The sequence below is a fragment of the Cupressus sempervirens genome, chromosome 4 (assembly GCF_028749045.1).
Source record: "Cupressus sempervirens isolate cs-2001-9-10 chromosome 4, ASM2874904v1, whole genome shotgun sequence".
NCBI lineage: Eukaryota > Viridiplantae > Streptophyta > Pinopsida > Cupressales > Cupressaceae > Cupressus > Cupressus sempervirens.
This window is the reverse complement of record NC_143121.1, coordinates 444,734,851-444,806,939: the sequence shown is the minus strand read 5'-3', so window position 1 is coordinate 444,806,939 and position 72,089 is coordinate 444,734,851.

Below are 72,089 nucleotides of genomic sequence, written 5' to 3'. Positions count from 1 at the left end.
GATCCCATCTGAACTTGATGTTTTGAAATATTCCTTTCTCTTCCATGTATTCTTTATCTCATCTCTAACATTCTCAACATCTTCCTTTCCTTTTCATTTGTAAAACTCATTGCTTGGTGCCTTTGACCTTATTGGACAATTCCTTCTTATGTGACTAGTCTTAAAATAGCTAAAATATGTAGTTTGACTCAACCATATTTTGTAGTCACTTCTAAAATGTGTTCTTATGCAATTATTAGCAACATATCCATAATCTTGATAATAGTGACAACTATACCTAGTATTATAATCCCAATTATAAGATTTGTCATTGTACTTTACCTTTGTCTATTTATTTGATGACCATTTAGGCTTGGATCTACACTCATATGCTCTATGGCCATACTTCTAACCATTATAGCAATATCCTTCAAATATTTTTGTGCTTATGTTCTTGCTTTTGATTCATGTGCCTATTGATCTTGTTTGTTGCATTTGTGGCAATAACTCATGAACTTCTACATAGGATTATGATTTGTATTTTTTCTCCTACAAACATTAGTAGTATGACCTATCTTACCACAATTATGAGAAGTAGGTTTGGAGTTCTTACCTTTGCTACTTATTTCTTCACCACTTTTGGATGATTCTCCTTCTTTGACACTAGTGTAATCCAATCCAAAAGTGTTACTATTGGATCTAGGAGATTTCATAAATTGCTGAAAGTACATAATGGCTTCACTAGGTTTTTTGAAACTTTTAGCAAACTCTTTTTCTCTTTTTAGGTCATTTCTCAATTGCTCATTCTACAACTTTAGTATGGTGATCTCAATATCCTTTGCATTTAATTCATGATTTGCAATTATCATTTGACTCAAAGTCTCCAATTGCATGTTAGCTATCCTACTTAGCTTTGATGTTTTCTCTTCCAGACTATTAGTCAAAATCCCTTTATCATCTTCAATCATGACTTTGTCTTCTTCAACTTTCCTTTTTGGCTTAACAAATTCACATAGCAATACCAATTGGACTTATTTTTCTCTGTTGAAAATGTTTATCTTTTCAGTTAGGGTTCCATTCTTTTCCATCAAATCTACAACTATTGCATCAAATTCATTAGTGTTTATATCTACAAACAATTTAGTAGTGTCAATTTCTTGTCTTGTGTGTCATTCTCTTAAATAGATATGTCTTTCCTTATTTTCAATGATTTCTTTAACACATTACTTGCATCATTCAACTGATGTAGGGAAAGTTTTATTTCAATCATCTAGTTCTCAATAGTCTTTCCCAACTTGTAGACTTCCATCTCCAAGATCTTTCCTTGAAGTTGCAAAGCTTTACTTTCTAGAGAACTCATCTCTAATTCCAATTGTTGGAAATACAATAGGGAAGTAAAATTTGAGAGGGGTTGGGGGGTGAATCAACAATTAAAAATTTCAACCTTAAATACATTCACCATACATCCATCTCGCAATCTATGCATACAAACTAAAATACCAAATTAAGCATATACATCCATAGCATGAAAGTAAAATACTCAAAAAGTGTATGAAACAAGATATTTGGTTATCTAGAAACCCTCCAAGGAGAAGGTAAAACTAAGTTGGGGATGTCACCCACAAATCTTCACTACTATTGTAATAAAGTGTATCTAATAAAGGTTACAATCTTTTGATCATGAAACATGATCTACCTTGTAAAAAGTTTTCCCTATTAAAGTCTTGGAAGATTTTTAGATCTTACCTTGTTAAAGGATTTCAACACCCTATTAGAAGTGTGTGTAGTAAGAGGACTTTAACTTACAATGAAGTAAGTACACTATTAAAGGATTTACAATAGCATATTAGGACTATTCGGTTAAGAGATTTAACTAATTCACCTATTAGAATGTCTCAGAAATGATCCTTTGGTTATCAATCTATTGCTTGATGTCAGATCACCTCCATATTAATGTGTACTTGATCTTTTATAATAAGATGTAACTCTATTATCATCTGATTCCTTTCCTTTGTTTTCCTTTAACTAATTCTACAATATAACTCAAATCATAACACCTTGATCACCATGAATGCTCTATTTTCATATGCAAACTCTCTTCAATTCACCTTAAAAATTCTTAGAAAGTTTAGGATTTTTTCGTCCTTAAGAAGACCTAGGTGACTTAGGGTTAAGTATGAATCAACGATTGTGGTTCACCCATCTAGCTACTTAATTCTTCCCTTTTTTTGATTGGATGCATGTAATGCATAGGGATTCAGAATTAATATTTTTCCTTATAACCAAAAGATCATAAAACAATTCTTAAGTTGGCCCAAAAATGGTTTACATAGAAGTTTGTGTCATTACAAAAAACTATATCAAAACTATGTAACCTGGCACTAGAAGTCCCTAATGCTTGGCATCAACTGTAACTCCAATGTTGTAACTCAGCCTATGAATGAATCAACATTCACTGATCACTTAGTATTTGAATAGCTTGACACATACTATCTTCTTGGCACTTGAGTGACTTCACACTTACTAGTTACTTGATTCAAAATAAATATTTGTCGCATAGCATATACTATGTAACAACTTATGCTCGGCATGTATTACTTGTTCAGAATGAACTAAGTAAATGAATTAAGTATATTTTCACTAATATGTCAAAACCAATCTAAGATTAACATATGATCCCTCAAAAAATTCATAACTACATCTAATTTATCGATGTTGTTCATCCCCTTTACATTCTAGGTAATGATTTTCATTCTCAAGAATAGTCACTTGCTTCCCATCAATAATATTCTACAAAATTTCTATTTCTCTCTTATTTTTGGATCTCTTTCTATCAGATTCCTCTAGGGTTTCAACATCCAATTTGAAATTTTGAGATATTTCTAATTTACTTCTTCAAGTAGCTACTCCTATTGGTTTAATAAAAGGTGTAGTATTCTTTTTAGCCTTTTTTAATTGTACCAATTTCTTTTTAAATTGTTCCTTACCTACTTTATGTTCCATTTGGTTAGAAGTAGGTTCAAGCTCAATCAAGGAAATCTCTTCAAAAAGAGGTTTTGATATAGGGATATTTCCTCCATCCAAAGAATCCTCCACAAAGTGATTCAAAAACCTATCCAACTATCCAATCCCTTCCTCTAAGATTTATCCTTCCTCAAACTCCCCTAACCCATCCACATCATCCAGATCCTCAACATTATTTTGATAAATGAACATTTGGTTCTATATTCTTCTTGATTCTTCCTTATTTGGTATAGAGGACATAGGTGTTCCCTCATCATTCAAATTTTTCTTGCCTTCATCCACCAGCATATCCTTCCTATCATCAAACTAATACCTAATGTCCTTATCATTCAAATATTTATTACCTTCATCCTCCAACATCTCCTTCCTATCATTACACTAAAACCTAAGGATATCTTCACTTTTCTAATCTTTTGGAACAACATCTCTAGTTAAAAGTTTAGGTTTCCAAACCCTTTTTTGAACCTTCTTTTCCATAGTCACAAATTTTTTTTAAAAAAAAGTTTTAGAGGATAATTTTTTGCCCAATGACCCATTTTTTTCATACAAAACACAAATTGGGGAGATCTTCAAAAATAACCTCTTCAGTCCATTTTCCTAATTTTGAGTTGAATTCCACCTTCTAAGGAAGGTCCTTCAGGTGTGCTACTTTGACATAGATCCTAGCAAACAAGAGTTTAGATCTAGAGGCAATCATATTATCAAAGGTAGTGAGCTCTCCAAAGGATTGAACTATCCCATTAAAAATATCTTCATGCCAAAACTCAAGTAGGAGACTTGGAAGTTTTACCCACACAGGAGTAGTGAGAAAGAACACATCTAAGAGGTGTATATTTGGTTCTCATTTTTTGATCGTTAAGGAACTATTTCCAAATAAACATGGTCAAACATGTAAAACCATGTTCAGATCCTCCTTACAAGTATATATAAAGGATAGAAAACCTTTAGATATTAAAGCAATGTCAATCTAACCTTGGAGGACCCATTTCCTTTTAATCATATTTCTTAAGGTGTCAGTATTAGAACAAGGCCCCATAAATCTCCCAACCAAAGTTAATTCCATAGCAAAAATAGAAAAATCAACTATCATGTCCAAGAAAAAAATTTGAAATTCACCTTTTTCCCTACATGATTTTGAGGTAATGGGATGGAAGGTTGACTTGCCTCCTATCTTCTCCCAAATAAACAAGACCACATTTTTAACTAGATTCATCCTTCTCCTTCTTCTACTACCCATCATGTGATACTTTAGTATCCTTAAAAACTATAGAGGAAGAGCCTCCTTTCAAAATATTCTCAAGATTGTCCAAAAAATTTGCTAATTTTTGTTCTTGTATATCGGAAGGGAGATTTCCTGTGCACCTCATGAATCTTTTTTATGGATTCTATCAATTTTTTTGCTAATGTTGAGGTTCTTATACACCTCAAGAGAAATATTGAATAGATTGCATGAATAGAACAACAATTACTTCAAGGTAAATCCTAATTCAAGTTATACTGATATGTTTCTCTAGTTGTCATTGTTCTAGTGGAGCTGTTGGATAGTAGGATGAAAGATCCTATGGATGCATTATTTTGTCTCCAATGCAAATAATCATGTCATCATTTCCTTCTCAATACTTGACAAGAATCCCTTTACACCACCAAAATCCCTTTCTTCGAAAATTGGAATGCTCAAATAGTGATGGAGTCAGTGGGAAAATATGAGTAGTGTGGCATGCTTCAATGGAGATGGTGTTCATGGAAAAATCCAAGTTAAAGATTAGAATTAAAGATGAAAAGAAGCTTCCAAACAACATAGGAAGCTTTTAGAACAATGTTGTTTAGATTTTTTTGGTTATTTTTTGAATTAGAAAAATCATATAACCCCTAGATAAATTAGTAGTGGCCAATATGAAAAAAGGAACAATAGTTATAAAAATATTTTCGAAATAATTTTTTTAAACCTTTAGAACTAAGTTATTTCTATTGAAAAAAAACTAATTGATTTGAGTCCATCAAGAACATTAGTTCCCTACCTACCTACCTACTACCTATATATATATATATATATATAGATAGATAGGCAATGACTAGCAAGAGACCCCCTCGATACTTCTATTACAACCTCTATAAATTATTTCTCAATCAAATTTAGGTCTTTAATCCAAACTGATATGTGTAAATCATATGTTCGAGATAGAAGACAATCCTTTTCTAGGTGAGTGTTGGATATCTTTTAAATCATTACTAATTCTAATTAATCTCACTACTATTACATCCAGTAATACTTGTAAAGAATGGTATAATCCTGATATTAAATTGTTATCATTTGAATATTTACCATCAAGACATATAGAAATGTATTTCTAATCATATCAAAATCAATATATGCATTATTTATTTATTTTTAGTGTAAGTGTGACTTACATGTGCCTGATACCCAACTCCTTTCCATTACATCACCACTATTGAGATTTTCTTTTCACACCATCATTATATAATCGTATTTTTAAAGCATGAGTTTTTTCCTACATATTAGTTCTCTATATTATTATGAGTCCAAAATTAGGTATCTGCCCAACTACCCCAAAACCGATTGGGTGTTATTGGTTTTCACATAAAGATTGATGTTATTGATTTGAAAACCAATGTATGTTAATCATTTTAGTAACTAATTTATGTTATCAAATTGGAAACTTCATAACTATTCCTAATTACATCATTTAACTATTCCCCTTGAATATTTCACTTCTTCCAAGCTTTCCAATTCTTTGCATCATAATGTGCACATCTATAAAAATATTTTTAAAGAAACATTCCATCATCATTAAAATAGGCATTTTTTGAATCCTTAATTTAAATATAAAGCATGTAATATATATCCCATTTCTCTTCCAAAGTGACAATTAGAGAAACCATTTGTTTATAGGCAACAACATTGCATTCTCCTTGTTTATCAACTAGCTCCAAATCTTGAGTATCAAGAGATTCATCTCATCTAAAAATAGTGTTGGCCAATTTTTTCCTCTACAATAACCTCACTCTAACATTTTTCATACACTTTCTTATCACATATTTAATCAATAATTTACTCTTCATTTGACTCTTCAATGAGAAATTTTGTCACGCCCTATATTTAACAAGGTAAAACACAACCAAATTTTTTTTTTTTGTTTGAAAGGTAAATCAAGGGATACTATGCATGTATCTATGTATAATAGATATACTCTATCAAAATACATAGAGATTTAAAATATACAATTCATTTATCTTAAGGACATTAGGGTATCATTGATTCGATCATGGGTTGGAGGTAATACTTAGCAAATTTTTGGTACATTGATACTCTAACTAGACCTTAGGTGTCATGGTTAGGATGCTAGTATTCCAAGTTAAATTTCAGGGATATATTTTTTTTAGATGTCAACATGTCTAATTTTATTTTATTTTGATTTGTTTTCTTTTGGAATATAAACTAGGGTGTTGAGTAAGAGCTAGCACAAAAGGCGTACACATGATATTATTAGGTTGCAAAAGAGTGTTAATAAGTTAATTGTTATTATTACATTATATGTATAAGGTGAGGATATGCATAGGGTTCCTTCAATTGGGTATCAAATGGCTACTACTTGTTATCCTCTATGGGAGCTCGACAACTTGGATCGTCCTCATGTCAAGATGACATGTAAACAAGTTACATACATTAGACCTATCCCTAACTCATGAATATAATAGTGAATTCAAATTTTTCATTTCTATATATTTATAAAGTTAATAATTTTCATGATTATTATATTTTCTCCTTCCACTTAATATCTTTGTTAGTGCTAAATTACGATGCATTCATAAAATTTATATTCCCACCATAATGTGTTCGACATATTGTACAACCTCTCCTATTTAAGATTCATGTATGTAATTTTGATATTATGTAGATTATTTATTAGGATATTCATTCCAAATGTATTTGTTATATATACCACTCTTTATTTATTTTATTTTTATTATTTATTATTATTATTTTTAAATGATTTTATTTACTAATTATTTGATAAACCTATCATATAATACTAAACCTTCTACACCTAATAATCATCTTAACTTGCTCTACTAACACATGCATTTATTATTATGGAACTAACACTAGCTTTCATTTCATTCACATTCAAATATATTAACTAACTTACAAGTTTATTTCAATTCGAATAAACTTTCCACTAATTTGCTAATAAAAGGATAGCTTGAATTTTATATTAAGACTATATTTATATACTCTCAATGTATTCAATTGCAAATAGAATCAAAAGAATATATATAGTATTTAATATATTTACATATATTAAGAACATATAATAATGTCATTACTAAACATATATATTAACTAACACTTAACATACATAGTGGAGGTCAAAATATAAATATATTTATAACTAACTACTAAATTAAACTTTAGTTTAAATTTCTATATAGCCACTATTTAACAACTACTCATACATTTAATATTAAAAAACTTACAATTTACTAATCATTGAAATTATTAATAACTCATCAATAAGCTAATTTATAATTTACTAACTTCTAACTAAAATTTCTTTACATCTAAAATCTTTTGAACTGAAACTCTACTACACCCCAACATTACTAACTCCTTAAATCACCAAACTTTCCCTTACTACAAGATAGGTGTCAATTTCTATTAATCAGCCCCATCATATGGTTACACTCCTTCTTATGGCACCTAACTACTAGGCATCGAGTTCCTAACCACCAAACTGCCTTTCCTAGTTGCTAATGTTGTTTAGGGAAACATCTTGTCTCCTTTCAATGAGTGGAGGCGCTTAGGGAGGGAATCTTGAACTTTGTTAGTTTCAAACACATCTGTTCATCTTTGTCGAAACACCTTTTCAATTACACATGCACTAAAAAAGGTTTTTTTATAAGGGTGAATGTGTACACTAGAAATGTGTCCCACTCTAAACCCTTCTATCCAAACGATTTTATAAGTTTGAAATGCTTGGATGTCGGCTTAGAGCTCCCTATCCATGGAGTGCAAGAGAGTGTATTTCAAGTTCAAGGGCTCTTAGATGAGCCTTAGAGATACTCTTCTTGCTAGTAAACCATGCAATGGGAGGTTCCAAAGACAAGATGCAAGAATGCAAATGTCCCAAGGAGTTCCTCAAGAATGCAATGCAACTAAAGATTAAACTAGAATGAATATGAAAAGTGCAGCTATTCTAAGCATGGATTAGAGTGTTACAATTCAAATATTAAGCTATGTGAGATAGATTATTGCAAAATAGAAGCTAAACTAAGATGCAACATGAATCTAAGCTAAAATGCTATGGTATGAGAGAATTTAGACAAGAAATAGAAGTTCTCCACAAAGCTCCAAAGAAACTTGTTAGAAAACCTGCAACATAACAATATTCAAAATGAGGATGGATTTGAGGGAGAAAGCTCTCTCCCTTTTAAAGTTTTACGGATGGTAGAGATCAAGATGAAGATGGTGGATGATCAACGGTGGAATTTGAAAAGAGGAGTGATCCATGTGCACACACAAGTCAACCAATAGAATATAAGTTGACTTGTCACATAAGACAAAAGTCTCACAAGCCTTTTCTTTTAATTGTAAAATAGAAAAAGGACTTTATGTGTGCACTTTAAGTGGGTTAGAAGAATGGGGTCTTTTATTTAATTAAAAGGGTACATGTTCTTTTAATCAAATAATGAACTTAGGATAGCATAATCAAACTATAGGTTATAATCAAATAAATTGATTATTAGCAATTTGGTTTAGGTAAATGTTTAAATTAATTTAGCCAAAATGTTGAAAAGGGGGCTAATAGTCTAGATGACCATTTTTAGGTGATTACATTTCCCCCTCTTTGAATAATGCGTAATCGATCTAGGAACACATTATGTCAAAGAAAATTGAAGCCAAGTAGGTGATGATATAGATATCTAATTCCAAAGAATGAAATGCAGAAATAGATAGCAAATCCTAAATGTACAGCCTAATAGTGGTAGTATTGAACACTAGGAAAAGATGATGTCAGAATTCAAGAAGAATGCTAACACTTAGCAAAGCAAATAGATCGAGAGCAAGTGATAAGGTCAAAAAAATGCTCCTAAGAAATAGATAGATGTAACAATAAGCAATAGAGTATTTCTGCCCCCTCAGGATCGAAACTGAAATGAGGTAAGGGGATGTAGAAACTGGCTAGACATGAGAAAATTAGAATAGAGAAATGTCCAAGATGACAGATAGATGATTAGAACCCAAGAATGACCATAAAAATTTGATAAAATGCCCCAGTTTGACTAGAGTTGACCTTGAAGGATATAGCATAAAAATTAGGTCAAAACGAGTAGAAAGGTGATTTTAGACATGAAACAGTGAATTGAAGTAGATATGAAGTATGGAAATGATGAAGACATGAAGAAATGAAGATGCCCCAGTGATGATCTAGAGATTAGACCTCAAAAGGTCAGCTAACTATTCAGAAGAAAGTAGGATTTTAAAAGACAATTTTGACCATCAAGATGAACTCGAATTTGGATTTTGATCCTGAAAATGAATCTAGGATGTTGAAATTATTTAAGAGGTCAAAACTTTATATAATGTGATGATAAGATAGAAAAGGGATGAAGTGAAAGATTAAGAAGGTAAAGGACATGAACAAGAAGAAAGTAAAGAAATATATGAAAGGAGTTAGTTGATATGTCCACAAAAAATATGAAGAGAGAGCTCTCCCCATATGAAAGAATGCAAGACTAATCTAGAAAATGAACCTAAAATGCAAGCTAATATGCAAAGTGGTTTACTAGCAAGAAGTTTATAGCATTTAGACTCTTAATTTCATCATTGAGCATTTATTAGGGACATCATGAGATCATACAACCATCACTAGTATAACTATGGGGATATGAATATGATCGATATTAGATAGGTATGTGGAAATCCAATCTAAGCATCAGAGACATGTAAGTCAAGATAACTACGCAATTAGATTCCCTAAGTTTAATTTAGAAAGATTAACTTGTATCAAGGCATAAGCGCCAAGATAACCCTTGAGTGTGGTCTTGCAAAATAGTCAAGGATGATACATTTGTAAGTCAACATGTTGGATAGGACAAGCATAAATGCTTACAACACTATAGACAAACAAAGTATACCCACAAGCAGAAATCAAGAAAGTATGTCCCATGCCCCCAGTCTTCTAGTCAACAACATCCTCGAAAGACTATTAGGGAGGGAACACATGGCAAAGAAATCATCATAGACAACACACAAAGTAGATAAAGATCAGCATAGCTTAGTCATTTAAGTGTTAAAGTGCGTGTGTGTAAGTCACTTGGCCATTTCTTCAAGACTTGATTCTGATAGTGAGAAATATCATGACATCGGAGACCGTAGGTAAACTATCTGAAAAGTGTTGAAAAACACTTGATGTCAAGGTGGGGGAAGTGTTGAGAAACACTATTTTGTGAGTTGTCCAAGAAACCCTAATGCACAAGAATACCTCAATAGGCTAAGCAGTTGTGCCCCCAAGACGAGGACAAGAAATAATTCCAAGCTAGGAAATGTGTAGCAAAATAGGTGATTAAGACTGATAGATAGAGGTGCAAGGGTCTCAAGTAGCACTTGTTTCCATATTTTCACCACTTGATAGATTTTTTCAGGACTTTTTTCAATTTTTTTTTATTTTTGTATTTTTGATTTTTTTGGTGATACATCAAAATGCCTATTGCTAGGTTTTCACTAAGAAGATCTTTTTTTCAAGACATTTTCTAATTTTTAGGATTTTTTCAGCATCATATATGATTTTTTGGATTTTTTAGAAGGTTTTGGATATCACTAGTTCTCAAGCAAGATCACATCATTTTCTCCCAATGTCTAGCAAGGTATAGGATATGATGGAGCAATGAGCCAGTGGATAAGAAAAGATGGATGAAAAAAGAGTATGAAGCAAGTGAAAGTGATCCTCAAGGTCTGACTCCTCAAGAGTACCCAAGCTAGGGAAAGAGGTGAAATAGTCATATGAAGCATATTTTGGATAAGCAATGGAAGTAATGAGAAAGATATCATGTAGGATAATCAATGAAGCCAACAAGTGAGATAGCATGAAGTGTGTAGTCGAAAAGAGTAGCCATGTCGAGAGACCTATGAGAACCATGTTTCATTTATTATGATCAAGACCAAGGGGTCAACTAGATAGGATAGCGATGGGATAAAGTAATAAAAATAAATCTCAAGATTGAGGCTATGAGGGAATGAGAAAACACAAATAGAGAATCTCATGGATAAGATAGCCAATATGAAAAGATAGGTCAACATTGTCAAGATCAAAGAGAGATGAGGGGATAGATGGATGATGGAAAAATTACACATGATGCCTGTTTACCAGGTTTTCATCATGGTACTTATCCAAGGTGCCACAAGAAGTAGCTTTCACCATAGGATAAGTTTATTTCTCTTTACTTTTGCTACCAAGGTGCCACAAGATGTGGTTTTCACTAAGGCACATTTTCATTTTTCTCAAATTTTTTTTTTTTTCATTTTTTTTTTGAATTTATAGAAAGAGCTCAAGCTGTTTGAATGTAGATAATGCTCCTATAGAAAAGATAAGTCATGATAATCCAAGACCATAGAAAAGTATGCTCAAAGATGTTGATAGGGTGATGAAAGAGAAATGGTAGTAGGAAGAGTATATGGAGGATAATAGTTCATGTCTAGAAAGTCAGTGTAAGCTTTAGAGGATTTCACGAGGGTAGTTGAAATATTGGACAAGATCAACATTGACACACACCTTGAAGGGTATTGTAATGATGGAGGAATCATGGATGAAGTAGCTTGAGGTTTAGATGCACGAGGTGGTAGAAGAGATTTGGAAAAAGTTAGAGTGGAAGGCTTTGGAATATTTTTAGGAAGATTTTTGGAAGAAGATGGAATGGAAGCCTTTGGAAGTTTGAATGTCAACTTTGAAGTATTTTCAATCTTCAAGTCTTTTAAAAGAGACTTCGGAATCCATATAGCTTTAGATTTTCCTTGTTCTTTGGGTGCTTGAGATTGCATTTCTTCAATGATGGATTTAGGAACGAACATTTTCTTTGATTTAGCTCTCTTAATAGTGGACCTTTGTAGTCTCTTTTGTGCATTTTCCTTCTTAGCATTCACATGTCGATTAGATGGGACATAGCAATCTTCATTTTTCAATGGATTATTATGTTTATTCTCACTTCTAAAGGACTTGGGATTTGTGGATGAATAAGGATGATACAACTTGTTTAGATGTATAGATGGGTGAAAAGTCATCATGGATGAGTGTCTTTGTTGATCTTGAGGTATGATGGGAGAGCTAGGAGTGAATGTAGGAGATTGAGGAACATAAGGCCCCAAAATGGATGGAAGGTTTGAATGTTGTAGCTTAGATGGATAAGGACAAAGGATAGATTTAGAAGATGCAAAGGGATAGTGGGAAGGGATATCAACATCTTTAGAATGAGCAACATGGTCAAAGCCATCAATAGACTCATGAGTACCTTTGATAGGAACAACATTTTTAATAGTAGCACTTGAAGCTTGAGCACAATTTTGAAGTGGATATGGAGAAGTAGAACATGAGGGGATGCTTTGATCTTGACAAGTAGCCTTGGATAGCATATGAAGAGAACTTTTGTCATAATTTTCAGTAAGCTCAAGGGAGATAATGGAAGTGGTATCTTCATCATACTTATGAGGTGGACAAGTTATAGGATATGGAGGGGAAAAATCTTGGAAGATATGAAAGGGTGCTTGATCTTGATCTTTCTTGACATTTCTAGCTTTTTCTTTTTGAGATTCCTCTTGACATGGAGCCACTTCTAAGGAAAAGGGAGAATGAAGAGTGAATAGAGTAGTGCTTGGATTAGACATATTAGTGCATGAAGGTTGAGGATGTTTAGGATTAGTAGCATGGAAAAGGTTTGTAGCCAAGTGAAGGTTAGCTTGAGTTTCTTTTAGAGGTAGCCCTTGAGGATACATGTAGTCAATGTGGAAAGCATTAGGTTCTTTATTTGATGGAGGCATGTTGGAAAGCTTTGAAGTGTTGGGAGATGCACGAGTGTTGGAAGAAGTGGAGGTATCAAGGAAACCATCACTAGACATAGGTTCATTAATATGATCTTTCTCAAGAAAAGTATCCTCATCACATGAATCATTAGAGGTATCAATAATTCCATTATCAATAAGATCTTGGATTTTGTATTTTAGCTCAATGCAATTTGAAGTACTATGCTCATTATGTTGATGATAAGCACAATAGATTTCAAAGAATGGGTTTCCATATGAGCTAGACTTAGGTAACATGATGATTTTATTGCTAAGAAGTTTTTGCAATGTGTCATCATAAGAATCTTCTAAGGGAGCAAAAGTTCTATTAGAAGTTTGTCTACAGTCCTTTGGTTGTTTCTCAAGTGAATAGAATGCATCCATGTCTTCATTATTATCTTGGTCAAAGATAGGTCCATCATGAAATTTTGGCATAGGCTCAAAGGAGGTATCACTTTCTTGTTCTCTAAAGAGGTCTTTAGATCTAGAAGATGAAGAAATTTGATGTCTTGAAGTAGAGCATGTAGACCTAGAAGAAGAGGATGACCTCAAAGAAGGTGACTCACATGCATGTAAAGATCTTAAAGAATATTCATGTAATGATGCAATCTTCTCCTCTAACTTTTTCTCAAGTTTAGACTTCATTTCTATCATGCGCTTAGAGAGATGAAGGTAAGAAAGATCATTTGTCTCTTCTAGTTCTTTGTATTGTGCATATAGATCTTGAAATTCTTTAGTGACATGGAGGATATCATGATCATCTAGATTCGGTTGAATTTTGGTAGCACAAGGTTTAGATCCCATAGTTTTAGATGCAAAGCCAAGCATAAAAGAGCCTAGAAGATAACTTGATGTTGAAACTATAGGAGCTAGAGTGTTCACTTGCCAAGGTAGTAGAGAGAGATTAAAGTGACTTTTTAAACAATATGTCCAAGAAACTTATGACATGAATGACTCAAGTCAATAGCTAGGCAAGATGCCCAAATAGCCAAATAGATAGAGCAAGTAGGGTGACAAGTGAACAACTTTCCCAACCCAAGAGTGTAGTCAAGAAATCAAGGCAACCATTTTAGCAAAAGGATAACTAGCAAGCATGCATATACCATGAAGACAAAAAGACCAAGAGTACTAAGACCAAAGAGCCACTTTAAGCATGTTTAAGCACTAGAGACATAACAAATCATAGCCAAATGATGAAAACCCCCTTAGTAAGTAACACAAGAAAATGTTTGCACTTGATGTTTTGACTTGGTTGACAAAGTTTGACAATAATTGATAGCATAGCAAGTTTTATGTTCAAAAGCAATTTCTTTCCAAGAAAGATAGTGACACATAGAGTAGTTTTCAAACAATCAAGCAAGGGACAAAGAAACCTTGCATGATACAAGCATATCTGAGGTCTCAAAAGAATTCTTTAGAATTATCGTCATGTGTATGTTCAAAAGATTTTCATAGGTCTAGCACATTCAAGAACACATCAAGCAATATCTACCTAAAAGTCATGGTTCATTACTCAACAACTTGGCCCATGCTTGATGCTCCTTTGCCTCACACCAAGTGGTTTCCCACAAGAGATATTGGCTTTGTCATGAAAATGCCATAAGCATAACCAAGGGAACACATATGGTTAGTGTAAAATCTTGGGGTGATCCGGGTAGTCCACTAGGGTCGATCATTGCACCAAGAAGTTGAGTGGCTAAAAAATGTAGTTACTAACTTAGGGTTTTTAGATCAGGCTTCTGTTCATAGTGTTCCTCTTGCTCCCAATTACAGGACACCTCACCTTGCGATGAGTAACCGATCTCGTGATCACAAGAGTACCTTAAGCATTCTTTCCTAGTGATCTCCCTATGGTCAAAATCCCATAAGCAATCACACTAGGTGAAGACAAACACTACGTCTACCAAATTTTTGTGTCCTTGGTACCCTTGAGTTTATAGTGGGTTGGAAGAGCCAGGTAATTGGCTTGTCCCCACTTGGGTCGTTCCTCTTAGGTTGTCTGAGAGCAGGCCCTCTAAAGGATTCTAACTACACATAGTGGATCAACTTTTGGAAGTCAAGATTTCTGGTTCACCAAAAGGGTGAAGAGCATACTCTCCTATTCCATTTTTTTTCTTCCAAACACGCCAAGAAGATTCAGTTACCCCTTGCTTTTGAAACCAAATGGCAAGTCAAAATTTCTGATTCACCACAAGGGTGAAGAGCATACTCTCCTATTACCAAAAGACTCCAATCACAAGTTTTATGTGCCTATAGAAAATGAACAATTAGTCAATGCCACACATGAAAACAAAAAAGTAACAAATTTTGGGTTTTTATGCTTTGGGCAGCCCTGCAAACAATGTTAGTAGCCCTTGCGCATTTGAAGCTTTGACATGCGTTCTTTTTATGCAATCTTTCAATTTTTTTTCATAAGGATGGCAACTTGTAATCACAACTTGTTAGCACCAAAAGTTAGTGTGAAATAACATAAAAATCTGCAATAAAAAGGGGTGAGTTGCCTCAAAAATTCAATTTATCTTCCAACCAAGTGCATGCAAAGAAAGTGCAAGTTAATCACAAATGCTCTCATTTTTACTCTTTGATTTTGACCAAGTCAACAAGATTGGACTTTTTTGCTATGATTTCATATCCAAAAATAAAAATGAAAAGAAGAGACCCCTATTAAAAATCAGAGAGCTTTCCAAAAATGCAAGAAATTTAAAAAAATATCTTCATTTGTGCTCTAGAGATCAATTTTGTCAAAATAGGCCAAATTTATCAAATCGAGTTTTTGATCCTTAATACCACCTCAAAATTCAAAACAAAAAGAAAGAACCCCCATTAGAATTGAAAACCCTTTCTGGAAATGTAATTTTTTCTAAAAACGACACTGATGTGCGACCACAAACAACTTTTTATGAAAAAAAAGAAAATATCATAACTTTCGTAAATCATAGCAAAATGCTCTGAAAATTAGACTGAAACATTTTGGATACATACCAAATCTAGAGAAATACTTTTAGAATAAAAATCCAAGTGGTTTAAAAGATACGATCAAATCTTTAAATCAACTAGATTTTTAGCCTTCAAACCAATCTACTTATGGGTTGGCCTTAAAATCAAAGTGATAATCCTACAAAAGCACTTAATTAGATCCAATATGCTGCTGTAAAAAACTAGAGATGAAAACTAAAAGCAAATGGAGCTAGAAACTTGATTCAAGCCCCACAGTGAGCACCAAAAATGTACACTAGAAATGTGTCCGACTCTAAACCCTTCTATCCAAACGATTTCATGAGTTTGAAATGCTTGGATGCTGGCTTAGAGCTCCCTATCCATGGAGTGCAAGAGAGTGTATTTCAAGTTCAAGGGATCTCAGATGAGCCTTAGAGATACTCTTCTTTCTAGTAAACCATGCAATGGGAGGTTCCAAAGACAAGATGCAAGAATGCAAATGTCCCAAGGAGTTCCTCAAGAATGCAATGCATCTAAAGATTAAACTAGAATGAATATGAAAAGTGCAGCTATTCTAAGCATGGATGAGAGTGTTACAATTCAAATATTAAGCTATGTGAGATAGATTATTGCAAAATAGAAGCTAAACTAAGATGCAACATGAATCTAAGCTAAAATGCTATGGTATGAGAGAATGTAGACAAGAAATAGAAGTTCTCCACAAAGCTCCAAAGAAACCTGTTAGAAAACCTACAGCATAACAATATTCAAAATGAGGATGGATTTGAGGAAGAAAGCTCTCTCCCTTTTAAATTTGTACAGACGGTAGAGATCAAGATGAAGATGGTGGATGATCAACGGTGGAATTTGAAAAGAGGAGTGATCCATGTGCACACACAAGTCAACCAATAGAATATAAGTTGACTTGTCACATAAGACAAAAGTCTCACAAGCCTTTTCTTTTAATTGTAAAATAGAAAAAGGACTTTATGTGTGCACTTTAAGTGGGTTAGAAGAATGGGGTCTTTTATTTAATTAAAAGGGGACATGTTCTTTTAATCAAATAATGAACTTAGGATAGCATACTCAAACTATAGGTTATAATCAAATAAATTGATTATTAGCAATTTGGTTTAGGTAAATGTTTAAATTAATTCAGCCAAAATGTTGAAAAGGGGGCTAATAGTCTAAATGACCATTTTTAGGTGATTACAGAATGCACCTAGGTTGGTGTGGGGACCACTATCCCTTTCCACACCTTGTCTCTTGATTACTTTTCTTGCACTTAGTCGCTTAGTTATATGTGTTCCCATAGTGTTAAGTCTACTTTTTTTTTTGAATTATTTACTTCCATTTTATGTTAGTTCATCCTATTAGTTTATAGTAAATTTATTTTGTTTTGTTTTATGCTTACATATAGGAGCTTTTCCATACTCACAAACCTATACTTAGGGCATAATGTTGTATAGTGTTCTTGATGTGAGTAGCCATATTTTATTTATAATAGTTTTTTCCTAGCCATTTATATATAAATGATTCATTTGTTAGTGTCCTATAGTAAGGATCTTAAGTATATTGTTCTAAATTTTATATTGGTCTGTAATAGGCATGGATTAATTTTCACACTCTCATAAATTTTCTAGAGAATGAAAAGTGTAGCTATAGGAAGGTAAAATTTAGTTTCAAGAGATTTATTCAAGATATTTCTTTTAGAAGACCACAATGATGAAATGCCAATGATTTGACTCAACCTCCCTACCAATTTTAACTTTGAAGTGGAAATTACTATAGCATTTGGGTAAAAGCACAAACTTGTGCCACCTTTTATAAAGAAACGTGATATTAGAATGTGACAGTTCAACATTAGTGACAAAAAAAATGGTATTTGTGTTTAAAATATGAAGATGATGTAAAATGATGAAATGTGTAGAATTGGATGAATTTTATGCCTATAATTTTTATAAATTTTTAAAGTAAGAATTTATTTTATTTTATTTTATTTTGAAGTCCCTTTTTTAACTGTAAAAAATATAGGGTGTGCTTCCCATCAAACAAGTATATGCAAATCATCTTTTTTGGTTTTGATTTGAAAATATCTTATAGATGACATGTATAGCTAGTGCACAAAAAAAGAAATAATTATTTTTGATGTATATTTTATTTTTTATAAGTACTCAAGTTCGACCTTATTAGAATCCAACAATTTTTTCCTCTCGTCAAAAATTTCCTATCAAATCTATACCTTCTTGAAAAAAATTACATGTTCATGAAGAGGATTCTCTCCTCTAGAGATAAATATAATTTTTTAAATTTTTTGATATGATTTAATTTTTTTTTCCTTTTTTGAGCGAGGATCTTTTGAAATGTTGAAATATTGACTTATAATAATTTGATATTATAACATATTATAACTAATCAAAACACTCAAAAATTTATATAATGATGATATTGAATCTGAGATCTATAAAAGGGTATTTTTAGTTTTTGAAAAAAATTGAGTTTTGATAGAGAAATGAGATTTGACCAAAACAGGTTTTGGTATCACAAACCATGACACAGATCTATGCTTTTACCCATTTATCTCATCTAAGGAGCTATTAGAACTTGGAATACAAATGGATCAATGTTCATGCATATAAAATGACTATCAAAACATAATAATTTTTCTTCCATTTTATTGAATGCATAACCGATAAACTTTTAACAATGCAATCATCTATGTTTCGATTTAAATCAACTATATCAAGAGAATATATATATCAACTATGAACTATTCTACTAAATGATTTATAATTAACATAAGAGGTAGGGTCTTATTACATGACTTTTGCATAATACATCAAATCATATATTTTGAAACTTATAATGAATATTCCTTGCAAAGGCGACTTTGTTCAGTTTTTTGAAGTTCACAATTTCAACAATATGCAATAATTATGTGAAAATTTTACTTTACATCACATTAAAAAAAAATGGATAGTTGACATCCCAACACATTTTTTGATAATATGAGAAGATTAATCTCTCTACACACTTGATTTTTCAACATTTTCAACGGTAAAACCCTAATATCTTCAAGGAATCTATCTTTACAAAACTTGTACACGCCCACACAAACTAGGAACCATGGAGGTTCACCTCCCATCCTAGGCTTCCATGAAGCCACCTAATGAGCAGTGGAAAGAAGGTCCAAATAGGATACACACACTCATCACTTGCTAATGTAGGAAACTCACCACATAACACCAAACAATCCCTTCCACGGCTTGCACATTGATTCACCATTGGAATCATAAAATATTGGGTGAAGGTGGGCTCTTCAAGGAGGAGATTTTCCATCTCAATACAATTTACACACATAGAATTTTACCATGACTTTAAAAGGCTTTCATCATCCATGCTTCTCTCCTCAATTTCTACTTATCACCCTCAAATTCATATCTCCACTGATCACCCCCAAATCACAATATCAAGACAATGGCTTCAATGGAGCCCATACTCCATGAAATCTTTCCCCCTTCTCTCCAAGGTAAGAGGCTCTCTGCTACATTGTTGAGCCCAACTAACCCCTTCACCCAAGGCTTCTCTTCCCTCCCAAGGGTGAGTGAAGCCTTCACACCCATGATCACATTCAACATTCAAATCCAAAACAAGAAAATCAAGAAAGAAAGCCAAAAAATTTACATGAAACACACTACACATTCGCATTGCCACAACTCAATACCAAAATATACAATACAAAGATTCATTGCACAATGCATGATTCCATGACACATGCTCCATGCTTGTAGATTAATTATGGAATACTAAAACAAAGAAAATGAGCACGGTTTTGAATCACCAACCTTGGTCCAAGCTAAAGGAAATGATAGTTGTTGTAGAGTTCCCTTAATCTACTTCCAAAACCTAATTGTCTCAAAACTTAGAGAGTGGGCAAACACCCCACTATTTTGTTGAAGACTCTCTAATAAGGCCTTCTCACTAGCTATTTTAGCAAGGACACCGAGGCACTTCCTCTTACAAAATTGTCTCCCTCTAAATTTTCTATATTTGACTTAGTCAAAACATGGGAGAAAACACTTGTGACAACTGTAATTTCGAATTGATGGAAGAATGCATTTGTAAAGGGGCACCTTAGGCTATCCAAGCACTAAAATGATCAAAATTAGGTCCCTAACATGTTATACTATCATATGAGAAACTCATTTTCACATAAGAGACATTTTGGGACCACCTAATGACCCCTCAACACCCTAGTAAAGTCCAATTTCGAATTTCCTTTGATTGTGACCCATCCTATCCCTTGTCAAGTGAATTTACTTTCTCATTAGAAAGTTAATTAATTTTAGGGTAAGATGCCACTATAACCAAAACCCTAGATGACATTTTATTGCATCAAAATCCATAGGTGTTAAGTGACATATAAAAGCACATTCCACATCACCATGACATGTCCCTAATGAATATTTATGATTAAATGCTTCCACATACAAGAAAACTTACATTTATGAAATAAAATACATCACAATGAGGCTTTCGAATCTTCCAAAGATTTTCCTTAGTTAAACTATGTTCACATAGGTTTGGAAATTGTTTCCCCCAAGAATTTCCATGGTTCCACTTCCTACACATTAATCTTGAGCATCTGTAGTCCAAGGAGGTCATATAAAATATATATCATAAATGCATATAATTTCAAATAAATCATTCAAGATGTTAGAATATCAAATTTGCATATCATAAACCATCATAATCAAATTAACATCTATCTAAATATCATTTTAAATCATGAATCATCTTAATCAAATTAACATTTTGCATTACATAAAAAAATATAATTTCTATCTTGTCATAATGTTTCATCCATATGCATTACATCATCCCATACACAATATCAAGTTCTTAGTACATATCATAAATGCAAAAGACTACTGAAATGTCAAAATCAATAGATAAAATAAAACACCATTTGTCTAAGTCTCAAATAAGTGTGAAAATATCAATGTCTTGAATATCAAAATGCAAGTAATAATTTCTATGCTATGGTGGGTCAAGGTAAGGCCTCACATCCTCCCTGCAAGCATGAACCTCCTCCTAGAGTTCATCAATAGGGGCATGGGTACTAATATTTCATCTATGCATAAAGTCATGACCTCATCATAATAATCCCACTAGATTCTAACCTAGTTCAGCTATTTTCATGAAAGTCTGAGGATCTATCAAAACAAAAGGTGATTGAGTTTAAGTTTCCTACTACAAATACCTCATGGGCCTTGTTTAAGTTTCCTACTATGGATTCTAAAGTGGCCCCATATCAGCTACCTCCTATTAGAACTTGTGGGCACTCTCTCACTAGATGACCCATATTAACACAAGTGTAACATGGCCCTCGAGTATGAATCTAATCTTCCTATTGGTTCAAGTTGGTTGTTCATAAATATTTGGCATCCACTCTTTCAATGTAGGGCTAGTGTCTCATTGGAACCCCTGTTGTGTCTATGTAACCTTAGAGGACCCTACTAAGTAGTTACAATTTCTCTTCCAATGGGGCCTCTGAGGTCTTGTCTATTGAGGAGGATCTTGGCTATGAGACTGACCCCAAAACTCTTGTTTATTAAAAACATCTTTAGAAACCAAAGCTACCTCAACTGCCTCTCTAAAGGTGTTAGGAAAGACCAAGCATACTAAATTCTAAAGGGACAAGTTAAGAGCCTTGGTGAATTGATAGATCCATAGCCTCTCATCCTTCATGTACTTGACACAAGGAAGGAGTTATTGAAATCTTCTCTCATATTAGGCTACAGTAAGGCCCTTCTACTAGAGGTCATGGAACTCCTCAATTTGACTCTATTTGAAATGCTCTAAAAGATACCTATCTCTAAACCTAGCCACAAATGCTTCCTAAGTAAGTGTGTCTACTCTAAGTACTCTACCTATGGTCTCCTCCTATTTCCACCAATTGGAAGCATTGTCTCATAATAAGTGGATAACAAGTCAAGTATTTAGATTGCTCCCATATGGCCACAAACTAAAGCACCTCTCTAAGATTTATAACCATGCCTCTACCTATGTACCATCTATGGTTCTAGTGAAAATATGTGGTTTGAATTGGATCAAATCCATAATCTCATTTCCTATGTCTCTGGTTTCTTTGACTACTACTGGTGGCTCTATGACTAGTGGTGGATCAATCTAATGAACTAAGGCCTCTTCATGGTTACCTTGTCCTTTTTCTTGTTTTCAACTCTATGCTTACCCACTCCTTGTTGTTCAGGCTATAGAACTACAGACAGCATCCTTTCTTGCTCAATCCCAATAAGGTTCTAAATGGTTGTGAATAACTGCTTTAAGTTTTGAGGTTGTTCAAGTGGAGGTCCACCAATTCCCTGTTCTTCCCCTCTAGATGCCACTTGCTCCCCACTAGGTCTTCTAGCCCTCTGACAACCATTACGAGTAACAACAAGAATCCTATAAACAAGTTTCAGTTTTAGTGAGTTAAGCTTAATGGATTAGGCACTAGTGTTGTAACCAAATGCTCCGATACTAGAATGTCATGCCCTGAATTTAACAAGGTAAAATATAGCCAACAAATTTTTTTATTTGAAAGATAATCAAGGGATACTACACATGTATCTATGTATAATAGATATACTCTATTGAACTACATAATGATTGAAAATCTACAATTCATGTTTCTTAAGGACATTAGAGTATCACTGATTTGATCATGGGTAGGAGGTAATACTTAGCAACTTTTAGGTATATTGATACTCTAACTAGACCTTAGGTGTTAGGGCTAGGATGCTAGTATTCCAAGATAAATTTTAGGGATATATTTTTGTTAGATATCAGCATCTCTAATTTTATTCTATTTCAATTTATTTTGTTTTGGAATATAAACTAGGTTACCGAGTAAGACCTAGCATAGGAGGCGTACATGTGACATTATTAGGTTGCAATAAAGTGTTAATAAATTAATTACTATTATTTCATTATATATATATATATATATATATATATATATATATATATATATATATATATATATATATATATATAGACATGCATAGGGTTCCTTCGAGTAGATATTGACTAGCTACTCTTTGTTATCCTTTATGGGAGTTTGACTACTTGGATCATCCTCATATCGAGACAACATGTCAACAAGTTATATAGGTTAGATGTATCCCTAACTCATGAAAATAACAATGCATTCAAATTTGTCACTTCTGTATATTTATAAAGTTAATTATTTTAATGATTATTATATTGTCCCCTTCCATTTAACATCTTCATTAGTGCTCAATTACAATGCATTCATAAAATTTCTTTTCCCACTACAATGTGTCCTACATATTGCACAACCTCTCCTATTTAATATTTGTGTACGTAATTTTGATATTATGTAGATTATTTAGTAGGATATTCATTCCAAATGTATTTTTCATACATACCACTCTTTATTTATTTTATTTTAATTATTTTTAATTACTATTTTTGAATTATTTTATTTACTAATTAATTATTAGATTAAGATATCATATAATCCTAAATCCTCCACCCCTAATAATCATCTTAACTTTCTCTACTAACACATGCCTTCATTATTATGGATTCATTGCTAGCTTTCTTCTCATTCACAATTAAATATATTAACTAACTTACAAGTTTATTTCAATTCGAACAAATTTTCTACTAATTTGCTAATGGAAGGATAACTTAAATTTTATATTAAGACTATATTTATATACTCTTAATGTATTCAATTGCAAATAGAATAAAAAGAATATATATAGTATTTAATATATTTTTATATATTAAGAACATATAATAATATTATTACTAAACATATATATTAACTAACACTTACTTAAAATACATAGTGGATGTCAAAATATAAATATATTAATATATAATTACTAAATTACACATTAGTTTTAATTTCTATATAGCCACTACTTAACAACTACTCATACATATAATATTAAAGAACTTACTATTTAGTAATCATTGAAATTATTACTAACTCATCCATAAGCTAATTTATAATTTACCAAATTCTAACTAAAATGTCTATACATCTAAAACCTCTTGACCTAAAACTATACTACAGTAGAATATTATAACTCCTTAAATCACCTAATTTTCCCTCACTAGAAGGTAGGTGTCAATTCCTATTAATCTACCCCATAATATGGTTGCACTCGGTCTTATGGCACCTAACTACTAGGCATCAGGTTCCTAACCACCACACTCCCTTTCCTAGACTCCTATGCTATCTATGGAAATGTCCTGTCTCCTTTCAATGAGTGGAGGCACTTAGGGAGGGAATTTTGAAATTTGTCAATTTCAAACACATCTGTTCACCTTGGTCAAAATACCTTTTCACTTAGACATGCACTAAGAGAGGTTTTTGTGAGGGTGAATGTGCCTAGGTTGGTGTTGGGATCTCTATCCCTTTCCACATCTTGTCTTTGTATTACTTGTCTTAGGCTTAGATTCATAGTTACATGTGCTCCCATTGTTTTAAATCTACTTTCTTTTTTTTAAATTATTTACTTCCATATTATGTTATTTCATCCTATTAGTTAATAGTAAATTTGGGATGGATGGTTTATTTTATTTTTCTTTATCCTTGCATATAGGAGCTTTTCCATACTCACAGAGCCATACTTAGGGCATAATGTTATATAGTGTTCTTGATGTGAGTAGCCATATTATATTTATATTAGTTTGTTCCTAGAAATTTACATAGAAATGACTAATTAGTTAGTGTCCTATACTAAGCATTTTAGGTATATTCCTTCTAAATTTTATATTGGTCAATAATAGTCATGGATTAATTTTCACACTCTCATTCAGTTTCTAGAGAATGAAAAGTGTAGCTATAGGAAGGTGAAATTTGGTGTCAAGAGTTTTATTCTACATATTTCTTTTAGAAGACCACAATCATGAAATGCCAATGATTTGACTCAACTTCCCTACCAATCTTAATTTGCAAGTGGACATTACTATAGCATTTATCTCATCTAAGGAGCTATTAGAACTTGGAATAGAAATGGATTAATGTTCATGCATATACAATGACTATCAAAATAATAATCCCTCTTCCATTTTATTGAATACATAACCTATAAACTTACTATGCAATCATCTATGTTTTGATTTAAATGAACTATATCAAGAGAATATATATATATATATATATATATATATATATATATATATATATATATATATATATATATAATGAACTATTCTACTAAATTATTTATAATTAACATAGGAAGGAGGATCTCATTACATGACTTCTTCATAATCCATCAAATCGTTGTGAAACTCATAATGAATATTCCTTTCAAAGGCTACTTTGTTCAGTTTTCTCAACTTCAAAATTTCAACATTATTCAATAATGTGAAATATTCATTTTACATCACATTGAAACAAAATGGAGACATAACATCACAACACATTTTTTGATAATATGAGAAGATTGATCTCTCTACACACTTAATTTTTCAACATTGTCAAGGGTAAAACATTAATATCTTCAAGGAATCCATCTTCACAAAACTTGTACACACACAAACTAGGAACAATAGAGGCTCACGTCCCATCCTAGGCTTCTTTGAAGCCACCTAGGGAGCAATGAAAACAAAGTCCAAATAGGATACACACTACATAACATCAAACAATACCTTCCATGGCTTGCACATTGATTCACCATTGGAATCATAAAACATTGGGTGAAGGTGGGCTCTTCAAACAAGAGATTTTCCATGTCAATACAATTTATACACATAGAATTTCACCATGCCTTTACAAGGCTTGCATCATTCATGCTTCTCTCTGCAATTTCTACTTATCACCCCCAAATCACAATATCAAGACAATGGCTTCAATGGAGGCCATACTCCATGAAAATTTTCCCCCTTTTCTCCAAGAGAAGAGGCTCTCTACTACATTGTTGAGCCCAACTAACCCCTTCACCCAAGGCTTCTCTTCTCTCCCCCAAGGGTGAGTGAAGCCTTCACACCCATGATCACATTCAACATTTAAATCCAAAAGAAGAAAATAAAGAAAGAAAGCCAAGAAATATACATGAAATGCAATACACATTCACATTTCCACAACTCAATACCAGAATCTACAATACAAAGATTCATCATAAAATGCATGATTCCATGGCACATACTCCATGCTTGTAAATTAATTATACAATACTAAAAGAAAGAAAGTGAACATGGTATTGAATCACCAACCTTGGTCCGAGCTAAAGGAAATGCTAGTTGTTGTAGATCTCCCTTAATCTCCCTCCAAAACCTAATTGTCTCTAAACTAAGAGAGTGGGTGAACATCCAACTATTTTATCCAAGACTCTCTAATAAGGCCCTCTTAGTAACTATTTTAACAAAGACCCCAAGCCACTTCTTCTTACAAACTTGTCTCCTTCTAAATTTTCTATATTTGACTTAATGGAAATATGGGAGAAAACACATGTGACAACTAAAATTTCAAATTGATGGAAGAATGCATGGGTAAAGGGGCACCCTAGGCTATCCAGGTACTAACATGAGAAAAATTAGGTCCCTAACATGTTATAGTATTATATGGAAAAATTCATTTTCACATAACAGACATTTTAGGACTATAGAAGTTGATGAAAACCAACTTCACAGTGTGCCAAGATCACTTGCATGCAAATAACCCACTAAAGAGAAACAAAAGAAGGAAGGAAAAAGAGCTTGAAGAAACTCAACAAAGTGAGAAAATATATTGCAATAATGAGAAAATGAAATTTCTATCTAAAAATACAATGAGAGAGCATGAATATAAAGGACTCAAGAAAGCTTCTAGAACAAGCTAGAAAGTGATAGGAGGTAAGTGTGACAACTAAGCATATGTCCACAAAAGGTGAATTACCCTCCATGTAGGTGAGATGATAAGTATGATTAGGTAGGAACAAACTCTAGTGTTGTCAACAACTCCTAGATTACAACTAATATCTAAATGCATTTATGTAAGTAAACTTAAGTAAAGCGTAAATAATTAATAATTAATTATTTACTCTAATACCCCCCTTTAAGTGCAACTTAGGGGAATGTACTTAATCTTACAAAAATATAAGATGAAATGCATAATGGGTCCCAACAAAAAGGCCAAGAAAGGTATCCATGTACAAATGCATAAGAAATGCAACCTCAAAAAATAGGGAAAGAGAGAAAACCCCATGGGAAAAACCCTCCCCCAAAAGAGGTAAGAACCAACATGCTAGAAATCATGAAGGAAGGAAGGCCTCAACAAGACCCCCCAAGGATAACTTTCATAACCCCAAGCATAGACTGCAACTAAAGATAGCATGGCATTGCAAAAGGTTTGGTGAAGATGTTAGAAACTTGTGCATTAGTAGGAATGTATTCCAAAGAGATAACACCATCCTGAATCAGTTGGTGGATGAAGTACATATGAAACTCAATATATTTGGTGTGTTTACACTCCACCAAATTTCAAGAAATATGAATGACACTTTGATTAACACACCAAAAAATAGTGGGATGATTAGGAGAAAAACCAAGCTTAGTCATCAATTGTCTAATTCATAAGATCTCCTGACTAGCAAGAACTACTACCCTATACTTAGCCTCTATAGATGAAAGTGTGCAAGAATGTTGCCTCTTGCATGACCATGTGATAGGACCAATGCCAAGAAAAAACACAAATCCAAAAGTAGACTTATGATCATCAACATCACTAGCCCAATCAAGTTAGTGTAGCTAATAATATGAGGAGTCCATGATGTGTAATGAATACCATGTAGAAGTTTTCCCTAAATGTATCTCAAAATATGCCTAGAAACTTGACAATGTCTCTCATGAGGCTCTTGGGATAACCGAGGCACAAGACCTACTACAAGGGAGAGATCAGGATGAGTGTGTGTCAGGTACAACAAGCTGCCAACCAACTGCTCGTACAAAATAACATCCACTAAAGGTGAAGAGTAGGAGGTAGACAAAGTGACACCTGACTGAAAAGGTGTTGGAGCAAGCTTGCAATCAAGCATGTCAAGAGCATACTTCTACTAAGAAAGCCCAAGAAAATAGTGCAAGAAGCCAAGATTAGTCATCTCAAATTGGTCCATCAATGCATGTTAAACATCCTAAAGCGTAGATGATGAACTATCTATGATGATAAGATCATCAACATAGAGGACAAGAATCAAAGTCTCATCTCCAAGACACTGAATGTACACTATAGGATCAGGATGGTAGCGAGTGAAGCCTATAGAAAGTAGAAAAGAGTCCATCTTCTCATACCAACCTAAGGGGGCTATTTGAGACCACACAATGAGTGATGAAATATGCAAACCAAGGAGGAATCCTACACAAATCCTTGAGGCTACTCCATGTAAATTTCCTCAGTGAGATTACTATGAATGAAAGCACTCTTCACATCCATCTAAAAAATATTGCCATCCCTGTGTAGCTAGAAGGGATAAGACAAGGTGGACAGAATTCATCTTGGTGACAAGGGAAAATGTCTTGGTGTAATCAATATCCTCAACTACTAAAAAACCCTTCACAACAAGATGAGCCTTATGCTTATCAGTTGAACCATTAATAAAAAACTTAGTATGATAGATCCATTTGCATTGCACTATCTTTCTTCCCTCGAGAAGAGTACAAAGATCCCAAGTGTGATTCTTCATCAAAGAAGAATATTCCTCCTCCATGGAACTATCCCACTCTGAATGTCATATCACTACTACAAATGTTTGAGGATCATCACAAATAGCATGACTGACAAGACTAGAACCTTTTGTATGAGAACAAGTGTGATAGAAAGTGGAAGGGTCACCAACTAAAGATCTTGCAATCTCAACTATAGCCCAAGCCCATTTAGGCATCTGTGGAGGATCCTATGGTGGAGGTAAATGGGGATCACCAAGGTCATCATCATCATCATCCAAAAAATATACTAGAAGAGAGGAGGGAGTAGTAGTAAGTGAAGTAGTTGCTAGAGGTAGAGTATGAACTATAGGAAGGCTCTCATCAAATTGGACATTGTGTCAAAATAGACCCTCTCTAGAATCAGGATCAAAAAACCTATATGCCTTAACATCTTTGTAGTAGCTAACTAAAATGAGTGGTTGGCTCTTCCATTCCATTGCTTTCCTCTAAGCATCAGGTACAAATGCCCATGTTTCACTCCCAAAAACTCAGAATGATGATACATCAGGCTTGACATGAGACCAAGCCTCCTCAAGAGTCATATGTCAAACTACCTTGTTAGACATCTAATTTTGAATATAATTGGCACAATTGAATGCCTCTACCCAAAAACACAAATTCATGGACCTAGACTAAATCATATAATTATCCATCTCCCAAAGTGTTCTATTCTTTCTCTAAGCCACATCATTCTACTAAGGGGTGTAGAGCATTGAAAACTGATGCTAAAGTCCATGTTCAAAACAAAAATCCTTAAAATCTTGGTTCATGTGCTCACCCTATTATCCATGCATATCTACCAAATAGAAAGACTAGACTACTTCTCTACAAATTTCTTGAAGACTTGAAACAAATCAAAGACATTAGACTTGTACTTGAGAAAGTACACCAATGTGCATTTGGAGAAGTCATTAATGAATGTAAGCACATATTTGGTACTGAAAAAAGTAGTAGGAAATGACATGAGGTCACTATGAATCAACTTGAAAGGCACCAAAGAAGAAGTGGCTCATCCATGTGGAAAAGAATTCCTATGTTGCTTGCCAAGTGCACAACCCTAAAAAACACCATATGTATAGGAAATTTAGAGAAGCCCAAGAAAAAGTTCTTGTGTACTCATCTACTAAAGATACATGTGCAACAATACCTAAACCTATATCATCAAAAGACTCAAATCCATCAAATTTGTTAAGGAAAGATGTAGAGTCAATACTTCCAGTATCCACAACCATCTCAAAATTGTGTAAGTCCTAAATAACCACATCATGTGGTGAGAACTCAACTATCTTACTAGATCCAGAGTGGCAAATCTAATAGATGGACAAGAGGTTCATGAAAATGTTAGGGGCATTAAGAACATCGTAAAGAGAGCCCTTGGCTAGTGCAATAGAACCAAAACCCATAACTACAATTTGTGATGAGTTCCCAATAGCAATTTGTGAGGTAGCACAAGGAGCAAGTGAGGTGATCAAATACAAAGTGTTTGTCACATGGTGAGAGGTGCCAGAATCAAGAAACTAGGTGGGCCCAAAAGTTTTAGCTTGAGCAAAAAGAGCATGACCTTTCCCTATAGGGGGTATGAAGACATAGGAGTTAAAATATGATGCTCTTGCATGGCTTCCTCTAAAGCCTCCAAATGCTTCCAACACCTAGAAATAGGATGTCCAGCCTTGCCACAAAAATTTAGGTCTCACTTGATTTCTTCTTTGCCTTGGAGGTAGAATCAGGAGACTTTGAAGAATCTTTACCCTTAGGAGGGTTAGCTAGAGGTTTAGTATTAGTTCTTGGTGTATCTTTCTTCAATTTTTCTTTCTGCTTTGATTTCCCCTTAGAATTTTGAGCAACCAATGCTTGGCTAGAAGAGCTAGAGGCATCCACCTATTGGATCTTTGCCTGTTCCCATGTCAATTAATCACAAAATATCTCAAATGAAGGCATCCTATGTCTATCACCCAAGGCATCCATAGTGGAGTACAAAGTGGAAGAGAAGATTTGATACTATCCTCACAACTTTGAGAGTATCAAAAAGATACACTCATCATCTTTTTTTTTTTCCCCACATCCCTGCAAAATTGTACGTAGATATTTGAACTTCATCAAGAAGTCTTCAATAGTGGGAAATATATCTAGTATTAAAGAGGTCAACTTTGCATCAAGCCATAGTGCCCATAACTCATTTACTGTGCCAAACAATATTTAGAATTTGGTCCAAATAGCCCACAGAGTGGTCAAACCATCCAAGTGAAATTGAAGACTATCTAAGATATTCAGTGTAATTAATTCCATGGCCTCATCCATTTTGTTTCTGTGCTAAAGAACCTCATCAGTCATCATGGTGGCATGATTGATTGTGGTGCCACAGGGGTGGTGTCAAGGTGGTGTTGGAATGTTTTAATGGGAAGAGTGCTTTTGAGAGGGGGGGGGGGGGGGGTGTGAATTAGAAGAACTGGCCTTTTCTCTTGTTTTAAATCCTTAATAACATATAAATGAAATTAACATGCATGCATATAAACATTATACAATCATGAGAAGCAAACATGCATCACCACATAACACTTGAGATTTTGGTGACCCAGAAACCCTCCAAGAATAAGAAGGTAAAACTAGGGTGGGGATGATACCTACAAAATTAATGCAATAATTGATTTGAACCACTTCTAATGGTTTTCCCTATTAAAGGCTTTACACACTTTCAGATGTGACCTATTGAAAGGATCTACAAACACTTTACATGAAGTGTCACCCTATTAAAGGATTTAAATAAGGCTATTAAAACCACCTAACTCAATAGGATTTCAAAATTCCTAATACAATTGTGAGAGAGTATAAGAATAATACACTTGATTTAATGCAATCTCTAATGCTGATCTCAGGCTCTTGATTTGCTCTTCTATAACTGATCTCTGCTAGATATGATCTTCTGATCAACTAGATGTGTAAATGTTGTCTTTTTAACTAAATCTTTGACACCAAATGTTCTACAATGACCTTAACAGGCTCTACTTTTCCTTCTTTTTTTTTCTCTCTATTCAATGGCATCAATAATCCCTTATATGGATTAGTTGTTCGTTATGCATCCTTGATTCAAGTGTTCCCGCTCAAATCCTTGAAATTTACCCATTTGTTGCATGCTTATTCCTATTTTTTGATTGGCCACATGTAGAATGCATGGATAAGAGAAAAGATTATATCTTATCTCCTTATCCTGTTATGAGTCATGCATAACCATTTTACATCTTTGTTTGTGATCGCACAAACTTTCATGCTAATCTTGCATTGCTCAGCACATGAAGTAATACTAATGCTCAACACCATCTATTCTAGAGTGCTCAACATCCACTGTGTTTCCTGGATATTTGGCTCCTATAGAATTACTATGTCACTCAGCACCTATAGAATTCTTGTTTTACTCGGCACCTATTAACTTCCTATGTTACTTGGCACCTATTAACTTCCTATGTTACTCGGCACATATGGTGAAAAATGGTTAACTGTGTTGACACTCATTTGTCAATCTTACTTATTTGATCAATAGGTAGTGTCATGGCATTGCTGTGGTGACACAATGGCACTGCTATGGTTGCCACCCTTTTTATTTTTTTCTTGCCAAAAACATCCGTACAGTTAGTATGGCCTACCTGGGAGGGACAATTTTTCTTTCTTGAAGCTATAGTCACCAAAAATGAAAAGTTTTATATGAATCTTGAATGTAATGGGCCTTCTAAACTCAATTACAACCTCCATTTATTCCCAAAGGGCCCCAAAAAATTGCTCTTCCTCCCGATTGAAGAAAAGATCATAAACAAATTAGGGTTTGTGTCTCTAAATCGTGGCTTGAAAAATCCTTCAACAAAGAAGTTGTAGGGAGGCTTTGATACCATGTAGAATTTGATGAAAGCCAACTTTATAGTGTGCCAAGATCACCTGTATGCAAATAACTTTCTGAAGAGAAATTGAAGAAGGAAGGAACAAGAGATTGAAGCAACTATACAAATTGAGAAAATATATTGCAACAATAAGAAAACAAAATTGCTATGTTAAAATACAATGAGAGAGCCCGAATATAAAGGCCTCAAGAAATCTTCTAGAACAAGCTAGAAATTGGTAGGAGAAAAGTGTGACAACTAAGCATACGTCCATAAAAGGTGGATTACCCTCCATGTAGGTGAGAAGATAAGTATGATTGGGTAGGAACAAACTCTCATGTTTTAAACAACATGTCAACAACTCCTAGATGACAACTAATATCTAAATGCATTTATCAAAGTAAACTTAAGTAAAGTGTAAATAATTAATAAATAATTATTTACTCTAATAGGGACCACCTAATAACCCCTCAAAACCCTAGTCAAGTCCAATTTTAAATTTCCTTTGATTGTGACCCATCTTACCCCTTGTCAAGTGGGTTACTTACTCATTAGCAAGGTAATTAGTTTTAAGATAAAATGCTTCGATAATGAAAACCCTAGATGACATGTCATTGAACACAAAATCCACAAGTACCAAGTGAAACATAAAAGCAAATTCCCCATCACCATGACATGTACCTAATGAATTTTTATGATTAAACACTTCCACATGCAAGAAAAATTACATTTACGAAATAAAATACATCACAATGAGGCTTTTGAATCTTCAAAATATTTTCCTTGGTTAAACTATGTTCACATAGGTTTGGAAATTATTTCCCCCAAGAATTTTCATGGTTCCACTTCCTACACATTAAAATCGAGCATCAGTAGTCCAAGGAGGTCATATAAAATATATATCATAAATGCATATAATTTCAAATTTTACAAAATCCATATTAACATAATTCAAATCAAATATCCTTTTCTAATCATTTCAAATAAATCATTCAAGATGCTAGAATATCAAATCTGCATATCATCAACCATCATAATCAAATTAACATCTATCTACATATCATATTAAATCATGAATCGTCTTAATCCTATTAACATTTTGCATCACATCAACAATCTAATTTCTATCTTGTTATAATGTTTCATCCATATGTGTTCCATCATCCCATACACAATATTAGGTTCTCAGTACATATCATAAATGTAAAACACTACTGAAATATCAAAATCAATAGATAAAACAAACCACTATCCATCTAAGTCTCAAATAAGTGTCAACATATCAAAGTCTTGAATATCAAAATGAAAGTAAGAATGTTTATGCTATGATGCATTGGGGTGAGGCCTAGAAAATTTATTATGATCCACAACTTCTTCAACTTGGGTCTATATTTTCTTCTCATTTATAATTGTTCCTCATTACAAATAAAATGTCCTTTGACTTTTGTTACCATGGTCGTCTATTACTTGATCATTTCCTATCCTTTGCATAATATTTCATCTTGGATATTGGTCCACTATTTGAATTCTTCTCCTTCTAATTTGCATCTTACAAACTTCACATTCTTTTCCTTTGGTGACTTTGCACTTTTAATTTTTTTTCCAAAGCCTCTATCTATTTCATTAGTTCAACTACATCCTCCTTCCCATTATGGGATTTTCTTCTTCATTATTTTTTCTTTTTCTTCTCTCCTCTCTCTTTCTTCTTCATTATTTTTTCTTCTTCTCTCCTCTCTCTTTCTTTCTTATCTAACTTATCCTCTTGTGAATCCTTACTCTCCCAATATCCTCTAGTAAGGTATAATAATACAACAAAAATTATTTCCTCCATCTCAATGAGATCTTTCTCCTCTTACCTAGTTTCTTGGCTTCCTCACAGGTTCTCTCCTCAACCTATCCTACCCACACAATTTTCCAAACTTCCCTTGCTCAACATTTCTAGCCTCTAATACCAATATGATGTAGAGTGGATTCAAAAAACCCAAACTAATCACTTGGTATGATGACATTACTTTTAATAAAAAATAATACATTGAGACCAAATGTCATATTTAATTATTAATAAATATAATGGGTTCTTAAAAAAATTAAGTTGACTCACCAAATACTAACCCCATGCTAGTTGTGATTTTTATTTCAGCATTATTTTGAAATCATTCATAATTCAGAATACCCCAATGGTATAACACTACCAATTCCCATATTGATTATTAACAATTAAACCCTCAGTTGTCCTACTAATAGTTACTTTTAATGATCATTCAATGCATTATCCAACTAAGAAAAATACATGCTCTATAGCAAAAAACTATGTAGATTTTCTCATGTTAGACCTACATCCTTCTCCAATACTCATACACTTTTTTCTCCATGTCTCTAGCATTTTAACCACCCAAAAATACTTTTCATTTTCCTATCAAAATATGATAGTCTCATTGATGTCTTTCCTCAACATTCATACTAGTTATTCATTGGAAGTTTTTCTATATTTAAATCTTTATTATTATTGTAGAGGTAAACTCAACATACTGGAACCTACATTTTGAACCAAATAAAATGCAACAATGTTGGTTAGAACCTTACCCTTATACTGAAAATAGGGTACACTTATCTAGACACACTATCCAAGGGATCCAATCGATTAGGAACCTTGAATATTGACTTAGAGCTCCCTATATATGATGTGCAAGAACCATAAGAGTGTTTCTCTCAAATGAACCTAGTATGTAACCCTTACAAGGTGACCATAGAATAGGAGACTCAAAAAGTGATCCAAAAGGGTAGATAGATGTTATGGTACTTTTTATGAAAAGTAAGGAAACAAGATGATGAGATGAAAAGATAAAAAGAATATGAAGACATGATCAAGAAGAATAAAGAAGATGAACACACTTGATCAACATGTCCATGAAAGATAAAGAAGACTCTCTCGACACTAAATTGAAAACTAAGCTGGAATGAATCCTAAAATGAAAGCTAGTATGAAAAGTACAATTGCATGGGTTATATAAGTAGGTCCTAGTTTTTACCATCAAGCCTTATTAGAGACATCAAAAGATCATACAATTATCACTAGTAGAACTATGAGGATATAAATATGTGTTGGAAATATAAAAAGTGTAACTTAGAGGGGAGGTGTAAATTAGTTACTACAAAAATAAATCTCAGGTCCCTTAGAAGTTAGTACAGAACAATCTTGTGAAAGCTTAATTCTACTGATGCTTGACAAACAAAGAAATGTTGTAACTTGATAAATATTGAAAATTCTTCGAAAACACTTATCATGAAAATATTAATATGCTATCTATGATTACTTAATAATTTAACTTAGTTGCAAACACATACTAAGAAATAGCATGAACACATTTGACACCAAGATTTAACATGGAAACTCAATTTGGGAAAAACCACCAATTTAACTAGTTACAATTTTTCACTCTTCTAAAGCGAGCCTTGTTAGGAGTCAACCCTATTAAAGTTCACAAAACACACTATAAGGTTTGACTCTATCAGAGGATTTAATCACCTTTTTAGGAGTGACCTTGTTAGAGGTCTTTAGGTAATTCAATAGAACTACCACCTTGTTGGAGGATTTACAAATATCTATTAAGACAACTCTATTAACACATTTAGATCACTACTAAAATGGTTAGAGAGTAACAATGAGATGACATAATTTCTAATGCTATTGAATTGTTGATTACAGATCTCAATTCTAGCTTGTACTTGATCCTTTGTGATCGAATGTATCTTTTCAGATTCAAGGATATTCTTCTTATCTTTCTAGTTTTCTTCCTCTTAGCATCATTACATCTTCAAAAATCTTCCATGCATTCACATATACTTCACACATTGTAACCCTCAACTTGAAATTTTATTTGATCTTTTCTATTGTCAACTCAACTCAATTATAACTTGGAATAATTAATATTTTTTTTCTCAGTGAACTACAACTACTAAATAAAACTTAGTAGACACTACTTTCTGAACTAGGCAAACACTAGATCGCTCGCTTGACATAGAAAAATATCTTCAATGTCTGAGTGAGCTCAACATATACTAACTGGAAATGATATGACATTTTGTGTAACATCAAAGACAATACACAATTGATCAATTTTTTAGATGGCAACACATCATGTCATAGCATAATGAAATTTTATAGCAAGAATAAATTAAGGAACATATCCTTACTTTCTTTTTGATTCTCATCCGTGAGAACTCCCTTTGTTAAAAATATTTTGTCTACTATAAATTTTTCCAAGTTCATTCTCCCTCTTTGAGAATTCTTTCTATTAGATATGACAACAAACTTCTCCACAAAAATTTCTATGAGATATGAGAAAAACACTTATCCCTCTTTGACATCTCATGCCAAAGTAAATAATCAATGAATATTGATGTACCTCAAGTACTAATTCATTTGCAATATGTCCTTGCCAATTCTACATTAACTGATTGATCTTCAACATGCTCTAGTTGATGCATCACTAAACTTCATTTCATAAGCTTTAGATAGGAGAATGGCCCCTAGCTTACCTCTTAGATATAGAAATGCATCCATAGGTAATGGCTTAGTGAATATGTCCACAATTTGTTCATTTTTATTTACATATTCCAATATGACTTCTTTATCTTGTACCAATTCTCTCAAGAAATGATATTTTATAGCAATGTGCTTTTTTTTGGTATGAATTACTAGATTCTTTGATATATTGGTTACATTGATGTTATTATAATATATAAGTACTGGATCCTTGATTTTCATCTTCATACCTATCAATAGTTGTCTGAACCAAACAATGTTAGAATAATTAAATGTTGCTACCACATATTCTACCTCTACAATGGACTAAGAGATACAATTTTGTTTCTTGCTTGTCCAAGACACTAGTCTTTTACCAAGAAAGATTGCTCCACCACTAGTTCTTTTTTTGTCATCAATACTTTTAAGTCCAAATTGCCTCCTATTTTATACCATAAAACATATTCTTTAGTAACTTTTGGATATTAGATTATTCTTTTGATTTCCATCAAGTTATTTTATTTAGGATTTGCTAAGAATATTGCCACCATACCAATTGCTAATGCAATATTAGGCCTTATATGCACTAAATACTTCAATTTTTCAATCACTGATGTATATGTGGTTTGATCCACCTCTTTGGAATCATCATTTTTGGAAAGCTTATGTGTAGTAGACATAGGGCTTCTAACTAGTCTTGAATCCCCCATTCCAAAATTCTTTAGTATCTCCATGATATATTTAGATTGAATGATGTAGATACCATATTGCTTCTGTTGAATCTAGAATCCAACAAAGAATTTTATCTCTCCAAACATAGACAGCTCAAATTATTTTCTCATTTCTTCTAAAAATTCCTTGCACAAGTCATCATTTTCTATGAATTAAGCATCATAAACAAATATTTTTGCCAACACAATCTTCTTATTTGGTCCTTCTTTGATATATAGATTGTTGTTATCATTTGTTTTTTTAAAATCAATCTATATCAAGTAGTTATGAAGTCTTTTATACCTAGCTCTGGGAGCTTTCTTGAGACCACATAATGCCTTATGTAATTTTCACACCGTCTCTTTTCTACTAGGATCTACAAAACCTTTTGGTTGTTCAATGTAGACTTCCTCATCAAGAATTCCATTCAAGAATGTAGATTTTACATCCATTTGATAAAAATTAAATCCTCTATGAACTGTATATGCTAGTAAAGTTCTAACACCTTCTAATTTTGCAATGGGAGAAATTTTTTTCACCATAATCAATACCTTCTTCTTGAGAATAGCCTTTACATAATAACCTTGTTTTGTTTCTAGAAACTTTTCCATCTTCATTTAGCTTGTTTTTGAATACCCATTTTGTGCTAATTACATTTTTATCCTTAGGTCTAGCAGCAAGAGTCCAAGTTTTGTTCATCTCTATCTATTTTATCTCTTCATTCATTGCTTCAATCTAGCTTTCATTTTCCGAAGCATCTTTAACATTTCTTGGTTCAAATTCAACAAGTAAACATGTACCTTTTAATTTTCTTCATGTCATTTTTCTATTTGATTTGTCTCCAATGATCTGATCAAGTGCATGATGCCTTCCAACATATTTTTCCAACACATGTTCTTTGGATTTACTGATTTTATCATGAAATTTAGTATCAAGCTCTAGTCCAATTATCTATGACTTAGGTCTATCAAACTCAATTTTCTCTAGCTCAGTAGCCTCTAATTTCAACTCAGGTCCTTTAGATTATGACTTAGTTGCACTATCTACAATTCAGTAGCTATTGGAGATTTTAAGGACTCAAGAGGTGAAGCCTCTTTTGTTTTAGATAGATTTAGCAGGGTATTAGGTTCATAGTAGATGAATCTTCTATAATCTTAGGCTCTTTTATGCTTGCTTCTTCACTCTTTTCTGCAAACTCATCAATTCTCACATGTGCACTTTCTATGATTTTATGAGTAAACAAGTTCAAAAATTTGTATGCTTTACTTCTATAGGAGTATCCTAGGAATATGCCTTCATCACCTTTTACATCAAATTTACCTTTCCTAGATTCTTTCAAGATATAACATTTGTTACCAAATAGTTTCAAGTAACTTACATTAGGTTTGTAGCCATACCATAGTTCATAAGGAGTTTGGTTTGAGTCTTTCTTCAATTGTACCCTGTTCAAAGTATGAACTTTAGTGCTGATAGCTTCCTTCCAGTATTTGATTGCAACATTCTTGTCTATCATCAATGTTCTTGCACAATCCATGATAGATTTATTTCTTCTTTTAGCTATACCATTCTATTGAGATGTACTAGAAGCTAATACTTGTCTTTTAATTCCTTTTTCAATGTAGAATTCATTGAATTCATTGGAGATGAATTCACCACCTCTTTGTGATCTCAAACATTTTAACTTCTTTCCAATTTCTTTTTCTACTCTTGCCAAATATCACTTGAATTTTTAAAAAGCTTCTAATTTTTCTTTTGGATATATTATAGTCATCATTCTAGAATAATCATCAAAAAAGAGATTGAAAAACTTTTCTCAACTTTAAATCTCTATTCCAATAGGTCCACATAAGTCTATATGCACAAGTTTTAAGATTTCTTCTAAATGATAGTTTTGTCTTTTGAAACTACCCTTTCTCATCTTACCAATTTAGTAATTCTTACATAGACCCATATCAGGTTTCCTCAAGCTAGGAATACCTCTTACTCTTTTATGTTTTCTTATCATAACCATGTTATCAAAGTTTGCATGACATAATCTTTTGTGCCACAACCAAATTTCTTCTACTTGAACAACAAAACATGAACTTTCACTAAGACCAAGATAAAATAGATTACCTTTTGTTTGTTTTCCAGATCCAACTAGATTTCCATTGCCATCCAGTAGTTTGACCTTTCTATCCATGAATTTTACCTCAAATCCAACATTATTCAATTGTGCCACACTTAGTAGATTAAGCTTTAGTCCTTCAACCTAATAAGCATTGTCACATATGAGTTCATTGGTCAAAGATATACATCATTTTCCTTTTATGCAACAAGGTTTATTATTTCCAAATCTTACACTGCCACCATCATAATATTCCATTTTCTCAAATTTTGTTTTATCTCCAATCATATGATGTCAGCAACTAGTATCAATAATCCAAGTGTCATTTTTGCTAAAATTAGATTTAATTGCCATCTTATCTCCTTCATCATCAAATTCATCATTTACAACAATATATACCATTTCATCTTCACTATTATCTAAATCTTTAGTCATAAAATATAATTTCTTTTGTCCTTGTATTTCTTGAAATCCATCTTGCCTTTGTACTTTTTACTTTTCATTTCATCCTTGTTTTCTCTGTTTGGGTACCAAGCAGCAATGTGACCAATTTCTTCAGAAGAATAGTAGATTAGAGGAATCTTTCCTTCGTACTTCCCTCTTCCTTTAGAGTTTTTCTTTGTAAATAGGGCTTCAACAACTTCAAGATTACTGTCAAATTTTTTTTTTTTTCATCTTCACTTTCTAATTTATTGGCCTTTGATATATTTATTTTTTCCTTGAGTGAGAGTTTGGTTTGAACTACAGACTCAATGTTTTTGGAACGAGGAACACAGTTATCATAGTTATCCAACTTAAAACCTATCAATCTTCCAACTAGAGCATCAAAAGTTATATTGATATTTGGATCACATCTCATCACTTGAATAGAAGACACTTTAATTGCATAAATAGGAAGGAGGGATTTGAGGACCTTGCTTACAACTATTTTTTCATCAATGTCTTCTCTAGATGCTTTAATTACACTCACACTTATTTTTATTCTTTTCACATATTTTGTAATTTTTTCATCTTCTCTCATTTTCATCTAATCAAATTGACCTCTGAGACTTTCTTCTTTGTCTCTTCTTACATTGTCATCTCCTTTGTAGATGTCTTTTAATTTGTTCCACATTGCATGATTTATTTTACAATCTATTACTTAATCAAATTCAACATAACTAAGAGAAAATGCAATATCAATCATCATGATGTTATGATTCCTCTTTTCAACAATGTCTTCAACTAACACTTTTCTAGTAGGAGTCCTATTTTCAGCATCAAGATACTTACAACCTAAATCACTGATAGTTGCTAGATATAATCTCATAAATTCTTTCCATGATACAAAATTTTCTCTATTCAACTTAAAAATCTCTCTTTTGTAAGACACCCTGATCTTTAGCTTAGGTCCTTGAAATATTCTCTACAAGCACCAAATGCTCTGATACCAATTATTGGAAATATAAGAGGAGTAACTAAGAGGGGAGGGGTGAATTAGTTACTATAACAATAAATCCTAGATCCCTTAGATATCAATACAAAACAATTCTATGAAAGCTTAATTCTATTAATGCTCAACAAATAAAGAAATGTTTTAATTTGGTAAATATTGAAAATGCTCGACAACACTTATCATGAAAATCTTAAGATATTATCTATGATTAATTAATACTCTAACTTAGTTGCAAATATATAATAAGAAATGGCATGAACACATTTGACACCAAGATTTAGTGTGGAAACCAAATCTGGGAAAAACCACCAATTGCAACTAGTAACTATTTTTCACTCTTCTCAAGTGAGCCCTATTAGGAGCCAACCCTATTAAAAGTTACAAAAGATGTTATTAGGTGTTACCCTATTAGAGGACTTAATCACCCTATTAGGAGTGGCCTTGTTAAGGGTCTTTAGAAAATTTAATAGAACTACCACCTTGTTAGAGGATTTATAAATAGCTATTAAGCCAACTCTATTAAGAGATATAGATCACTGCTACAATGGTTAGAGAGCAACAATGGAATGACCTAATTTCTGATGCAATTGAATCACTAATTATAGATCTCAATTCTAACATGTACTTGATCCTTCCTAATCAAATATATCTTTTTAGCGTCAAGGATATTCTATTGATCCTTCTAATTTTCTTCCTCTTACCATCATTAGATCTTCAAAAATCTTCCATGCATTCACATATACTTCATAGATTCTAACCCTCAACTTGACCTTTTATTTATATATTTCCTATTGTTAAGTCGGCTTAAATACAACTTGGAATTATTAATATTTATTTTCCTAGTTAGCTAGAACCACCAAATAAATCGATTGAACTCAATATGCCAAAATAAGAAAATCCTTCATTAGTAGACCCTACTTTGTAGATACTAACTCAGAAACAATTTTCTTGTGTTAACCAAGTGAACTCGGTTAACACTACATACTTGCTAAATTCCTTTGGTAGCCAAGTGAGCTTGGTCAACACTAGTTACATCTAACATTTCCTTCATTAACTAAGTGATCTCAGTTAACACTCATCTATTGTAGACTTCCCTTTAGCAACCAAGTGAACTTAGTAGACACTGCCTTCTAGACTAGGCAAACTCTTGATCACTCGATAAATAAAGAAAATTGTCTTCAATGTTCGAGTGAGCTCAGTATATACTGATTGGTAATGATATGACATTTTTTTAACATAAAATACAATACACAATTAATTTATTGTTCCAAAAATATAATCTATATCAGATAAAAATATGGGAACCTAACCTATACATCAAAGACATAAAGGTCAAGTAGATGGTGCAGTTAGACTCCCTGGGCTTACTATCTAAAGTTTATGCTCCCATCTTGATACAAAAATTCAATATGGCCATAAGAATGGCCTTACCAAAATGATACAGGGGCATATAATTGTAGATCTTATGTGTCAAGTGGGTCAAGAAAGATGCTCAAGTAAAGTAAGATCTAATAAAGTACACCCACAAACATGAATCAAAAGAAAACATGCACCATCTCTCCAGTCCTCTAGTTCATAACATCCTCAAGAGACTGCTAGAGAGGAAACACTCGGTAGAGAAATCATCATAGACATCACACAAAGAAAATAAGTGTCACGTGACCATCTCTCTAGGAATCAAGTCTGCTGGTGAGAACTATATCAATGTCCTAGACTATAAAAAGTATCCTATGAGTGTTCATTTAGGAGTTCATGATCTTGTATCCTCATAGCTCTATAATCCTTATTAGTAAATCCCTTTCAAAAAGATTCACAAGGAAGTAACCTCAACCTCTAATGGTAGAATAGCCTCATAACCATAAAACTATAGAAAAAGCTATAGCCATAGTAGGTGTGTGTATGCTAGTCCTATAAGCCCATAGCATAGAACTAATATGTAGATGCCAATATCTTCAAGGCTTATGTATATTTCTATTCATGATTTTGAATAGTGTCTTATTTGAAGCTTTATGTTGACCATTATAAACTCAATTTGTGTCACACTCTATACCTTTCTACCCAAGTGATTCCATGAGTTTAGAATGCTTAAATGTCAGCTTAGAGCTCCCTATCCATGGAGTGCAAGAGAGTATAATTAAAATGTGAAGGCTCTTAGTTGAGCCTTAAAGATACTCTTACTAATAGTAAAGCATGCAATGGGAGGTCCAAAGATGAGATGCAAGAATGCAAACTTCCACAAGGAGTTCCTCAAGGATGCAATGCAAATGTAGATTAAACTATATATGTATATGCAAAGTGAAGCCATGTTAAACAAGGTAAGAGTATTACAAGATCCAAGCTAATTACTAAGTGATTTAAGCTATTGAAAAGAAGCTAAACTACTATGCAACATGATTCTAAGATAGCATGTGGTGAATGAGAGAATGAGATGACAAGTAGAAGTTCTCCACAATAGCTCTTCAAAGATTTGAACAAGAAATCTGAAGCATAACAATACTGAAGAGTGTAGATCCTTTGAGGGGAGAATCTCTCTCTTTTAAAGTTGTACAGATGGTGGAGATCAAGATCAAGATGATGGAAGATCAAAAGTGGAGTTTGAAAATGAGGTTGATCCATGTGCACAAGCAAGTCAACCAATAAAATAGAAGTTGACTTCTCATATAAGATAAAAGTCACAATGTCTTTTCTTTTAATTTTCAAAATAGAAAAAGGACTTTATGTGTGCACTTTAAGTGGGTTAGAATAATAGGGGATTTTATTTAATTAGAATGGGACATGTTATTTTAATCAAATAATTAACTTAGGATATCATAGACAAAATTATAGGTTATAATTAGATTAATTGATTATTGGCAATTTGGTCTAGGTAAATGATTAATTAATTTAGCAAAAATGTTGAGAAGGGGGCTAATAGTCTAGATGACCATTTTTAGGAGATTATATTTTCTCCGCTTTGAATAATGCATGATTGATCTAGGAACACATTATGTCAAAGAAAATAGAATCCAAGTAGGCAACAATAGATGGAGATATCTGATTCCAAAGAACAAAATACATAAACAGATAGCAAATCCTGAATGTATAGCCTAATAGTGGTAGTACTAAACCCTAGGAAAGAGATGATGTTATAACTCAAGAATACACCTAACACTAATAAAATAGATTGAGATAAAATGAAAAGATCAAACATATGCTCCTATGAAATAGATAGTTGTAGCAAGCGATAATAGAGTATTTCTGCCCCCTCGAGATCGAAATTGAAATGAGGTAAGGAAAATGTAGAAATGAGCTAGATATGAGTAAATTGATATATGAAAATGTCCAAGATGATAGATAGATGATTAAGACCAAAGAGTGACCTTAAGAAATTGATAGAAAGTCCTAGTTTGACTAGAGTTGACCACAAAGGATAAAGCATAAAAATTAGGTCAAATCAACTAGAAAGGTGATTTTAGACATGAAAATATGAATTATAGTAGATATGAAGTGTAGAAATGATGAAAACATCAAAAAATGAAGATGTATCAGTGATGATTTGAAATTAGACCTCAAAAGGTTAGCTAACTGCATAGAAGAAGGTAGAATTTTGAAATGTGATTTTGACTATCAAGATGAACTTGTATTTCAATTTTGATCCTAAAAATGGATCCAAGACATCAAAATTATCTCAAGGTGCAATTTTTGTGAAATTCTAAGGAGTTTCAAAAATGGGTCAAAATTAGGTCAGAAGGCTATATAAGGGGTCTAAGTGTCATTTTCAAATCATTTTGTGTTTTGTGATTTTTGAGAGCTTATGAGTGTTCAAGAGAGAATCATGGTTATGGTGAACATTTTTAATCAGCAACACCATTTCGAGCCTAGCTGATTGCACAACCAGTCAGTCGACTACAAGGCATTGGTAATTTTTCAACCTTTTTGTCACTTTTTAGAGAATTTATGAGCTTTTTTCATAGTTTTTGGGAGTTTAATATGTAATATCATGCAATATTTTAAAAAGTGTCACACAAATACTTTAACAATTATCACTTCATACTTCATATCAAAAAAAAAGTATCACACAAATGTTTAAGGTGTGTTGTATGAGACATGCCCAAATGTCATTAAGACCAATGCAAAATGTTGCCTAGAAAGATATATCACTAAGGTATTTTGAGAAATGTCACACAATATTGAATCAAAAAATTATGTTTCCTAATTATAGGGAATAAATTTCATATAGTTTTCTTTTTGCAAGTTTTGTTGGATTTTGCATGTTTGTTGAATTGTGCTTATGTTTGCCTGTCTTGCATTGCAGATGGTGTTCCCAACCCTTCACATCTGAGCCTCTAGAGTCATAGGGTTTCATGTTTTACAAGAATTTGATGATGGTGAGAAGGGAACCAGAGCAAGTATAGGATTGTGATGGGTCATGCAGATGCCCCATATATGGGAGAATCATGAGTTGTTGACTACACTAACCAAGCAATGGCATAGTGAGCACAACACTATTCACTTGCCTACTAGAGAGGCAACCATTAGTTTAGAGGGTGTGTACTACATCGTTTGATTACCTTGCCATGGTGATCTAGTGAGTTCTAAGTTTGATCATTTGTTTTCCTTTTTTAAATTTTTTATATCGATGTGAGGTATGCTAATGCAATGTGTGATTATATGTCATAGGTATACTATGATTAGACCTTGACAAAGGGGAGGATAGTGATGTAGAAGATGTTCCAAGATGTTAGCATCCTAGACCATTATCTAAGTTTGGAGTGACTCATTCATGAGTATAACACTGATTAACCACTATTTAGTTTGTTATGTTCATTGCTAACATAGGCTCTAGATACTAATAGGGGCCAAAAGGGCTTCCTATTGGGATGGGGCAAATTGGTGGCATACCTAATTGTACAACCTCGTAGGATGCTATGGGGGCTAGCTATACTTGCCAATATTTACCACAAGCTGCATATGATAGTATATCATGATGGTCACCCTTGGGCATACAGAGTAGTGCTAGGGTAGATATGGGCATGGGAGGACATTAGTGTCATCTAACCATGGGTTCAGCCATAGGAGTGTAGTCGGCCCTAAATTATTGGATACATAGGGTTTGTATGATGGACCCATAGTGAGGATGTTACATAACATAGGAATATTTTTAATGAGATGGTAGCATTTGTGTAGCAACTGTATTGAGATTATCACAGATGGTTTTACTCTTGGGAGATAGATTACATGTGGTATAGTAGACCATTGGTGGGCAGACATTGCAAGATAGTTGAGTGTCTTGTGATTAGTTAGGTATGGTGATAGTTTGTAGAGTGATAAGTTGTCTTAGTAAAGATGATGACTTATGCTCGATTCCACTTAGATGAGGCATGAGGCTAGCTATCTATGTTAGACTATGAGATAGCCATCTAGGAGACAAACTTGGTTCAAACCCCTTGGAAGTATCATCCAGATGTAACAAATGTAGGGGAAAACACAACATATTTGTATGAGAGACAAAGGCTTCCATGCCCTCATCTCACAAAGCTAGATGCTCTACCCATAGTAGTAGGACATGGAAGAGGTACAAGAAGGAGATAGATGGACGTTGAGAGTGATTCCCGATCAAGGAGGAGATAAACATGGGTACAGGCTATGAGGGAGGATGAGGAGGAGGAGGAGGTGTCACTAAGGCAATAAAGAGTAGGGAAGATGGAGGTATAGGAAAAGTAGCCAACCAGGGGGGATAATAAACAAGATGTGAGGATTTGGGCTCTAGAATTAGAGCTACAAATAGCTCGAGTGACCATCATAATATGATATACTCATAGATGAGTGAGTGCAAGGAGAGGAACTCTATAGGTAGTGACATGCTACTAGGTGAGAGGAATCACATTATGTTGCATGTGCTACATACTATTGTGCCACCTACAGTGCTGTGGTGCCACTAGGATAGGGACTTCTTGACTATTCAGAGTAGGTAGGTAGATCAAAGGGTGTAGTACAACCATTGGATATGAGACAGGCTCTAATACCAAGGCCACCACCAACTTTAGAGGGTGTGAGTCATTCTTAGGGCTAGGGTAAAGGTTTTGATAGTTTTTTAATTGTTTTCCATGTTATTTTGAGATGGATAGCCACATATTGGATCACATATTTATATATGTATTGTGACAGATTGATGTGTGTGTGTGTGTGTGTGTGTGTGTGTGTGAGAGAGAGAGAGAGAGAGAGAGAGAGAGATACTAGATTTGATCGATAGATTTTTTATACTTGTCTCATTTTGATTGATGTTTCAACATTTTAAGTTTTCATGTGATGTTTTAGTTTCTCACTCATGCTCATGTGTTTCTTTTATGTTTATGCTGATATGCTCATGTTAATGTGTACAATTGGATAGATCAAATGTGATTTTTAGATTAACCCCTTATGATGATAGGATAACAAACAGGTGAAGCAAAAGATCAAGAAGATGAAAAAAAAATGATCCAAAAGAAAGCAAAGAAAGATATGAATGTAGTTAGGTGATATGTCTATGACAAAATAAAGAGTGAGCTCCCCCATATGTAGGAATACAAGACTAATCTAGAGAATGAACCTAAAATACAAGCTAATATGCAAAGTGGTTTACCAGCAAGAAACACATAATATTTAGACTCTTATTTCATCATTGAGAATTTATTAGGGACATCATGAGATCATACAACCATCACTACTGTAACTATGAGCATATGAATATGATCAATATTAGATAGGAATGTGGAAATCAAATTATGCATCAAAGACATGTAATTCAAGATGGCTACATGATTAGATTCCATGTGATATAAAAAAATTACACATGTATCAAGGCATAAGCATCATGATAACCCCCAAGTGCAGTCTTGCAAAAATAGCCAAGGAGGATACATTTGTATGTCAAAGTGGTAAATAGGACAAGCATGAATGCTTTAAACACTATAGATGAACAAAGTATACCAATAAGAAAAAAGAAAGAAAACATGCTCCATGGCCCTAGTCTTCTAGCCCATGACATCCTCAAAAGATTGTTAGGGAGGGAAAACATAGCAAAGAAACCATCATAGACAACACACAAAGTAGATAAAATTCATCATAGCTTAGTCATTTCAAAATGTTTAAGTGTGTGTGTTTAAGTCACTTGGCCACTTCTTCAAGAGTTGATTCTGATAGTGAGAAATATCATGACATCAAAGACTATAGGTAAACTATCTGAAAAGTGTTGAGAAACACTTGATGTCAAGTTGGGGGAGGTAGTGTTGAGAAACACTATTTTGTGAGTTGTCAGAGAAACCCTAACACACATGGACACCTCAATAGGCTAAGGAGTTGTGCCCTTGAGATGAGGACAAGAAATGATCCCAAGCTAGCAATTGTGTTGTGAAGTGAGTGATTGATACTGATAGACATAGGTGAAAGGGCCTCAAGTAGCATCTATTTCTGGTTTTTCACCACTTGGTAGATTATTTCAGGACCTTTTTCAATTGTTTTGTATTTTTTGAGTTTTTTGGTTTTTTTGGTGATACATCAAATTGCCTATTGGTAGGTTTTCACTAAGATGATCACTTTTTAAGGATTTTCTCTAATTTTTAAGATATTTTTAGGATGAATAAGTATGTATAAGATAGCTAAGATGTAAGCCTCTAAGCATAGAACTTCTTCAAATGTAGGAGATTGATAGGATCTACAAGTTCTTCCCCTTCAAGAGTAGATAGTTGATAAGCACCACACCCAAATGTTGTTGTGATAATGTTTGGACCTAACCAATTAGGTTCAAACTTTCCCTTCTGCTCTCTATGCTGTTGATTTTTTGGATTCTCTCTAAGAGAAAGTTCGCCTACTTGGAACTCACAAGGATGAACCTTCTTGTTATAATGAGTAGAAATGCACTTCTAATAAACCCTCATGTGATCAAAAGCATATTTTTAGCATTCATCAAGAGTCTTTAGTTCATGTACTTGCATAGCTCTATGGTCTTCATCAATTACCAACACATGTAAGGATAGCTTTAAAGCCATAGACTAGAGAAAAGGGTGTGGGCCCTATAGGACTATGAATGGTAGTTATATAGGCCCAAAGTGTTGGATTTATCTATATGCCCCAATCTTTCCCTGACTTGTGAGCCCTTTAATGTAAGATTTTTGGCAATTTTTTGTTGGAGGCCTCATCTTGGCCATTCCTTTGAGGATAGTAGATAGAGGATCAATTTTTTTAGATTCAAAATTTCTTTTGCAGTTGTTTGAGGTCCTTGTTCTTAAATTATCCTCCATTATCAATAACAATGGAGGAAGGAATACCATAATGACAAATGATGTGGTTCAATATAAACAAGGCAACATGTTTTCCTATAATAGCAAATAGTGGCACAAATTCAACCCATTTTGTAAAATATTGAGTTGTTGTCATGATGAATTTGGATGAAATTTGTATACCAAGTCAAATCCAATTGTTGAAATGGCCAATATGTCATAGAGGGAATCAGCTCATGTTCAGGAGCATGAATCAACTATACACTCAATTTGTGTCACACTCTAAACCATTCTATCCAAGTGAGTCCATGAGTTTGGAATGCTTGGATGTCAGCTTAGAGATCTATATCCATGGAGTGCAAGAGAGTATGATTCAAATGTGAAGGCTCTTATTTGACCCTTAGAGATATTCTTCTTGCTAGTAAACCATGTAATGGGAGGTTCCACATATGAGATGCAAGAATGTAAATTTCCACAAGGAGTTCCTCAAGGATGCAATGCAAATGTAGATTAAACTATATGAATATGCAAAGTGTAGCTATGTTAAACAAGATGAGATTATTACAAGATCCAAGATAATTACTAAGTAATTTAAACTATTCCAAAGAAACTAAACTATTGTGCAACATGTTTCTAAGCTAGCATGTGATGGATGAGAGAATAAGATGAGAAGAAGAAGTTCTCCACAATAGCTCTTAAAAGATTTGATTGAGAAATATGCAGCATAGCAATACTCAACAATGTGGATCCTTTGAGGAGGAAAGTTCTCTCTCTTTTAAACTCATACTGACAATGGATATCAAGATCAAGATAATGGAAGATCAAGGGTGGAGTTTGAAAATGAGGTTGATCCATGTGCACAAGCAAGTCAACTAATAAAATTGAAGTTGACTTTCCATATAAGATAAAAGTCACAAAGCCTTTTCTTTTAATTTTCAAAATAGAAAAATGGACTTTATATGTTCACTTTAAGTGGGTTAGAAGAATGGGGGCTTTTATTTAATTAAAAGAAAACACATTCTTTTAATAAAATAATGAACTTAGGATAGCATAATCAAAACTATAGGTTCTCAAATTAATTGATCATTAGCAATTTAGTCTAGGTAAGTGATTAATTAATTTAGCCAAAATATTGAGAAGGGGGCGAATAGTCTAGATGACCATTTTTAGGTGACTACAACCATTCCCTTGGGGATAGTAAATAGAGACCAATGTTACATTTAATCTTGAATTTTTCACAAAGTTGTGTAAAGTCCTTGTTCTTGAATTGACCTCCATTATAAGTGATGATAGAGGAGATAATTCCATAATGATAAATGATGTGATTCATGATGAAGAGAGAAAAATGCTTCCCTATAGTAGAATATAAAGGTACAACTTCACCCTATTTAGTGAAATACTAATTCATGGAGCTACCCTTAATACGATAAACTCATTACAGAAACACAAAAAAAAATAGAAAATGTGAGAACAAAATATGGACTTCTTATTTGCACCACAAATGCAGAATTACAAAATTCATTAATGCAATATGCTAACCCACATGGGCTCCTTCAGTACAATAAATTACAAGACAAGCTACAAACTATCACATAGAGTTGTCCTAGGTAATGTTTGGGCCTCTCTTAAATAGGTAGTTTTATGCCACTTGGGAAGGTTCTAGATGCTCAAACTTCATACCTAGGGCCAACAGACCCTAACAATACAGATAGATTCAGCCAAATACATATTTGATAAATTATTTTAGAAAGTTTGGTAGCCCAACCTCTGAAGGCCATAACTCACAAACCATTTCTTTGATTATCTATTATAACCACTTTTCAAAAATGTTAGCTCTTGATCTATAGGCTTGGAACTACACTAACGCCCTTTCATCAAGTGTTTGGAGCTCATCTAGGTGCTCTAAGGCCTCCAATGGTGAGCTTGAAGATTTTTCTATAAATTTTTCCACCAAAAATCTACAATAACTTCTCTGATAATAATTCTTGAGCAATGAGATTTTTATGGCAGGCTTACAACTCTAAAAGCCTCCCTGTAGAAAATGAGAACATTTTGAGCTTGTATGAAAAACTTACTAAAAATAGTAAGTTCCCATAAATAGTAACCACCTTGTCTACTTGTCCTTATTAAAATGGAAAAAGACTAATAAATTTTTTTGGGTGATGCAAGATTTCCCTTGCACCTAGGATGCTCCTGCATCAGACACCCAAGGTAATTTGAGAAGTGATCCCATCATGTCTTAGGTGTTTAGAGGAAAAATAAGATGGTTAACCTCCTTCTTTGCTATCCATGATGAATCCTCAACTGGTCTTCCTTTCCATTTGACCAAATATTCCTCATAAGTTCTATTTTAGGTCTTTTTCCAACATGACTATCTAGTATCTCCTCAATCTCCTTTGTAGTCGAACTAGCTGTTGGAATGCTCCACTGTGCTTTTGCAACTTCATCTCCATCACCTCCTTCATAATACTCTATCAAATCTAAAATATTAAATACTAGTGAAATATTCAATTCAGCAAGCAACTCCACTTCATACATAGTGCTAGAATCATGCCTCTTCACTATCTTGCATGATCCAAACTTCTTTATCTTCAACTTATTATATGTACCCACTAGAAAACACTCCTTTTTAAAATGAAACATGACTTCTTCTCCAATTTGAAATTCCTTATATCCCCTTTTCACATCTTTCTTAGCCTTATAATATGTATTCATCTTTATGATGTACTTACTCACCTCCTCATGCATGTTCTTCAGATTTCAACAAAATCTTCTACTTCAACACTACTTATCTCTCCTTTATCTAATTGCCTTAGTTCAAAACAATTTATAGGTTTTCTCCCATATATAATCTAGAATGGTGATTTACTAGTACTCCTATTGACATAATTATTATATGAAAATTCTGCCTATAATCCTATCCTTTTGGTTTATCTCCAACCAAGCATTTCAACAAATTTCCCAAACAACAATTCATAGCTTCTGTCTGTCCATTAGTATGTGAATGATGTAATGAACTGAACTTCAAAATTTTTTTCAAATTCTTCCACAATGTATGCTAGAAATATTGAACAAATTTTGTATCTCGATCTACAACTATACTCTTTGGCAAACCATGTAATCTCACCACTTCTCTGAAAAACAACTTTGCTACATGAACAACATCACTAGTCTTCTTGCAACGAATACAATGTGTCATCTTCAAAAACCTGTCAACCACCACAAAAATAGAATCATGCCCATGATGTGTCCTTGATAATCCAAGAACAAAATTCATGCTAATATCATCCCACAGCTTCTCTGGTATAGGTAATGGGTGATACAACTCAGTATTCTACTTCACTCATTTTTCCATTTGACATACTCTATAACTTTGTACAAACTTAATCATATTTTGCTACAACTATGGCCAGTAGTAATTTTCGGCAACCAAAGCTATGGTTTTATCTTGGCCAAAATGTCCAACAAATCCTCCACTATGCTTTTCCTTGATGAGGTTCATGAACTTCTAGGAATGCACAACTAGCTTCCTTTGAACAACATATTATCCTAGATCTTGAAATCAAACCACTTTGTCTTGTCAAGTGTAACAAGTTTTGTACAAGCCTTCCATGCTTCACCAAAATTAGGATCATCTGGATACAATATAGTGAATTCCTTGAACCCAACCACCTCTATCTACATTTTTGTTAGCAAAAGTTTTTTTTTACTAAGAGCATCTGTAACTGTGTTGAGTTCCTACTCCTGTGTTTCAAAACAAATGTATAACTCTACAAAACCTCAACCCACATTAAATTCCTTTGGTTTAATTTTCCTTGACTGTTCAAATATTGCAAAACTTGATGATCAGTATACAAAACAAACTCCTTAGGAAGAAGATAATGTCTCCACTTCTTCAGTGCTTGATCTATAGCATAAAATTCCTAATCTTAAACAAAATATTTTCTTTTTGTATCATTCAACTTCTCACTAAAATAAGCAATAGGTTTATCTTCTTGGATCAAAACAACTCCTATTGTAGTACCACTAGCATCACAATCTACTTGAAATGCCTTGTTAAAATTAGGAAGTGCTAAAATAGAATGCTTAACAACTTTATATTTCAATAGATTAAAACTCTTATATGCTCTTATAGTCCATTTAAACTCTTTCCTATCCCCTCTCATTATTTCAGTCAAGGGTCCACAAATATTGCTAAAACCTTTTAATAGCTTTCTATAAAATGTAGCATGTCCATGAAAAGATCTTACCTCTGTCACACTCCTTGAAGTAGGTCATTCAAGGATATCCTTCACTTTCTCTAGGTCCATTTTTAGACCTTATGCTAAGACTACAAATCCCAAGTACAACAACTTTTTCTTTACAAAACTACACTTCTTCAGATTTATCAGCAACTTTTCTTCCCTCAAATTATCAAATACCTTGCAAATATGAATCAAATGCTTCTCCAATGTCTTACTACAGATCAATATATCATCTAGGTAAATAGTGACAAACTTACGCATAAACTACTTTAGTACCTCATTCATGAGCCTCATGAAAGTGTTTGGTGCATTGGTTAGCCCAAAAGCATGACTAACCATCATATAGTCCTTCCTTTGTCTTGAAAATAGCCTTCCACTCATCACCTTATCTGATATGAATCTAATGGTACCCACTCTTCAAATCTATCTTTGTGAAATACTTAGCTCTACTCAAATAGTCCATAATATCATCCATCCTTGGCAATCAAAATCTATACTTTATTTTGATCTTGTTGATAACATAAGAATCTATGCACATCCTCCATTCTCCATTCTTTCTTGGTTCTAATACTATTGGTACAACACATGGACTCAGACTCTCTCAAATCAACCCCTTTTGCAACAACTCATGAACTTTCCTATTCATCTCTTCACTTTCTGGTGGTGTCATTCTGTGTGCTACCCTATTTCAAAAATTGGTTCCTCGAACCAAATCCATCTAGTGACTGATCTTCCTCCTTGGGGGCAATGCATTAGGTATACTATCTAGCACAATATCATAAAACTCTTCTAACATATATGTAACTTCTGCAAGTACTTCCTCTATTTCTTCTTTAATATCTTTAGGAATTATAAAAACACACATATTCTCATGTTTCATAACCTTAAGGAACTCTTTTCCATCAACAAGACATATTCTGGCATCACTACATATCTTTTCTTCTTTATCCTTTAACAACTTCAACTTATGTTTCACTCCATCCTTAGAGTATAGGTATTTGCTCACCCATCATGTAATACATGCCTGTCAAACTTTCATGACCTACCCAACAAAATATGACATATGTCCATAGGTATGATATCACATAGTACCTCATCCTAGTAGCTTTCAATCTTGAACTTCACTGGACACTCCTCATTGACCATGACCTTGTGGTCATCTTGCACCCATGTAATATGGTATGGAGATAGGTTTTTTTTACCTTTTAGATTCAACTTGGTGACCATTTTTTTTGACACCAAATTGTCAGAACTTCCACCATCAATGATCACATCACAACACTCATCTTCACATCTACACCTTGTGCAAGACAAGGTCCTTCTTTGCTCAAGTTCATTCTCACCACTCAGCAAGACTCTTCGATTGACTAGGACTTTTCCTCTTTTAGCATCTTCAAAATGTGAGGATTTGGCATCTTCATCAACATGTGCAACTCTTGCCTAACCTTCTTTGCTTCAATCTATCCTTCATTGGTGTTGGGTACTTTGAAATCCTCTATGCCCTTCTTCTCCGCAATGAAAACATTTTCCATGGAAGCCTCGTCTTCCAAATCCTTATCCTCTAGCTCTTCTTCTCTAATTATTATTGTTCTAATGATTGAAATTGTTTCCCCTCTAGCTCTAACTACTACGTCCAACCTTATCCTTGTTCTTTTGATCATCATTACAACCACCATAAGATCATCCACCATATCTTCCACCATGACCTCTTCCATTGTTCTTATTATCAAACTTCTTGCTCAGTTTCTCCTCAACTCTTAGGGAAAGCTAGTATGCCTCCTCAATACTACTCAATCAAACCAAACTCAACTCATCCTGAATGCTTGGCCTTAACCAATTAAGATAATGGGTGACTTTCTCCTTATCAACTTTTGCATGGCCAGTTCTAATGAGAACTTGGTAGAACTCTTTGGTATACTCTTGAGAAAATTTTCTCACTTGCTTCATTGCTTGCATCTTCTTCAATAGATCAGGCTCATAATCCATAGGAATGAATTTTTTCTTCATTTTAGCTATCATTTGATCCCATCTAGTGATTTTTTTCCTTTCCCTTTCTATATTACTCCAACTGAACCTCTTGCCACCAGATCTTTGCATGTCCCTTCAGTCTTTCCTTTGCAAACTTGACCCTATCTGAATCCTCAATATCTTCATCAAAGTACTCCTCTAGTACATTGATCCAATCGATCAGCTCCTTTAGATTAAGATTTCCTAAAAAAGTGGGAACTTCAAACATAGGTCTTTTTCCAATCTTGGAGATGCCCCTGAAAAGCCTCTCTTCCTCTAGGTTTAGAACTACCTCTACTTAAACATTTTCTTCTACTTCATCCTCATCCTTGCTTTCATCTCTCATAGGAAGAATTATTCCTTTTTGCATTTGTTCTTCCAATGCTTGCATTTTCCTTTGGAGGGCTCATAAACCCTGAGGTGTAACACCTACAGCTTTTCTGTCATGATCTCTTTGTGGAGGCATTTTTGCACTTTTGTTGAAACCCCAGTACAACTTGAACCACAATCAACGATCTATCTACACACTTAGCCTAAACCATGGTCCTACTGTTAACTACCTCTTAATCAATGATCTATCCACACACACACACAAGAACTCTAGCTATGATACCACTTAATGCAGGGAGCTACCCTTAATACCATAAACTCATAACAAAAGCATAGAAACAATAGAAAATTTGAGAAAAAAATATGGAAGTTGTATTTACACCACAAATATGAAACTATAGATTTCATAAATATAATATGCCAACCCACATGGGCACCTTCAATACAATAAATTTCAAGACAAGTTGTGAATATCACCTAGAGTTGTCTTAGACAATGTTTGGGCCTTTCTTAAATAGGCAGTTTTATGCTACTTGGGAAGGTTCTAGATGCTCAAACTTAATATCTAGGGCCGAAAGACACAAACAATACATAGAGTCAGCCAAATACATCTTTGACAAATTATTTTAGAAAATTTGGTAGCCCAACTTCCAAAGGCCATAACTCACAAATCATTGCTCTTATTGGCTATTATAACCACTTTTTGAAAATGCTATCCTCTAATCTACAGGCTCAAAACCATGCTAGTGCCCTTCTATCAATTTTTTGGACCTCATCCAAGCAATCTAAGGCCTCGAATAGTGGGCCTAAAGATTTTTCTACAAATTTTTTGACCAGAAATCCACAATAACTTCTTTGACACTAATGCGTGAGTGATGATATTTTTATGGTAGACTTATAACTCTAAAATGAACCTTCCTATAGAAAATGAGAACATTCTAAGCTTGTATGAAAAACTTACTAATTATATTAAGTTCCCATAAATAGTAACCACACTAGCTACTAGTCCTTATTAAAATGGAAATTATTGAAAATAAAATATTTTTTGGTGATGCAAGATTTCCCTTGCACCCAAGATGCTCATGTATCAAATACTTGATATCTATAATAATAAAAATTTAACTACTAGAAGAAATAGTGTGTATCTTTCCAACCAAAACAAAGGCCCATTGCTAAAAAGGCCAATGTATGATAGATTGAATCAACTCACATCTAGGAGGATGAATCAAGTTACCATAGATTTGACACTTTTTGCAAGACTCGGCATAAACAATGACATCAACTAATCAGCCCTGAGAGATTTTTTAGCAAGCACAAAGCCATTAGAGTGAGAGCTACAAATGTTATCATGGATTTCAATAAATGCTCATTCAGAATTGATTCTTTATGCCTCTAAGAAATTTTCTTTCTAGCCCCTTCCTATACAAATCACCAAACATAAGGGTATACTGAGAATCATTACGAATGATTTGAAATTTTCATTAAATAGGTTAGGTTATCATGAATAGTTTGATCATAGATTTAAGAAAAGATAGTGGCATAGCCAAAGGACTAATGACCAACAATAGTATGAATGACTCGGTTATCAGGGGAATCATAAGAAGGGTAATATAGCTCTTTTACTAGTGATTCAATCTGAGATTCATTTTATTACAACTATAGATGCTGAGCTATCCATAGCATCAATAGTCTTATTTTTAGGTTGAGGAATTTGTTGAAAAGTAATAGAGGTGAAATTTTTCTTGGAAGAATCAATCAACCTTTTTTATGGAATGAACTTGTCATCTCTAGTTTGATAGTCATTGTTGATTTTACCTATGGCAAGTTGAGAGTCTCCATAGATAAGTAGCTCAATGATTCTCTATTCAATAACCAAATTGACACCATTTTTAAAAGCCTCATATTCCACTATGTTATTTGCAAAATGGAAAAAAGCTTGTAGGACTTTAGCTTAGTGTATCAATGAGGTGTAATGAAGAAAACGTTAGCATCAACACCATTCTAAGTATGAAATCCATCAAAAAATATTTTCCAACTCCTTTCAATGATATATGCAATAGATGAATCCATAAAATCTATTTTCATGGGAGCATTTTCCTAAAGTGGGAAATTAGCAAGTTTCTTATCCTTTACTAGCCTTACGTTCAACATACTAAATGTCAAATTTAGAAATATTCATCATCCATTTAGCAAGTTGACTAGTCAATGTAGCCTTACTTAGGAGCTACTTAAGAAGATCAATTTTAGCAATCAAGTGTGTAGTATGAGCTAGCACATATTGTCAAAGATTTTGGGATGAAAATACTACATTGAGAAAATATTTATAAATGTTATTGTAACCAACCTCATAAGAAACTAGGGTTCTAATGATATAATAGATATATCACTCTTTTCCATTTTCATCATGTTCTACTAGTAATACCCCTAGGGAAGTATTTGTAGCTAAGATGTATAAAATTAAGGGCTTTCCTACAATAGGATATATAAGAATATGAGGATTGGATGAATATTCTTTGATTTGATTAAGGATCTTGTCACATTATCTGTTCCAAATACATTAGTCCCTTTGTACAAGTTGTTATTGAAGGGTTGTGATCTAGCAACCAATAGAGAAATAAATCTCCTTATAGAATAAAGATACCCTTGAAGACTTCTAAACTAACTAATATTTTGAGGAGGCGGCTTTTCCATGATTGCCTATATTTCTCCAAGATCAACTTCAATGCCTTTAGAAGATATGATTTAGCCTAGAAGTTTATCAGAAGTGACACCAAAGGCACATTTCTTAGGATTGATTCTAAGTTAAAATTGATCCATGTGGGCCAATGTCAAATTCAAGTCACCTAAGTGAGTGTTTATTTTCTTATAATTACCCAATGTGTCATCTAGATAACTTTCAATATTTTTATGCATCATGTTATGGAAAATGCTTTTCATAGCCCTTTGATAGGTAGCACATATATTTTAAAGCCCAAATGGAATAACATTCTAGAAAAGGTACCCCATGCATAAGTGAAATTGGTGTTCTCTTGGTCTTTAAGAGCTACTTTTATTTGATTATATCCTAAGAACCCATCCATCAAGGAGTACATTTCATAGCACACATTCATTTCCATTATCATATCAATATTAGGGAATAGAAAATCATCCTTAGGGAAAGCTTTATTTAGGTCTTAGAAATTGGTTCACACTTGAATGGATTTTTCATGATTTCAAATAGGTACAATATTAAAGATCCATTTTGCATAGTCTATAGCTCTTATGAATTTGGCAACATGGTATTTTCCATTAGAGCACCTCTTTTTCTTTTTTATTTATATTTTGTGTCTATGGTACTTGATATATATTTATGTTATGTTAGTAGTTACCTCATTAGTGGAAGAGACTACACATCATATTCATTTTTAAAGGATATAAACTCACATGATTGGCATTATATAGACCAATCAATGAGATCAGGGTGTATGAGTTATAACGGGGTGAAGGATTCTAGGTAATTAATGTGAACAAATTTGTCTCTAGTGAGAAGAGAGTTAGAATCTATAATGATTTCATCAATGGTACCCAAATTGGGGTAAGCTCTAGGATAATCAATGTATTCCACTAAAGCAAGTTAAGAATTCAATTCATCAAACCCTATGAAAAACTCATGAACTACATAAGTTTGGTTAGCACAGATGTTTATGAAATCTAGCCCCAACTCATGGGATGCATCTAAAATGGAATCCCACTCATATTTATTAGATTCATTTCTTTGATCATGTGTTATAAGGTGATCAATGTTCCTTCTAATTATATCTCTATTTGGATCCTCTGCATTTGACTCATTGAATTAAAGTTATCTATAAATGGAAGCCTCATCCCTATAATCATTGTTTGGTACATCTTCACCCTAAATAATGGAAGTAGAAGGCCCAAAATCCTTGTCATCAAGAATGGTTGTAGAAACAGGTTAAATTTCAACTTTTGAGTCACTAGTAATGGAAGGTTCTTTATCATAGATAGGTGGAGTGTCATTAATACCATAGTACAAACTAGTATTGTCTTTGATCTTTCATCCATTGGTGTGAGTCATGGGTTAGGTAAAAGAATAACCCATAACCTAAATAACTCATCTTCCTAAGGAATTCATAACCTTTTCCATATCTCTTAGGAAAAATAGGAGTTATGAGAGTGATTTCATAAGATGTTTCTTGTTCCCTATAAACCCAATCTCTAACAACTTGATCTTCCTTTTTATCTTATAAGCTAAGGATTAAACAAGAGTACCATAGATAGTCATATTTGAAGATGAATATTTCATGTTTTCAAATGGTTTTCCATAAAAATAAGGGGAAACTAGGTTCTAATAAATGGATTCAATATTATGCAATCCCTCATAACATTTTTTATCATCTTAAGCTTCTTCTCAGAACCAGCAATCATGGTTCTAGCTTCATTAGCAACTCTAATGTTTGGAACTAAGGATTCAACATCACTAAGCATGTTTATTGATATAACATTAACCCTAAAAATAGAAAATTATGTATTTTTCAAGGGAAACTTGATATATTGATGATAGGTAGATGGGATATCATTCATGTCATGTATTCAAGGCCTTCCTAACAAGACGTTATATGAAAGTGGAATATCAAGAACTTGGAGGACCACATCTTTCTCTATAAGACCCACTTGAACATGTATAACAATTATACCTTTGGAAGAGCACTCACCTTCATCATAAGATTTGATAGTGATATTTCTTCTAGGGTCAATAAAAAACTTAGAGAGACACAAATACAACACAACATTAATGGAAATGATATTCAATCTTGCACCATTCACTAATCCATTTGCACTAAAATTGTAATGGTATATCTATCATAATTATGGTGTCACAACTTGTCGTCATTGAAATTCTGACAACAACACATCATAATTGCAACAACAATAAGTTGTGATGTCATAATTGCAACTGACCTGCCATCATAGTTTTTAAGAAAATGTTGTAGTGATTTTCTATCAACATATGCCTAACTTAGGTATGATAGATTTGAACTTCAATATAGAGTGCAAGGTTATGCAGATCGATAAGAATTTTCTCATATTTTTTGAATAAATTTTAAGTAATATGGAGTGGTGATGTGGTTGACTATAGCTTTAAAATTATCCGCATCAATGTTGGTGGAGATATTATCCTCTCGTAACACTTTTTCTAAGTTCTCTATATGAAAAGATGATAGCTCTAGCAACTCAATGATGGAAATCTATGCTAGGGTACATTAAAATTGGTACACAATGTCATAGGTGGATTTAGCAATGGTAGATATTGTATTCAACAAGGAAGACCCCACTTTTTTAGGATTAGCTTGTTCATAATGTTTTGCAACCTTAAGGACAACCTTGGGTTGACTCCTAATGATGGTGTTTAGTCTTTCATCTTAAGAAGAAGAGGTGGGAACACTGACTCTTAAGATAACATTAGGTCTTTTATCATTTGTGTCATAGTTAGGCTCCTAATCATACTTTGGTTTCATCATAGAAATACTCTCATCAATGGAGCATGTGTATAACATTGTCAGTTTTAGTAATCACAAACTTGATGTTGTTAGGAATTTTGTTAGAGAGCACAAACCAAATTTTTTGTTGCTTCAAGAAACCAAAATGGAAAAGGAAAGAGCTGAAAAAATAAAATCTTTTAAAGATTACTATATAAAAGCTAGCATTTCAAAAGGAGCCTTAGGGGGCACTTTAATGTTATGGAAAAAGTCATGTTACTCAAGAACTGTCTTAAATGTTAGTAAACATTTTATGTTGGTCAAAATTACTAGCATTGATTAGAAAAATGTTTGGTATATTGTAAATATATATGCTTTGAATTTAAATAATTCCAAGAAAAAAGTTTGGGAAACTCTTTCTCATATAAAGAGTAAATATTACCTTGGTAGATGAATTTTCTTGGGGAAATTTAATGTTCCTCTCTATGATCATAAAAAAAAGGGAAGTAATGCAAGTTAGTCGGATAAAAGTTTGGATCTTATGGACTTCATCAATAAAGAGGGTACAATGGATCTATGTCTTCATGGTATTGAGTTTACTTGGAGTAATAAGAGGCTTGGTAATGGTTGTATCTAGGCCCGATTGGATAGAGCCCTTATTTCTCCTAATTGGTCTAAAGAGTTTATTTGTAAACTAAAGGCTTTAAAAAAAATTGGATCCAATCACTTCCCTTTGATATTTACTATAGAAAACATAAATTCCAAAAGAAACTTTCCTTTTAGGTTTGAAAAAATGTGGATGCAACATCCACAGTTTGAGAGTAAATTGGAAGAATGGTGGAATATAGATGTTGAAGCAACTGCTCTTTTTAGAGTGCCTGCTAAATTAAGAAATGTTAAAAATGTTTTGGTAATATTTTTGAGAATAAAGCTACTTTAAAGGCAGACCTCTAAAGTATTCAGAGCAAGATAGAGAAGGAAGGCTACTCTTCTGACCTTGTTAGAGACGAGAATGAAAAATTGGTTGAGCTTTATGACATTGTCACTAAGGAGGAAATCTATTGGAGACAAAGATCTAGATTGATTTGGTTGAATGAAGGAGATAAGAATACTAGGTTTTTTCATATCTCCACTCTAAAGCACAGAGCAAAAAATCATATTACATTTCTTAAAAAGGGTGATCTTAAGATGATTGAGGAAAAGAATATCTCAAAAGAAATGGTCTCCTTTTTTTCTTCTTTAATGGAAATTGATCCTAATATTGATGCTAGTCATCAAGATGAAATCTTAAAGGTGATTCCTTCTCTAATTATTGAAGAATATAACAAGTTGTTAGGATCCATTCCTAAGGAAAAAGATATTTTTCAAAGCTATTAGTTCCTTAGGAGGGGATAAGTCTCGAGGACTAGATGGTTTTCCTATGTTCTTTTTTTAGAAGGCATGGTCTCTGGTTGGAAGAGATGTATGTGATGTTGTGAAGGAAATTTTTGGGGCTAAGAGAATGCTTAAGGAGATCAACTCTACCTTCCTATGTCTTATTCTTGGGGCTGATTCTCTAGACTAGTTCAGACCTATTAGCCTCTATAATTCCTTTTATAAGATTATTTCAAAGGTTCTTGCATACAAGTTTCTTTTGGTGCTTCCTTCTCTTATTTTTTATCAAAAAAATGGTTTTATACTAGGAAAGAAAATTCTTAACTCTATTATTACTACTCATTAGAACATTCACTCCTTATCTTTCTCTAACAATTGAGGATTTATCATGAAAGTTGATATTGTGAAAGCCTATGATAGAGTTGAAAGGGGTTTCCTTGTTAAGATTCTGTAGGCTTTTGGGTTTAACCATAAGATTGTAAGAGCTATCTCTCAGCTGATCTCCACTACTTCAATAGCTATTTTGGTGAATGGATTCTCTTCTGAATTTTTTAGCCCTTCCAGAGGATTAAGATGGTGAGATCCTTTATCACCTATCCTCTTTATTATTATGGCTGACTACTTGGGGAGATATATTAGCAAATTGGTTTTGCAAGGGGATATTAAAGGTTTAAAATGTTCTTCTCAACCTCTTACCTATCTCATGGTCAATTTTTTTATGACACTATTTTCATCGGTAAAGCTGAAGTCAAAGAAGCTAGAAACCTTAAGAAAGCTCTTAATTTGTATTCCTCTACTTTAGGTCAATTGATTAATTGGAATAAGAGCTCATTTTTTTTTATTAATACCCTTTTTCCAAGACAAAATAAAATTACTAAAATTATAGGATGTTCAATAGGATCTTTTCCTTGTATTTATTTGGGTCTCCCTTTGGGACCTAAACTACTAGACTCTTTCTAGGAAGATCTCATAATGATGTTCAACAAGAAGTTGGTGAGGTGGAAGGGAAACCTTTTGAGTCAAGCAGGTAAAATTATCCTCCTTAAAGCTTGCCTTCAAAGTATCCCCACTTATGCTTTGCATATTTTTAAAATACCAATAAAATTTGTAGATCCTATTGATAAAATCCAAAGGAATTTTCTCTAGTCTTGAATTGAGGAAAGAAAGAGAATGGCTTTGATAGCCTATGTTCAATTCTATCACCCTATTTGGGAAAGTGGTTTGGGAATCAAGTCAATGCAAAGTATAAATAGAGCCCCCTCAGAAAAAAAATGGATGAAGAGTATATCAAGATGATAAGGAATGAAGCATAATATGGAAACATAAATATCTCTTTTATGCTCATTCTTTACCTGAATTTTTATCCTCTCTTGATGTTCTTTTCGCTTTTGCTATTTTGGGGGTTGTTCAAGGAACAAAGAATACTCAAACTAAAGGTTGCTTATGGAATATTGGAAATAGGTTAAAAGTTAGATCTTGGGATGACACTTGGATAAAGGATTATCCCCTAATCAAGTACTTTGAGGATAGGACCCAAGCTGAAAGGTGTAAACAATTGTATGAGACACTTGTGGGACACTATTGGCATAATAATAATTGGGTCAACCTTGTTGATGTAAGCAAGGTTTTCATAACATTCAGATCATGTTGAATGTCTTTTCCTTTTATTCCCTATAGGAGGATAAGATGATATTGAGTGTTGATCCTAGTGGTCAATTCAAAGTTTCCTCTCTATTCAACTATAAAGAGAAAGGTAATCAACCATTCTAGACAAAAGCATAAATTAAATATCTTTTATTGGATCATGCTTCAAAATAAAAATCTAACCTTGGGTAATCTACAAAAGAGAGGAATTAATGTGGTTAATAGGTGTAGTCTTTGTAAAGAAGTTTTTGAAGATAAAGATCACTTGTTTTTGAATTTTTCTTATAGCCAACAAGTTTGGAGCTCTATTCTCAACTCTTGGAATATTTCTTGGGTCCATCTAAACAATGTTGATCTATGTTTTAAAAGATGGATCTATCCTTCTAAGGATCCTGATGTTGTATTACTATGGAAAATTACCCTCCCCCATCTTTCGTGGGGTATTTGGAAAGAAAGAAATAACAAAATCTTTCAAAATAAAGAAATGTCAGATTGAGTGCTTGGACAAAACATAGTCAAGGAAATAAAGGAAAATTTTAAAGCTCAGAGGAATTGTAATAAAGAATTTCAAATTGATAACCCTATGCTCTCCATAGACTCAAATATGAAGAAAGAATATATTAGAAAAGGACTAGATGGAAGGTTCCACCTATGGGATGGCTTAAAGGGAACTTTGATGGTGTTGCTAAGAGAAATCTAGGTAAAGCAGGTTGTGGTGGAGTTCTCATATGTAGGTAATATAATTGATGTTATTTCTATACCTACTGGTATATCTAATAGCCATAAAGCTGAGGCCACGAGAGCTCTATATACAATGAGGAATGCTGTGGAAATTGGTTTCCAAAATTTTTGGTTGGAAGGAGATTTCTTAAACATTCTTAATATGCTAAATGGAAAAGGTTTGGTCATGTGGTCAATTAAAGTTTGGGTAATGGAATTTAAATCATTATGAATAAATTTGAGAAAGTTTTTACCTCTCATTCTTTCCATGAAGGCAATGCAGTGGCTGATTGGATCGCCAACAAAGTAGTCCAACGTGAGTGTAAGATGACATGGCATGATGATTTAAGTAGGGACACAAATTTAAAATCTCTCATTAATTATGATAAAGTTCACACAATAGAGGGAAAGATTTTCCAAGATTAGAAATATAATGATATTTGGAGTGCAAATACAGAAGTCAGTGTTATTTCCCCAAGAAGGTAGATTAATGTGACTTCAATCTTGGCTTTGCACATATTTGTTTTTATGATCACCTTAGCTATTTTAATGAATACCTTGGTTCTTTTTTTTTCATCATTTCTTCATTATTTCATTTCCACTCGACTCTAGGATTTTGAAGAAAAACAAAGTCTTTCAAAATGGGAGGAGAACCACGAAAAATAGGAGCCTAAAAATTGCAAGGCTTGGAAACCCAAAACCTCCATATAGCAAATAGTGCAGAAGGGGAATGTCACCACATATCTAGAGTGACTTCATGGATGTAAAACTCATGTCACAATGACTTTCTTCAAAAATTGGGTTGAAGGTTGGGTTTCTCTACATGGAGTGATGGTGCATTTGACGAAAGAATTCATTGTTGAGGTGACAAGATTACCAAAGGAAGGTTTAAAATTTAGCAAGGAAATGAGTATTTCAAATGTAGCATTTAAGAAGTTCCTAAAAATGGATGTAGAGAAAAATAACATGGAGAAGAAAGGTGATTTTTATGAACTAGGCAAAAGCAAGACTATCTTGCAAGATGCGCTTTCATGCATTCATGAGTACTTTATCTTAGATGGTAGAGCTAAATGTGTTCATAATTTTAAATATTTTTTTGTCTAAATTACTTTAGGCACAAAGATAGAATCTTGTTTCCTTTCTACTTGAGATTTTCTTTACTCCATAGTCTCCAAGCTCATAGAAAAAAATAGTTCTACCTGATTCTTCATGAAGGGTTAATTTTATTGATTGAGAATTATTGTAAGAACAAGGTTATTGTGTCTCCCCCTCCTTTTGAGAAAAATAAGGGATTAGTGAGAAAAATCTACTCTAGGAAGAGTAAAGGTGAGGAGGAGGTTAGTGAGAAAATATGGAATTTGAAGCAAGAAACCCCCAAAAAAATTGTGGAAGAGATTACTGAGTCTAATAACTCAGAAAATAATGAAGAAAAAACTGTGGATGAGCAAGAGAACATGGATATGGGAGATTTCAGCTCTAATGTGGAAGGTTACCCTGGTGAAACTAGTAAGGAGGAGATGGATGTAAGAAATGAAAAAAATATTGGGTTAGGTAATGTTGGTGAAGAGGATACCAATCAGAGCAAACAATCCGCAGGAGTGACAAAAGGAAAAGAGGTAATGGAGAAGGAAAAAGAGGAACTCTATAAGAAGGATGTTGAAAATGTAGAGGAAGACAAAAGGGAAGAGAAGAATGAGTCTATGTGTAAGGAAGAAATGGGGAAGGGGAAGGATGAATTTGCTAGAAGAGATTCTAGGCTTTCTTTCCTTCATACTGAAAATCCAAGGTAGATTCTTCTCTTCAAGCCGACTCCTGGGTGTATAATGAATTAATGAACTTGAAGAGAAAAGTTACAAAAATGGAACTAAACCAAGAAATAGATCATGGAAAGACCACCCAGATATAAATTTAGGTTGGGAATACATTGGCCAAAATTTAGAAATATGAAAACAAGCTCCAGTTATTCATCAAAGAAAGTGGCAATAAAATGGAGCAGGTCACTTCTAATATTTGCATAGCTACTACTAGTTTAGGGAAGAGAACCAATGAAGAAACCATATCTCTAGGAGGTCCAAGTAAAAGAATGAAACAAAGCTCTAGGAAAAAAGCTACCGAGGGCACTATGAAATCTAATGTTAACACCATCCAATCTATTGTGGAGGCTAGAAAAGAAGTGGTCCAAATGATCAAAGAACTGCAGTAGCAATTTTTTTTTGTTACTAGTTTTTGGTCTCTATTTTGGTAGTTGTCCTAGTTTTTGGTCATTTGTCTAGGTTTTTTATCTGGTTCTATTGCTTTAAAACTAGGTTCTAGGCCCTTATAAAACTTGGTCATGTTTTTTGGTTTTATCTCATGGTTTTAGGTCCCTATAAAACCTGACTTTGAATCTTTTAAAATTTTAGGTTTTAGGTCCTTGTAAAACCTAGTGGAGCTTTATGGTTTATCTTTTGATTTCTTGTTAATATTTTTAGGTCCCCTTCAAAACCTATTTTTACCTTAATCTAAAACATTTCAATATTAGTGTATGTATAGTTGATCTTAGCATCATGGTTATTATTGTTTACATTTTAAGTCTCCCCTTGTTCATACATAGGGAGAAGTTTCGCAAAATCCTTCTAATTAGAATTTTCAATTATCCTATCAATACCAAAACTTCCTTCATCAACAAGATATTGTATAACCTTCTTCAATTTAAGACAATGATCCATTTTTTGACCTGTATTCCTATGATAGTTACAAAAATAATCTTCTTTCCACCAAGGAGGCTTAAGGATGGGATCATAAGGTCTCAAATTATCTAGAAATGTAATAAGTTTATTAGCAACTAATGTTTTTAAGATTACCTCATAGTAATCAACCAAATGAGTGACAAGACACTTATACCTAGGTGTTTGTGTAACCTTAGGCTTATTAGAATCATTGGTCCTTTTAGGTTCTTTTTTTCAGTAGCTAGAATAACATTATATAATTTTAAGATGGGTTCCTTTGTTTTAGGAACATCAACTACCCCATCATTATAAATATACCTCTTTTGTTCCAAGGTTTTCCTTTGTCCATACCATTTTTGTTATCATTGGTTTTATCTGTTGTTTAATACTATTCTCCCCTTCTTAATGAAAACACACTCTATGCAATACACACTCTCAATGATGTCATTAAAAGTGTGAAACACTTATTTTCAAATATCATAATGTATCTCAGGCACAAGATTGATAAAAAAAGATGACAATTTTCTCATTTTTGGTGATTTTTCAAGGGTATCTAATATGAAATTTTCTCCATCTTTGTAAATAAGTAACAAAAGGTTCCCCTTTCTTTTGTTTGATGTTGCATAAATATAGCATAGTAACGGGATGTTGTATGTTGTAAGAATAATGTTCTATGGAACTTTGCACAATCTCATCAAAATATTTAATAGGAGGAGAATTTTTTGTGAACCAGTCCATGGCTTTTCCACTCAAGCTTCTTTCAAAAAGCCTCATGAGGTATGTGTCTTCATGCATTAAGTCAATATTAAGCTCATAGAATTTCCTAACATAATCATGGGGATCCCCATTTCCATCATACTTATCATATTTAGGAATCTCCACATCTATTGGAAAAGGCACAATCTAAAGACTTTTGTCAAAAAGGAGCCTGCATATAGGTTCAATGAATGAAGGTTTAGGATTTTGTTTTTCACTTTGCTTACATACAAATTAGTTTTATAATTATTGCAAATGTTTCTTCAAGATCTCATTATTTGTAGGTTATTTCTTTTGAATGATCATTTGGACATCAAATTCATGGGGTAACTTCTATCCTTTAGAAGTCATGTATATGAAATATTGATGACCACTTTTCTCTAAATCCTTAAGCATAAGACTTTTAAGGTAATTGTCTTGCTGAAATTTTATGAGGTCCTAACTATTAAACTCATTATCTATCTCACTCCCATTTTTTTAAGGTTATCCATGTTTGGAATGCTTGGGTGGAGACTTGTTTCCGTCAAGATGAGACCTTGGTGTCCTTGGAGGGGTGTTTTTTCCATTGTACCCAAAGTTTGAAAAGTTTTCAAAAGGATTTCTATAAGTGGCATTAGAATTTTGATTCTCAAAGATATTTGTGTGATGATTTTCAAAACCATGAGCCTTAGTATCATGAGTATTGTTTTCCTCATACATATGAGCATTCATCCTAGATGTCATGTATCTTTCTTGTTTGAGTTGAGATCTTGTTCTAGTCTTTCTTGTTCACCTTGGTAAGATTTCTTCTCTCTTTCAATTTTTTCTCACATAAATATGAAGAAGCTATCTAAGAATCTATTTATGTCTTGATTATTCATGGTGAAAGACAAACCATTTTCAGCCATAGTGGTGTCAAGTGGACTATCAAAGGAACTTCCAAAATGACTAAGAGGATTGTACCAAATGGAAAATTTATTTTTATGTACTTTTCCAAATATAGGTTTAGCCTCAAGATCTTTCTTAAGAAGGTACTTTATCAAACCTAAAATAAGGATGACTTCCTTGACCAAATTGGAGCCTACTTACATCTAATAGCTAGTTTTTTTAGCCTAGTTAGATCACACCAAGAACTTGGAGTACAAACTTAGAAAATTAAAATGTTCACTTGTCAAAGAGGTAGCATTAAGAATGATCTGTCAAAAGTGTCCAAGCATCTTACGAAAATAAAAACTCAAATGAAAAGCTAGGAAATAATCCAAATAGAAATGTAGGTAGAATGAGTGGAAATACAAAGTGAACAATCCTTCAAATCTAGTATGTATACAAGGAGCCAGGGTGATCATTTCCAACCTAGAATATAGCCAATCATGGAGATTTTAACCAAGGACATAGCATCATCAATTATGGACACCCTTAAATCAATCAAGAGCATAGTTAAAGTCAAATTGATCAAGAAAAATGAATAGGTGACAGAATCTAGGAAGTAGAATGATAGAAGGAAAACATAGAGTTTTGTACAATAGTTTCTAGCAAGTGATACAATACTTTCATGCAGTACAATAGTTTATGTATAATAGTATGATAGAGTGTAGTATAGATGTATCACATAATTTATATGACAAAATGATACTTTCCAAATTCTAGAAGTATCATACAGTATTTCTCAAGTAAGCAATACGATAGTAGTGCAACAAAGATCATTTTAGTGACTTTGTGCCTAAAATACCCATGTTTTGATTGAAATTTTGAACAATTTGTACAATGTCATTGTGATAGAAGAGTTATTTTAGTTTGGTAGGGATTAAAGGTAGGGATTTTGAAAATAATTCTGAGACATACACATGTCTCTAAGCAATTGGATAAGGGGCAAAGCAACCTTTCCAATACAAAAACTTGGGAGGTTTTAAAAGAAAAAGACCCGATGAATACTACCATTTTTTTATGTTCAAACAATTTCCATAGGTATATCACATTCAAAGATACATTGCAGAAACATCTGCCTAAAGGACATGAATAATTTATCAATACCTTGTCCCAAAAATTGATACTTCCTTGCCTCACATAAAGTGATTTCCCACCATAGATATTAGCTTTGTCATTTATGGGTTACCCACATCTAAAGGAACACATATGGTGAGTCAAATATTGGGGTGATCTTAATAGTCCACTAGGATCAATCCTTACACCAAGATATTCAGCAATAAAATAGGGTGGCTTCTAAATTCTAAGGTGTCTATTAAGGGTCCCATTCATAAGACCCCTCTTGTACCCAATATGGGACATAGGTCAAATGACCACAAGAGTACCTTAAGTGCACCTAGCTAGTGATTTATTCATGATCCCAATCCCACAAGTAATCTTCGCAAGTGAAGTCAAGTCTTATCCCTCCAAGGACTTCACTTTTGTCAAGAGGTTTTTATGATAGTGGGTCATATTCGCTAGGTTTTTCTTGTTCCCACCTTTGGTCATTTCTATTGGTATCTTTCCACAAATAGAAGGCCCCTAAAGGTAACATCTCACTAGTGAGATTGAAAAAAATGGATCCATAGCTCAAGATTTTTCATTCATCAAGTAGGTCAAGAGCATACTCTCCTATTCTCCAATGCTTCTCCAAAACACCCCAATAAAGTTAATTAAGACCACTAATGAGTAGAATATACCATCCACTTTCTTGAACCAATGACGATTCAATCTGATTCACTAAGAAGGTGAAGTGAATACCCTCCTATCAATAATGGAACATTACTAATGAGTTTTGTGTGCCTATGGAAATGAAACAACAAGTATATGTCACACTTGAAATAAAATAAAGACACACAATTTTTTTTAAATTTTTTTTTGGAAGACTTGCAAAATTGTTAGTAGCCCCCTTTATTTTTTATTTTACAATTTTTCTTACCAAATAAAATGAAAAAGATAGGAATCTACAAGACAACAAGGGTTAGGGCATCAAAATAGTCAATGAAATCTGAAATAACCCTACAAAACCATTGTTATGACCTATTAGAAAGCTAATAAACTAAAATATGAAAGCTTGGAAATGAAAAATGGAATTTGAAAGATAGATTGAGAAAATAAAATTTATAGAACAATACTATGAGCTCAACATGTGTCATACAATGCTTTCTTCTATGTCAGGGTGAAACTTCTACCCAAAATGATACTTTGTATCAAATAGTACAATACTTTCTCCAACTGCAATACAATATATACAAAGCACTAGTA